Here is a 72,089-nt window from a genome sequence, read left to right on the forward strand (position 1 = left end):
TTCCTAAAAATACTAATGAATATACACACACTAAAAAGTTTTATCACTACTTTACTTATCTTTTATTTTGGTTAAATTTGTTTCAATGGTAAAACATGTGCATCATGTGTAGAGTCGAGCAAAAGCATTCAAATAAAAGTTTTTCATGTTTTGAAGGTGTGAGATCTTTATTCAACCATATATTTTTTTTAAAGGTGACAAATTGCCCCATTTTTAATGATTTTTTCCTTTTTTTGCTGATATTTGCAGCCAATCATTATTGGCATACTTGAACCCCAAGATTGATATAACTTTTTATGTGTCAAATGAGTAGTACTTTATTGTGTTTAATTAAATTGATCGATATTTTCGTCACATTTTTTATATGTATACTTTTATGATTATGTTTTTATATGTATACTTTTATGATTATGTGACAGAAAATAATTCATTTCAACTTTATAAGATGATTCGTTGTAATGATTCTTTATGCCATAAGATATGGTATCCTTGTTTCAGTTGGATCAAACACAAGGTGATTGACTATATATATTTTTTATATTAAGCATTGTAGATTTCTAGTAATGTGTTTTGAAATTGGTATATGGTATGGATTCTGATTATGATGGTGTCTTGGCTTCTCTTCATAACAAGCTTCCAGATTCTGACCTTAGCAGTTTTACTACTAAAGACACCGCCCCCCCCTAAATCCCAGAGTACGCTGGCGAGTGCCATTTTTTCGTAAAATTGTCCAAGATATGGAAGTTCATCTCGACATTACGGCCCGTCAGAAATCGGTTTTTCAGTGCTTACGTGCACCACATGCCCAAGATTTTCTTCTTGCTATCCCTATAGATGAGATTGGCCAACATATGTCTCTTGTGGAGTATCGTACTATCCTCAAATATCGACTCATGATTCCAATATTCCCAGCTAACGAGATATGTCCGGTGTGTCGCAAGGCATGTTTGGACTTCTTTGGAGATCATGCAGTTCAATATAAAGAACTCCCGGGGTTCAAATACAGGCACAATATGGTCATAGATGTTTTGTTCGATATATTTAAGCGTGCATGAGTTTCTGCTAAGAAAGAGGCACCTGTGAATTTCTTGACTGACCCGACAGAAGGAAGGTCAACCCTTAGACCGGCTGACATTTTGATTTTTGGATGGGTCGGAGGGAAACATGCATGTGTGGACCTTACAGGGGTATCCCCTCTCGTGGGCTTGAGGGCGGGGGGTTTCACGGCAGGACTGGCTGCTTTAAAAGCTGCTACAGGCAAAATCGACAAACATGAGAAATCGTGCATGGAAAATCAACACGTGTTCATACCATTTGCGTTTGATACGTTTGGTTTCCTCCCACCGGATGCGGTAGAACTTCTTAATAGAGTACAACGGATCATGCATTGCAATTGTATATCCCCTAGTTCTATGAATGTAGTCTTTACAAGATTGAGTGTTGCTATACAAAAAGGCGTAGCGGCGCAGCTTGTTGCCCGTTTGCCATCTCACTTGTTGTACGATGATAATTAAATCCAAGTAACTAAGCAAAAAAAAATCTAAAATGCTAAAAAAAAATTGGGATTATTTATTTTATATATCATTATTAAGATGTATATATTTATTTTAAATTTTACACAATTTAGTTGCTAGGATTTTCTTAAAATTTATAAACGGCACGTTTGTAACACTAGTTGGATTGTGGTTGAGTTACTGTAGCTGGGAATATGCTAGTTCGGACATAGGTATATTCCCTTCCTTAATAAAAGGCAAGAATATACTCTCCCACTTACAAAACAATTAGAACTTTTTAATTTTGAAAAAAGATTATGAACATATTTATCAGCCTAGTTTTATTATTATTATTATTATTATTGTTATTATTATTATTATTATTATTACAGTAGTTTTTCCATTAGATTTGAATACGTATAACTTTTGTTATTACTAATAAAAGATAAAAAAAACAAATTTGCATGTATTTCTTTTAGGGTTAACGACAAAAATACCAAAATGGAAAAGTGTAAGATTAGAAAATGACGGATCAAAGCAAATAGATAGATAAACATTAATATGTTTTGGTTATTTTTCAATTAACCACTCGAATCAAAATATCCAACAAACTATTCATCTTTAATAATTTTATTTCTATTATGATTATTTTAACTTGTTATAACATATTATTTTCATGATTTCAATGAAAAAAAATTGATTTATAATATTAAATTATAAAAAGAACTAAAATATAATTAGTTTTTTTATGTTGTCATAAAAATAAAGTGATGAAATTGAAACCAAAACCAATTATTGAATACAATTTTTTTCTTCTTCATAATTTCTGTTTGATCAAGAGAACTTTTGTTACTTTATTATGACCATTATCTAAAAAGCTAACACACACTCTAATAATATAATTACTTTATGATATTATTGATGTATAATTTACTTATAGAATTGGTATTGATTGTGATTATTGCCGTATGGTATATGTTGTTATGCTACTTTTGGGCCACAATATATTTTTATGTACTTCTTAAACACAAATAATACAACACTTTTGTCAATTTTTATATAAACCAACTATATTTTAGTTGTTAAAAGTTTTCTTGATATTATTTATATTCCTCATGTATTTTTAAACAAAACAATATAAGTCATGTTATGTTGTGAATCATAACTATACTGTGTAAAAATAATAAATAATCAACAAGATTTTAAATACTCAATAATCAATAGAAAATTTAATTTACATTCTCACAATACTAATATTTTAACTATTTGTTTCAAACACTTTCTAGAGAGTTATATAACAAATAAAATGCTAGATTCTTCTTTAAAAAATAAAAATAAATAAATAAAGTTAATTTAAAAAGAAAACAATTTTAATTTTGACCCACGATACGATTTTTATTGTATATGTACTTGCAATGGAGCCACATTTTCACTCGCACTCGCACTACAATTTCATCACTCATTCTCAACCATTCCGGTGCGTGATCGCCCCATCGTTCCCTCTCCCTCTTAAATTGCTTCGCCGATTTGGACATGGCGGAAAAAGGTACTACGACTCTACTTATTTCTCACACACATTTTTCTATTCTGTGTATTTGTATGCTCATCATGTATGTTGCAATCTATGGTAGTAATTGATTATGAATTGTTTTTTGTACCATCTGTTACAGATTCGCTCGACGAGTTTCTCGATGTCGCAGTTGATGTAGCTAAGAAAGCTGGAGAGGTTAGGTTACACTTGCACTATCAGATCAGTTGCAAATTTCTGTGTTTTTACTTTCTACTGTATTGATTTTGCTTGAATTTAGTTCAACTGTTGAAGTCTCATCTGATTGCGTAATTCATTTGTTTTTCCGGAAATCAGGTTATTCGGAAAGCATTTTACCAGACTAAGCATGTGGAGCATAAAGGATCGGTATCATCTCCATTCTCCAATTTACTTATTCATGTAGCCAAATCTGTGCTCTTTAATGCTGTATTGGTTTAGCGATTGGAGTATCGATTTAGTTTGCAGCAGCGTATTCGTATTTGATTTACATCCGATTTTGTATTTTGGTATCCATATGTTTGTGTGTGAGTGATTTCACTTCATTCGTTTAGTGTGAAAGCTCTATAATCTGTCATGCCGGATTCTTAGCTACTCAAATTGGTTGAATATCTGAATAAATTATTATGCTTTCTATCAAAAGAAGATTGATCTCATATGTTCATCATATGTGACAAATCTTATTAAAGTGTTGAGAGATAGCAAGTTAGTTAATAACAATGATTTGGGAATGTTCTTTGGTGAAAATACCTGTAACTCCATTATGCCTTTCCAATATGTAAGCAAATTAGGATTCTTTGAACTTTTCACAACCTTAGTTCTTTAGCTAATCTAGTAGCATCTTCTATTCCTGGTTACTTTGCTCTCAATAATCTTTAATCTCATTGGTAATGCAGGTGGATTTGGTCACAGAAACAGATAAATCTTGTGAAGATCTTATATTTAATCATCTAAAAGATCGTTTCCCAAGCCACAAAGTAAAAGCTAATTCCTTGTACTTTCCAGTCTAATTTAGATTTATTGCTAGAGTTCCTTCCCTTTTTGTAACATTTGTAGTTCTTATTTCTTAATTATTTGTTTATAAATCTTAGTTCATTGGAGAAGAAACCACTGCTGCCAATGGTGTAACTCAGCTGACAGATGAACCAACTTGGATAGTTGATCCTCTTGATGGAACTACCAACTTTGTCCATGGGTACTTTTTTTGAATCTTTAAGAAACATTTTATTCTAAATTTAGTCACTCGAATTGATTTCCAAATAAAACACCATTTCAGGTTCCCCTTTGTGTGTGTTTCTATTGGTCTTACTATTCAAAAGGTCCCCACAGTTGGAGTTGTTTACAACCCAATCATGGATGAGGTAATCCTTTCTATACCAAAATAATTCAAACAAACAATTTTTTTTATCACAACTCCAAATTAAAACATGAATTATTTATTGTGATCACTTATGAGTTTCGAATCCAACTTATAGCTTTTCACTGCTATCAATGGAAAAGGTGCTCACCTTAATGGAAATCCTATCAAAGGTGAGTATATTTTATTTTCTAATTTCTATGTAAATATTCGTAATATGTTTCTTCTCATGGCCTCTAATAATTTCTTGCTTTTTTCCAACACGTTGCAGTTTCTTCTCAATCTGAACTTGTCACATCCCTCCTGGCCACAGAGGTAACTTTTAACATCAATTGGACCATAATACCCTTTTTGTTACACATGCCATGTCCTGTGTTTGGCTTTCATTGTACTGATACTGATGTTGATGTCAATGGGGCAAAATTTTAAATTTTCCCCAATGAAAAAGGTGGGAAAGAACTCATTCTCGATCTTTCTTTTATAAATAAATAAATAAAAAAGACATGAATGCCCTCCTCATCCTCATAATTGAAAATACCCCTAGAAGGTAAATTTACATATTTTAATGTTTAAGAACAGGCTGGAACCAAGCGCGATAAAGCCACTCTGGATGCCACTACAAATCGAATCAATAGCTTACTTTACAAGGTAAAACCATAAAATTTCCCATTAAAAATAAGTGGAAAATGAATTTCTTTAATTATAAAATTTCTTATGTAATCAGGTGAGATCAATCAGAATGGGAGGCTCTTGTGCATTGGGTCTCTGTGGGATTGCATGTGGAAGAATTGATCTATTTTATGAATGTGGATTTGGTGGACCTTGGTATGGATTATTTAAACCCCCTTTTTTTTATGTTTTCTAATTAGCAATGTACTTTCAATTACATTATCAAGAGATTATATGGAAAATAAAATTTTTTCAAAGTACATTGCTATTTCTTACATTTAACCCTTTCTGAATTTAAAGTTGATGCCATGGTTAGGGATGTTGCAGCAGGGGCTGTGATTGTTAAAGAAGCTGGTGGTCTCATATTTGATCCGTAAGAATATATATATAAATAATTTTTTGTAAATGACTAAATTGTCCTTTGACTCTATTAATTGTCATATTGTTTGACTTGTGTTGTGACAGATCTGGTAATGATTTTGACATCACTGCTCAACGCATTGCAGCTTCAAACCCTCTGGTGAAAGATGCATTTGTTGAGGCATTACAACAATCTGCTTAAAAAAAAAAGATCGATTTTTTAGCAGTTAAGTTATCTTGATGCTTCTTAAGATCTATTCAACTGATATTCTATTTCTACCTATTTGCATTTAATTGTTTCTTTAGACTTGTTATATGTCTGATAAATAGATAATTTGAATGATTTTTGGAACCACAAATTTCAATATATTATGGAAAGTTTTATTTGGGAAAAACACTTACGAGATCGAGAACAAAGTTCATAATGTGGTAACAAGACATAAATTGAAAGTGGGATGCGATAATTTGTGGGTTTTTCTAATTACAAATTTGGTCCCTGTGGTATAGCGTTTGTTTTGAATATGGTCCAAAAACAAATTTTGTTGCTTTTTTGATATTTTACAGATTTGGTCCCTTAACACTCAACCCGTCCAAATTCAACCGTTACATCCATATAAAATCACTATTTTACCCTAATTTGATGTTGTAATTACTAATTATAGTTTATTACTTTTTACCCCTTAAAATTGAGAAAAAAAAAAGGAGAAAGTGTGGATAAAATCGGAAGACCAAAAAGAAAATAAACACAACCCTAATCTCCACAAAATAAAATGGAGATAGGTCCAATAACATACCATTTAATTTAATTATAATTTAAATTTAAAATTTAAAACTCAGACCCTAAAAATAAAAATACAAGATAACCATAAAGAACAAATATAGACACAAAGAAAAAAACAAAAATAAAGTCGAAAAACCATTTAAGAAACTTAATTTTTTTACTTAAACCCTCCCATTAGTCCTATCAGAATACGGATAATGTCCATAATTCCCATTGCTCGCATACCCATTTCCATTACTCGTCTTCTCCACATTTGCAGCTTTCTTCCTCCTTAAAACCACAAACCATGTGTAAGCTTCTAGAATCGCTGCAATGATAGCTATAATAATAATTATTCCAGTATAACCCCTTTCCCATTTCTTCTCAGGGTTTAAAATATCAAATCCTTTAAATATATTGATGATGCCTAAGATGATGATTGTGTAGCCAAGTGAGTGGTGGTAGATGTTCCAAAATATTCTATGCTTGTGTTCCTTCTTTGGCCTTACCAACAAAGCAATCACCTATATATAAAAATGATAAATCCAAACTCTTATTATTTCTTACCACACTTTAAGAGATATAAAAAAATTTATATATATACAAGGCAAATTTGTAAAAACATACCTGGAGGGTGGCTACACAGAAGAGAATGATGCCTATGACTCTGTGAGAGGTGAATTGGATGCCCGGAGACTGGCTTCCAAGGTGGATTCCGGTGGCCCATCCGGCAACTCCGGTGATGTATGCGGATGTTTGGCAGGTGACATGAAGATAAAACCAAGCGGGGTCCGCCGATTGGAATACTCTTAGATACCTTGCAATTATTGCCCCAATAGGCATCATGATCCCCCAACTTATTGCATTCAGGATACCATGAATCTGCGTAATTTTATAAATTAAATCTTGTTCTTATTCAGACATTATACTTTGAAAAATCTATCTAGTGAAAATCGCTATTGTTGATGAAATGAAAGTAGGATGATATAATAAAGAAATCAATGTAAGTGTGTTGCTATTCTTGCATTTAACCCTAATGTAAGGGTCACCCTACACTTGTAAGGCTAAATGCAAGAAATATCAGCCTACTTTCATTTATAAATTGAGTAATGTAACCATGATTTAACATGTATTTGAAGAAAATAACCAAAAAAATTGTTTTTGGCAAAAATAACCAACTAGTTCATAATGGGCATTTTGGACCGAGAAAAAAATACCTTTTTTTAACAAAAAAGTATAGTATTTATGACTTACATTCTGGAATTCGAAAAAATAAAAATAAATAAATAAAAAAACTTAGAATTTCAAGAACATGTCCGACGAACAGTTCTGGATTTTTGAGAAAAAAATCGTTTTTTATTTAAATTTAACAAAAAGTTAAACAAATATATTAAATGTGAAGTATATACAATATTATGACAGAAAATGAAAACATTTGATTGAAAAACGATGACATTAAACGCTTCGAAATACACATTTTAGACATAAGTAGAGATATTTATTCGAAAAAAAATGAGAAAAACACAAAAAAAAAAAACTTCAAAATTTTAAGATCAATTCGGAAGTAGATGGTCATTTTTCAAAAACTGAAAAAATAGTTATTCAAAAAAAAAAGCATTTATAATAGTTAATTTTCTTACTTTCCCTTATTTATTATATCACAAAATTGTACTTACCCTTTTTCTTCTTAAACATTTTACTTTCAAAAATCTACTCAAATACTTTATAATTCGACAAATGTAAAAAACTATAATAAACAAATAAATAAATGAAAGTACGTTGTTATTTCTTACATTTCGCTTCCTGTTTTTCGAACCACCTCCGAGTACCCCACCTTGAGTCCCGGATTGCCCAGAAAGCAAATTCAAAGTCCCCATCGACCTAACATTCGCACCAGACGTAGCATGTGCAGTTGGCACATTTCCCGATAAATCACCTTCTTGCCACACTTGATTCACCACACCACTCCCATTCAAACCCAAACTCGCAAAAATAATAATCTCATTATTATTATCCAAATAACTCGCTGACAAATCAGAAACAGGAAAACTCAATTCCCCTTCAGCCAATTGCGTCCCATAACCCGTAATTGGTGACGTGTACGCCTTCATACTCCCATCGGGTTGCTGGAAAGCCACAAGGGCTTGCGACCCGGCCATGCCTTGAGACGTTGGATTAATGGCCCACGCGACCCATTTCGAGGATCCGATGTTTGTGACCCGATACGCGATTTGGAGTGTCTGGGTAGATGGGTCGTATGTGTAGTGGAGAAAAGAGTTTAAAACTGGGAGATCGTTGCAAGTTGTGAATACCTTGTTGCTTTGAAATGCGTAATTGGAACATGTTTGAGTTTGAGATTGAGATTGAGATTGAATTGAGAGAAAGAGTGTTGTTAGTATGGTGAAAGACAGAAATACCCCTCGTTGGCTTAAACTTAAACCCATGTTTTTTTGTTGTTTGGAAAGAAGGGGTTGTGTTGGGTTACTTATAATGGATGAATTGGTGGGGTTGTGTTTGGTGTGTAAGTTTGATGGAGGTGAGTGGTGACACTTTCAATAACAAACACAACACATACACATATCTACCTCCAACTGCCCATTGTACAAAATATATTATATGTGAAGCCTCTACAACTCATCCCTACTTTATTTTCATTATCTCTCTCTCTCACACATTTTCAAATGGCAACCATTAAAGTATATATGTCATTTTTTTTATTGAGAATACATACAATCAATTTGCTTCTAGCAATTAGTTGTGTTGTTAAAGAAAGTTTACCAATTTGATTAATTATGGTTTTTTATTGCAAGTCAATTAATTGTGGTCTAACTAAAAAGTGATTAGTATCAATTTGATTTTTAAAAAAGTGATTAGTAAAGTCATAGTTGATGAGAATAGATTTGACCTCTTGAAGACCCCAATTAGTCAGAGGTGACATTAAAGCAATGGTTTTGGTTAACCATGTTAATATTAGTCAAATGAAAATGACAGTTGACCCACATTAGTCAAACATGATAACAAGAGGTGTTTTGGAGTTATACAATGTATTTATTATCATGATTACAAAGTAAAAAAATAAATATTAATATTGCTTCCTAATTACTACAAGAAAGAAGATTTAAAGATAAGTAACCAATCCCCTACAAAGATTATGAGGGCTACAAGACCTTAATTAGGCTGGATTGATTTATTTGAATTATGTTGCATTTTATTATGTTATTTGCTTTTTAAGTTTTCTTATCTTCAAATCAAATTGATGATTTCTTATCAAATTTTAGGATTATGTCTGGTAAAAAGTTATCCGTTTTTTACTTTTGAATGATATAATGAAATTGAAGGATTTTAAAATAATGATTACTTTTCATTTTTCTACTGAGATCGTCTTATTTCATTCTATCATGGATTGCAATATTACTCATTTTTATTTATGTATTTTTAATGATACAATTTTTTTTTTTTAATTTCTTGATTTTAATTAATTTTTATATATTTATTTGTAAAAGTAAATTAAAATATATCTTCTTATTCGAATTCTATATGGGTTTTAATTACCTTATATCATATTGATTTTTTTGTATGAAACATTGATTACAATTAAATATATTGTATAATGTAACGTAAAATTTTCACCTTGATTTATTTATGGGTGAACAAAAGAAGCTATGATGAGTGAAATGAAATGGACATAGGTCATAGGACTCTAAATTTTAATTATATTATTTTTTGAATCTTGTTTTTCAATTGAATATTCTTTTCATTTTTGTAATCATATAGTAAAGTAAGATAAGCGAGTATTGGTCTGAAAAATGAATGGAAAGTGGTTAAACAAGTGAAACCATTCCAACAAAACTACAAAAGCCTAATTCATACAATTATACTATTAATCAAAGTCAACACAATTATCAATGTTGACTTGCTTTGACCAACCATGGAAGCTCATGTCTAAAGACTTGTAACCTATGCAAAACAAGTAGTACATGGTTTGTGTTGGATTAGTTGTACCTTTCCCACCTGTATTCACCCTATAATTAACAAGTAGAGTTGGTGTCCATCCCCATATTCTATCCTTGATTTTGTTGATTTTCCTTTAATTTTATATTTTAATTATACTTGTTTCCATTTGATATTTCATTTTCACTTGCATGTTATGAGAATAAATGATAAAAGTAATTATAAACCTTAAAACCATGGTATCAGCAAAAGTAAGACCTATACTAGAGATAAAAGTTAAAATCGTATTAAATCTCATATGCTTTGAATTGTTTTCTGTTCACCTAAAACTCAACAAACGTGAAACAACGTTTGACCTTCGATTTGGGAGTGATCTTGATTAGTGGTGTATTATATTATCATCTCAACCGTAGGAATATGACCTTTAATCACCGGTTTTTAGCTATATGAGCTGTTTTTTTCTTTACTTAATATATAAAAACAATACAAAACATATATTTATAGTATAATTTACAATACCTAAAATTTAATCCAAATAACCCAATTCATTAGTAATTACTTTGTAGAAATTGTATATTTTCTTATTTTTTTTATCTAATTTAACATCGTGTATAATTTTTTCTCATTGAATTATCTATTTTATCTCAAATATCACTCTAATAATTATTTTCTACTTGATTTTTCATGTATGTATTTAAATTTAGTAGAAAATTAGTATATATTTTTTATTTCATCTATGAATATTTTTATGTTTTTTAAAATCTTTAAACTTATGTTGTTGAAATTTAGATTTTTTTCTTTATGTAAAATTTTTTATATTAAAAGAGAAAAATAAATCTTCGAGTTCCTACTGTGGATCCTTAATCCTCATTGGGAGTGGGGATGATGATTCAATGATATTCCCGGTGGGATGAAGATGGAGACCATGATTGGAATCATGATTGAAATGAGGATTCAGGGATAAAAATAAGGATTATGATCCTCCGTATCCTTTGTCCCCGTTTTCTTTTCCATCTCTAGGAGAGATGGTTTCTTGAATGTAAAAAATTAAATCATAATTATTTTTTAAAAATTAGTAAGTACATTCTTAAATAAGTTTTGTAAAGGGGGATATCGTGGCCTTTAATTACAGAATGGATTTTTTTTTTATTAATTTAAGTGGAATACCAATAAAGGAAAAAAAAAAAAAAAAAAAAAAAAGACTAAAATGCGCATCTCTATTAATAGTTTATCAAAAAATATCATGAACTTTAGTTCATTTCCGATATAGCCATATATTTCGTAATGACCCATAAAAGGTCCAAATATTTCAAGCCCAAAAAATCTGATTCTTTTCAGTGTTTCTCATTACCAGTATCTCATTTCAATAAGAAATAGAAACTTTTGCACCGAGGAACTCGGTGTAATGGTTCAAGAGGGAAACAAATTTTAGGTTTATACTATTTGCTTCCAATGTAACAATTATCTACGTCTCTTATCTTGTTGTATTTTTGTTTATTTTCTTAAATGTACTATATGTTGTTAATTTGAATTATATGTACATATTTTTCATTATGATATAAATATTGTTTATGTTTTATCTTCGATTAAACGATGTATATGTTAGGTAATCGCACATTAGAAAATGCAAAAAAAAAAAAAAAAAAAAAAAAAAAACCAAAAAGTTATATGGTTAATACGATTATGATAAGTGTGCTAAGTCTCACAAACGTTCTTGAATGATTTATTAATGATACCAACATGAAGTTTATATTTAGAGTCAGATAAAAATTTAAAAAAATAAAAAATAAAAAAATAAACTATGTATATACAATGTGAGACATTAACATCATATCATCCTTTGTTTATTATGTATACCATCCACCAACATCATCTCGATATAGGACACATTAACCTTTTTCGAAAGAGCAATTAGTCTCTACGACTCAACGTTATATATGATCAAAACAAATAGATAATTGTTTGAATCTAAAAGCTAATTACCCGCAGTCTTCATTTCATATTCCTCAATTCCCAATCCTCAAGCCTCATTCACCAATCACTCCATCTTTCATAATGGGACCTATTTTGCAATTCGAAATGCAAAAAATAACATCGTATAGGAGCAAAAACACACTTCGTAATTGCCACAATATTTCTCAATGGATCCACTGCAAAATGTGTGGTTATATTAGAAATATGTGAAGCTATAAGGTATATTTAAAAAATAACTAAGAAAAATGACTATATTATATGTTTTTCATAAATAAATAAAACTTAAGTGACAAACCATATATTTTATAAAGTTAATTATTCGTCATATCTCTGCTTTGTCCTTAACATAACCATATAATGTATTTTTATAATACATTTCTTATTGAACAGGTTTCTTCCCCTTTGCGTAATCCTTTAATAGTTGTATAATATTCTAGAATTCATATTCAGATTAATTGCGCTGGATGTGAAGATGACCTAATAAAGCATCTTGTGTAATCAATATTTAATTGTGCTGGTTCATGATTGAATTGTAAACGTGTATCTTCTAACAGGCAATGCACACATTGAGTAAAAAGGTGAGGGTTCAAAACTTCTCAGCCTCTTAATGTCGAAACATATCAAGCTACATTATCATCTTTTACCAAGTGAGACATGTTAGTAACACAATAGTCGACGTGAACAAATAGATATTATAAATGTCTAATGCAATGGGATATAACATAAATACAACGTATAACATGAATTGCGTAATCAATAGTTTATCTAGCTCCAATATATATATATATATATATATATATATATATATATATATATATATATATATATATATATATATATATATATATATATATATATATATAAGTTTATGTTATTTTGTTTTTACTAACTATTGTGTGCCGGAATGTACAGATCTGGACCAACAGATGGAATTAATCAATGAACATGATTTGAAAGTTTATGATATTACAATGGGATAATATGTATCATATAATCACACAAATTTTAGCAAAATTGTATTTTGGACAATTAACTACATTTATAAAAGGAAATTTTCGGATTTTTAGGGATAATTAATTCTCCTGATTTTAAAAAGCTGAATTTTTTTAACTAATTCAATTTTATTTCTAACGTAATTTGTATACATAACCGATTTTATTATGTTAGAATATTTTTTTGTTAGAATGACGTTCTTTCAGAATTTTATTCTATTAGAATATTATTGAAGAATAACAACATTACTGAATCCGAGGTTGAAAAATAACAACATTCTAATATATTTTTATACATACGAACTTAAATAGAAATTCATACATATTCTTACAGATTACAAGTATTATACATTTTAATATAATTATACATATTCTAAAAGAATATTAACAAAAATGAATAAAATTCTTAAAAAATAACCACATTAAAAAATTGTGAGTATGATCAAAATTTATTCATTCTTCAAGTTATTCTTATTAGGTCTTCAATGCATTCTTCCAGCAATTTCTATCACAAATACAACAAAAACTAATAATGGTTGAAAACATGTTACTTGCAATTAACTATCACTTTATATATTTTGGTAGAATACATAAAAATATGACAGAATACATAAATACATTCTGACAGAATATATAGATTTTATTCTGAAAGAATAATAAGCAATTCAAGAGAAATATCTAATACAAAAAAAGAAAATGATCTGTAAATTGCATTTGGTTGTTTTCAATTTCAATGGTTTGTAAATTACATTTGGTTGTTTACGTGATCAAGTTTGTAGGTGTTCGGTATATCAATTGTGTTTTAGTGATCAGTAAATAAAATGATCTAAAACGGTCTTTTCTTTTGAGAAAACATAAAGGAATCTTGTGAAACTGAAGTAAAAAGTTAATGAAATTAATCAATGGTTCTGTTAATTCGATGTTTGAAGTGTTTAAGGAGTAAATGTGTAATTTTAACCAAACTAAAAGGATACTTTTTGTAATTTAAATAACATCTAAAATAGTTGACATGTGTCATTTTATAATTGGTAGTTAATTATTAACCCTAATATGCATTTTCTATTGAAACTTCATATATATATATATATATATATATATATATATATATATATATATATATATATATATATATATATATATATATATATATATATATATATATAAAACATATTAGTCATATCTTGAATTTTAAAAGGTACAAGATACAAAGCTTTTTGTACAAATCAATTATACATAACAAAACTATTAATACTTATCAAATTTTGAAAACTTGAATTAATGAAGGTTATTAAAAAATTAATTTGGAGCAAAATAATAATTTTAAAGTATTAAATTCATAAATATAAGTTAATTTATATTTCTTAAATTAGATACAGATAATAATTAATTTACATCAAATGTATAAACATACAATATAAATATAAGTTCTAAACATAAATATTTTAATTAAAAGTGATAATTTTTCTTATTACATAATAACTAATAACAAAATCTAATACATTTTCTTGTAAGAAAACTATTCGCCAAAGAAACTATTTATCGCCGCTGCTTTGCACGGGCACACATCTAGTGTGTGTGTGTGTGTGTATATATATATATATATATATATATATATATATATATAAGATCAAATGAGAACCAATAAAGGTTAAGAACCCTAAGAACCACTTATTTTTAACTCATTTTTAGCTTATTATGAATGATTACATTTGTCATTTTCTTACATTAAATGTTTGCAAACCTTATTAAGGGTATATTTGTCAATGGAAGAATGACATGATTGAAAATAATACCAAACTTAAACCCAGTTCATATTTTATATCTTTTCCACCTGATCTTAGATTTAAACCTAACATAATATTTCTCAACATGGTCTAACAACAAAATCCATCTCTCTCTATCTCGTCTTCTTTAACCACATGATGAACACCACCAAGGTCTTATGTCCGTCACCACCAACGACGACAACCCTACAACAGCTACATCTCTTCCTATGTTGCAACCTTCGATCAACGATGATATTCCATCGTTTTATGCAACAAATCGGACAAAAAAATGCTCTTTATCAGACATAATAGTCACAATCTACCACTGTCGTTACCTTCTCCGACGACCGAACTACTCGCATATACGATCACTGGCGAACTACCACCGCTAGTTGACGTATCTGATGGTATGTCTGTAGATTTATGAACCCGAAGACTTTCATTTATGCTTCTGGTTCAGATACAGTTAGATTTGATTAATTTCATTGATTTTTCTTCTGACTCCGGTGGCGTTTGTAGTCCAGATCTGGTTTGATTTACGAGAAAACGAGTTTTAATGACTGTAATCTATTGTTTCCGACGTTAATATGTTGTTTTGAGCCGTTGTCGGTTTTTCTATGCGAGATCGGCAAAGATTTATTGGTTTTTTGATCCATATGTGGTGAATATTTGATTGATGGAAAACTCCAGCGAAGGCACTTCAAAAGGCTACAAACTCCGTCGAAGGTCTGGTCGTGTGAAGAAGAAGACTTGAAATCTGACTATTTTGTCTTGGTTAGAAATGATTATTAGATACCAATTCTAAAAGCTGCAATGTATAGGCGAAGGAAAAAGGAAAAAGTCATTTGCAATGCTTTACTTTTGCAGATTTGTACAAGTACTTCTTTACATGCATAATTTTAATTATTTAGAGTATTAATTACTTAGAGGAACTCCAATGGACCACGAAAATGGTGCAAAGCCTCTAAGAACCATTCCAATGGATCTTCAAAATCATCACCATTTTTGTGAAGCCTCTTGGTGGCCTCCAAATTTGGCGTGTCTATCTCCCAACACCAAATGTACTTTTTCAATATAACTCCATTATTTTATTATATATATATATATATATATATATATATATATATACTATTTTTAACACCATTATAATTATTATTTTATTCTATATATTATTTTTAATGTAAATTTTTAGTGTATGGTTGGCGTGAAAACTGCATTTTAATGTTACAAAGTCATCATTTTAGTGTTTTTTAGTGTTTTGTGGTTGGAGTTGTTCTTAGAGTGGATAATATAGGTGATCTAGGTATTAATTCTAAAATATAGTTATTTATGAATATAAATATGTTATAAACTCTTACGCATGAAGTAAACTTTGTTGTTTTTTTTAAGTCTAATAACTATTATATCATATGAGCATACATTATTTTATATGCATATAAAATAAAGACGTTGTTATTGGAAAGTTGTAATTAAAACCTAAATGGAGATGTATAAATAAATATTAATATTATTACAATCTTATTATATATAAATAATATCAATGTAACTAGATTGATAATATAAAATTTTGAATTGATTGTATTAAGTTGTGAATAAACTATGTATTAAGTTGTAAATATACTATGTATTGAGTGGATGGACCATGAATTTCATGTTATGAATGATTTATGTATCAATTTTTGTATTAACTTTCTTATGAATTCCTATTTTAATAAAAGAATAGTTTTAATCTCCATTTGACATGTGTCACTCTAATATAACTCTTCATTAATAGTATGTTATATATCAAAGAGATATATTAGGTAACACTTCAAAATTCAAATTTACTTTTTCTAATTATATGTTAAATTTGAAGTTATAATAACTTTAAAAATTTGATATATCCTTAATTAATGATTTATTTAGAATAATTGATAAATAATTTTTAAATTTTTACTATGGAAATTTAATTTATTTTGTAACCGTGGTTCCCACGGGTTATAAACTAGTATATATATATATATATATATATATATATATATATATATATATATATATATATATATATATATATATTGTGTTGTATAAATGTATTAATTTTTATAATTGTTTATAGTAAACTATGAATTGGTGAATTAATATGATTTTTAAACTATGAATATAGTATTTAAATTGTAAATTTTGTATTAAATTGTGAATTTTTTGTATTGAATTGTGAATTAACTGTATTAAGAGTTTAATTTGATAATACGACTATGAATGCATACTTTTTTGTATACTAAATTGAGAATTTAATATATTAATCTGTGAATTTTGTGTTTTAAACTGTAAATTGATTGCATTAAGCTATGAATTTTATGTTTAAGTTGTGAGCCAACAATATTAAGTTGTTAATTTTGTGTATTAAGTTGTGATTTTTGCATTTTAAATTATGAATTAACTATATTAAGCTGTAAATTTTATGTTAAAACTATGAATTGATTATATTAACTTGTGAGTTTTCTGTTTAAATTGTGATTTTTGTGTTTTAAACTGTGAATTAACTACATTAAGCTAAGCATTTTTAGTTCAAACTGTGAATTTTTAATGAACTTTGTATTAAAATATGAATGATTTATGTATGAATATTTGTATTACTTTTCTTGTGAATATATTTATTTTTTGTGTAGTATACATCTATAAGATTGTATTAGTTTTTATAACTATTTTGCATTAAACTCCAAATTAGTGAATTAATTAGTTAATTAAACTGTGAATATAATATTTAAGCTATGAATCCATCATTTTACTTACAAATATGATTTGGAAGGATGAATGGTTGTGATAGTGACACAAGTTTTTGGAGGTGGTGTATGGTAGTTGGTGGTGGTTGTGGTAAAGTTTGAGTTTTACTTCTCTTAATATGTGAAATAATGTAAAATGGATTATATTAAATTGTGAATTTTATGTATTAAATTGATAATTGACTGTATAAGTTGTGTATTTTATATAAATTTTGTGTTAAAATATGATTAAGTGCATACATGAAAATAATAAAATGTGAATTACTGAATTAATATTTAATTAAAGTGTGAATATGACATATAAACAATATTTTTTTTAACAAGATCCTAAGGTCAGAAGAGGGAAAATTAAATTTATCAAGGCATAATTCTATTTTTTGATTAAATTTTGTATATTTTGCTACAAAAATAAAAATGTATGTGTTAAAAAGTATTACTAGAGAAATATGAGATAAATTGTTTGTTCTATTAAGCCGTGGATACGACCAGAAAAATGTCACTGAATTTCTTACTCCGGCAATGGTTCGACGGTGGTCTAGCAGCTGTCCGATGGTGGTCCTATGACAAGTAACAACTAGTTTTAAAGTAGAGAGTGGAAAAGTTTGCTTAGTATAATATTAATAATTGGTTTTTTCCAAAATGTCTCTAATGAAAACATTTAAATAAAAAGGTTCTTAGGGTTCTTAACCTTTTTTGGTTCTCATTTGAACCACTCCCTATATATATATATATATATATATATATATATATATATATATATATATATATATGTGTGTGTGTGTGTGTGTGTGTGTCTATATATATATATATATATATATATATATATATATATATATATATATATATAGAGAGAGAGAGAGAGAGAGAGAGAGATAGGTTCAAATGTTTCCAATAACTATTGTGTGCATGAATTGACCGATCAGAATTTAGGAAAAAAGAAATCATTAATTAAATAATAAAGGGTAGTTTAGTCATTATGTATGTACAGTTAATTATATTCCAAAATTATAATCCCTAAATAATGGGTCAATTTCCCTTTAATAGCATTTAAATCAGAAAAATTAGTTTATAAAAACCTAAAACCCCATTGCCTAAACCATTTCCTTCCATCGCCACCTACACCTCCGTCAGAGCAATCTTCACCGGGAAAGGGCTTTGTTTTAATTCTACCAGTGATAGATATATGTGTCGACTATGTTATTATTAAATGAAGGTAAACCCTAATTTCATATTATTACCACTTTTTTAACTGATACGCTATTATTCTAAAAAAATTGATTTTCAATATCTTTTAAATTGTGTGGCAAAAAAAGAAGCAGAAACGCATAACCTTTGTGGTCCAATTTGGGAACCCATCAAAATGTGGATTTCTTCCAATTAAAAAACCCTTGAATTTATTTATTTGGTTTGCCTTTTGCTTCAGTATCTTTATTGAATTTTCAAAGGTATTGTGTTCCAACCATTTTTGAGGACATGAATTTACTTTATCATTTTTCTTGTATTGTCCAGAATTTCTATTAAATAGAGAAACTGTTTTTTGAAATTTATATTTTTTTCTTGTGATTTGATCTGTGGGTTGGATTTGCGGTATCTCATGATTGATTTTGTATGTTATTGATTTTAGGTGAATTTAATCAGTGTATTAGTGTGTTTGGCTATACTTTATCTTATTGCATGCAAGGTGTTTGTGGAAATGTCTACACGCAAATTTGATATAATATATAAAATTTGTTTGATTATTGGGTTTGGATGTGTGTTATCTCGTGATTGAGTTTGAATTATTTGGATTAGAATTGACACAAAGGTATTATAAATTATATTCTAATTGTTATTGATTGACTTCATATAATTGATTGATTTTTATATTAATCAAAATCATACAATATTGTGTATATACTAATGCGGTTGATTTCATATGCCAACACAGTGAATTAATTTTGTTTGATTTCATATACCAATATAGTAAAGGTTTGACATCATATGCCAACATAGATTGGTGAAAGCTACTCATCTTGTTCGAGAAAATTGTTTAAAAAGGTAATTAATTTGTCTGTGTATTATTTTGGTTCAATTTGTGATTTTTTAATTCCAATTTCTATTGTCCCTCGTTATTGTATATTTGGAATCTAAAATTATATCAACAACAAATACGATACTTATGAATGTATTCTATGTATTCTTTTCGAATATATTCTGTCAGAATAAAATCTTTGTATTCTGGCATAATGTATTCTATGTATTATGTCATATTCTATGTATTCTACCAGAATATATAAAGTGATAGTTAATTGCAAGGAACATTTTTTAAACCATTATTAGTTTTTGTTGTATTTGTGACAAGAACGGCTGGAAGAATGTGTTGAAGACCTAATAGGAATAACTTGAAGAATGAATAAAGTTTTATCATACTCACATTTTAAGAATGTTGTTATTTTTTAAGAATTTTATTCATTTTTGTTGATTGTCTTTTAGAATATGTATAATTATATTAAAATGTATAAGACTTTTAGTCTGTAAGAATATGTATGAATTTGTATTTAAGTTCGGATGCATAATAATATATTAGAATGTTGTTATTTTTCAATCTCGGATTTAAGAATTTTGTTATTCTTCAATAATATTCTAATAGAATAAAATTATTAAAGAACGTCATTCTAACAAAAAATATTCTAACAGAATAAAATTGGTTATGTTTACAAATCACGCTAGAATTAAAATTGAATTAATTAAAAAAATTCAAATTTTTAAAATTAGGAGAATTAATTATCCCTAAAAATCCAAAAAATTCCTTTAATAAATGTAGTTAATTGTCCAGAATACCCTTTTACTAAAATTTGTGTGATTATATGGTATATGTTATCTCATTGTAATATCATACACTCTTAAATATTGTCCATTGATTAGTTTCATTCGTTGGTCCAGATCTATGCATTTTAGCACACAATTGTTAGTAAAAACAAAATAACCTAAGCATATATATATATATATATATATATATATATATATATATATATACACACACACACACACACACACACATATATATATATATATATATATATATATATATATATATATATATATATATATATATATATATATATAAGTCATATCTTGAATTTTAAGAGGTATAATTTATAAAACTTTTTGTACAAATCAGTTTTCCATAAATATCATTAATACTTGTCAAAATTTGAAGACTTGAATTAAGAAAGGTTATTAAGAAAATTAATTTGGAGAAAAATGATTATTTTAAAATATTAAATTCACACACACACACACACATATATATATATATATATATATATATATATATATATATATATATATAAATTAATTTAAATTTCTTAAACTTGACATGGGTACTAATTTGAATTAAGGATGAGGCATACTATTCTGAAAGGCTGGAAGAAGTGAGGGCTAAGTCGAAGGGGTTGTCACTAGTAGGGAGAGGAGAAGATGAGGATGAGGGAAAAATACCAAATATGGTCTTCAGGCTCGGATGACGAAGAATGAGGAATCCAACGCATGGATTCATGTTCGTAAGGTATGAGGAGGATGAAGAAGAGAAAATCATTGGTAGTTGCTTTGTTTCGACATCAGGAGACAATGCACCAATGACTTCGAAGGTACGTTCTCTACTTCAATCCTTTAATATTCCTTCAAGTTCTTATAATTATGTGTTAACTGAGTTTGATGTTGCTGTTACTTATGTTAATAATCTAGTGATCACTGCTAGCAATGAGGCTAAAAAAGCTAGTACTCAGTTACTAGAAACCCAAAGGATGTTGGAGGCGAAGAAGGCTAAGATAGATCATCTGGAGTTGCAAATAGCGAACATCATGATTGATAGAGATAGTTTGAATACAAATAATAGGATTTTGTTAAAACAAAGGAATATTTACTGTAATTCTGCTAAAAGACTCTACTGTAAACTGATTGAAATGCATCACTCTAGTGACATAAGTAAAGAACAACATACGAAGCTTCTACCATTCTTATTTTTCGAAAGGGAAAAAGTAGATGCAACTTCTTATGATTGTGAGATGACTATTTCTGACTTTGATAAAGTTCCTAATAATAGATATCCTTATGGAATAGTGAAAATTGATGAACATCTAAATGCTAATGATATTTTTGATATAGTTAATAAGACTTTGACTGTAAATGAACAAATCAAGATTTTGAAAAAGACTGAGAATTCAGCTTCTAACTCCCAAGACATTTGTTGATATCGAAGATGACAATGCTAGTGAAATTGAAGCAGAAGAAGATGTTGACTTTTCTCAGTTATCTGTCATTAATGTCAAATCATTAGCTAAGGGTAAAGAAAAATGTCATGATTCGAATATTAAAGTTGACAAAGACCAACCCTCTAGTCCGAAAGTTTTTTATCCTGACCATGTTACTGTCGAAGATAGTTAGACTGACAATAACGATGATGAAGATGTTTTGAAGGAAACAAATGATACAAGTATTTCGAAAGAAACAAAAATTCCTCGAATTGTTGAAGATCAGGTGTATGAAGAGACAAAGAAATTTGACACAATCATGAAAGAAAAAGGTTCTCATTATCTTGAACCTAATTATGTGGTTTATCCAATCTTCAAGTGCACTGATAATGTTGTCTTTCCAAACCAAGTTTTCGTCACAAAGGGTAATGGTGAAAGTGTGGATCCAGAGATAAACAAACTGGTTGAAGAGGACAATAAGAAAGCTTCAAATGAAGGATTTTTCTCAAATCAACGCACCATTGAGAACAATCTTATCAAAAACTCATACACTTTTCAAAGACAAAAGCCAAGTCGAACTTAGGTGGTTAAAACTGAAACGTCAAAGGTTGAAAAACAAACAAATGTTAAAGTTTCTGAAAAACCAATTGAAAAAGTTCAAAGTCAAAAAGAAAATATTCAAAAGATTTAACAAGAAAATGAGATTTCAATGAATAAAGCACAAAATAAGGCTTATTGGAATACTTATGTGTCTAAAAAGAAACAAAAAAAAATTCTTCCAAAAAGTCTAAAAAGAAAAAGTCTCTATCTGTTAAGACAAAATCACAAAATCCATTTTTTGGTGAAAAGAAATCGATGTCAAAACCTTCAAAATCACAAAAAGATTTTTCTAAAGACAAGGAACATGTTTTGAAACCAAACCAAAAGTCTAATGTTCAAACTTCTTATCATGAGAATTATGTGAAAAGTCAACAAAAAGTTTTTGTTAAGAACTCTAACAATCAAAGGTTTTCACAAAATAATTTTCAGAGAAGTGATTTTCGATCAATTGAACAAAAGAGTTATCATTGTGTTCCTTATCAAAATAAGTTTTCGCATTCACAAACACTCTTTTCAAGAAATAATGTTGGTTATTAAAACCGTTTTCAGAATTGTTTTACTCAACATGTTTCAACAAGAAAGCCAACAAGAAACTTTAAGAAATTCAAAGCTCAAGGGAAGAGAAATGAATCTTTCAAGACTGGTCAACCTCATTTTCAAAATCCACCTTCGAAACAATCAGTAAAAGCTTCATTTGTTAAAGGAAAAACAAATGTGCAAAATTTCACTCATTGGTTGGAATGAAAGGGAAAGAGATTTCATTCTGGCAAATTCTCTCAAGAACAAATTAAGGATGTATATGAGAAGTATTTGAATGAATCATCAAATGAAAGTTCTTCTCAGAAAGAATCAAATCCTTCTGTTAAAAAATGGAGAACAATTTCGAAAGAAAATGTCAGTAAGAAAGAAACTAAGAAGAATGAGGAGAAAGTTAATGTCAACTTTAAATCTTCGAATGATTACATTTCGATACCCTTAAATAATGATGTAGACTTAATTGATAATGTCAAGACAAAAGTTCATAACTGGATAATTGGATCTTCGTTTCATCAAGCTTTTTATTCTAATAATCCAGGACCCAAACAACCTTGCGAACCTAAATTCTTTAAATGATTGCAGGTTTTGTGTGATGAGCAATACGATAAAAAAAATGGTATATCGACAGTGGTTGCTCTCATCACATGGCTGGGAAGAAGGGAAACCTGAAATATTTTCGAAGACTGGAAAATGTTGGAGATATGAAATTCAGAAATAATAACAAGTGTAAAGTCAAAGGCTATGGGAAGGTGACCAATGGGCAGTTTACAATCAACAGAGTTACTTATGCCGAAGGTCTTCAACACAATTTGATCAGTGTTTCGCAACTTGTTGTGGGCATTGGCAATCAAGTTGTTTTTAATGAAGAAGGAAGTGTCATATCCAACATCGAAACAAAATAAGTTTTTCTTAAATCAAAGTGAAAAGGAGATATGTTTACACTTGACATCAAACCCATTTTTGGTGTTCCTTTTGTTTGTTTACTTTTGAAGGCTTCCTCTGATATAAGTTGGTTGTGGCATCGAAGATTGTCTGATTTGAATTTTAAAAATATGAACAAATTGGTGGTAGAAGATGTTGTTTGAGGATTGCTAGTATTAAAATTTGATAATGATACTCTATATGCAGCTTACGAACAAGTAAAACATCATAGACAAGGTTATCCGATTGTGATTGATTCCAAGATCGTCAAACCTTTGGAACTTCTTCATATTGACCTTTGTGGTTCTTCAACGGTTGAAACACTCTACAACAAGAGGTACATTTTGGTAATTGTTGATGATTTTTCTATATTTACTTGGGTATATTTTCTTCGTTTAAAATCAGAAACAACTCAAGTGATGATCGATTTTATCAAACAAATCGAATTAAGTTTGAAGAAAAAGGTTTGCAAAATCAAGAGTGATAATGGATCTGAGTTCAAGAACAAGGTTCTAGATTCGTTTTTGGCTGATAAAGGTATTTCACACAAATTTTCCTCTCCTTAAACACCTCAACAGAATGGTGTTGTCGAAAGGAGAAATCATTCAGTCTGCAAAGCAGCAAGAACGATGTTGACTTACGTGAATCTTCCACAATATCTTTAGGCTGAAGCTGTTTCTACTGCTTGCTTTACTCAACATCGGTCTTTTATTCATAGAAGATGTGATATCACTCCTTATGAAATCATTAACAATAGGAAACCAAATGTAAAATTTTTCCATGGTTTTGGTTGCAGGTGCTTCATTATGAATCTTAAGGATAATCTTTCGAAATTTCAGTCTAAGGCTGATGAAGGAATATTCTTAGGTTATTTTCATAATTTTGTTGCATACAGGGTGCTCAACAAGCGAACATGGAAGATCGAAGAAACCTTTAATATCAGATTCGATGATCACTATGATTTGATTTTTGGTATTCCTAATAGGGCTATTAATGTTGAAATTCATGTTGAGGATAATCGAATTCCTGAAGCATCGAAACATTTGGAAGATTTCGACAGTGATACAACAAATTGTTGATTTACACTCGACAACAAATTCTCCTGTTTATAACGAAAGTCTGCCAATTTTACAACCTGATCAAGTGGAGGGGGAACACTTGACTTCGAGTACTCATGTTGAGGGGGAGCATACATTCGAGGGGGAGAATGGGAGAATGAATGTTGATGTCGAGGGGGAGCAAAATGATGATCAAAACGAAAATTTTCATGATACAACTGATAATGTATCTATTGCAGGTTCAGAGAATGATGAACCATTTGAAGATGCACCGTTGGATTTTGATCCAACATATCCTCCTTTGGATAGATAGACTTGAAATCATCCACATGAACAAAATTTTGGTGATCCACAAGCTGGAGTATTAAAGAGGGCGCAAATTCGTGCAATGAATGAGGTACTCAATACTCACCAGGAATTTTGTATGTTCAATGTTTTTATTTCAACAATAGAACTGAAATCAGTCAAAGCTGATTTGGAACATCCTGATTGGGTTGTTTCTATGCAATCTGAGCTTGTTGAATTTGAAAGAAACAAGGTATGGAGATTGATTCCCAAACCAAAAGATGTTTCTATTGTGGGCTTAAAATGGATCTTTAAAAATAAAACTGATAAAGATGGTCATGTTGTTCGAAACAAAGCTAGGCTTTTAGTTAAAGGTTATTCACAAAAAGAAGGTATAGACTATGAGGAAACCTTCGCCCCTGTCGCAAGACTCGAGGCAGTTCGAATATTTTTAGCCTATGCAGCGCACAAGGATTTTGATGTCTATGAAATGGATGTCAAGTGTGCATTTCTCAATAGAGAACTCGAAGAGACGGTGTACGTTGAACAACATCCAGGTTTTATTAACGAAAAATTTCATGATCATTGTTATATCTTAGATAAAGTTGTTTATGGGTGAAAACAAGCACCACGAGCATGGTATTCAACTCTTATCAATTTCTTAAATCAATCTAAATTTAAAAAAGGATCAGTTAATCCCACTCTCTTTCAAAGAAAGTTGGTGATCATCTCATGTTTGTTCAAATATATATCGATGATATTATTTTTGGATCTACTTACCCTGCTTTGTGAAGAGAATTAAAAATTTTGATGAAAAGCTAGTTTGAGATGAGTATGATGGAGAAGATAAACAATTTTATGGGATTAAATATTCTTCAGAGCAGAGAAGGCATATTCATCAATCAAGAGAAATATACACGAAATCTGCTGGAAAAATTCGGATTGACGAATAGCACAAAGCTGAGAGTACCATTGGCAGTTGGAACAAGACTTAATCCTTTGTTGGATAAACGAGTTGTTGATCTCACAATGTATCGAAGCATGATAGGTTCGTTACTTTACCTCACGGCAAGTCAACCTGATATTATGTTTTCTATGTGCAATTGTGCTAGGTACCAATCGAATCCCAGGGAGCCTCATCTAACTGCTGTCAAGAATATATTTCGTTATCTTAAAGGAACAACTTTGTTAGGATTTTGGTATCCTTCGAAGTTAGACTTTTTCGTTCATGCATTCTCTGATGTTGATTTAGGAGGGTGTAATCTTAATCGAAAAAGCATAAGTGGTGGGTGTCAATTATTGGATGGGAAGTTAGTAAGCTGACAATCGAAAAAGTAAACATGTGTGTCGATTTCCACAACAGAAGCATAATATGTTGTTGTTGCAGCTTGCGCTTTACAAATCATATGGATACAAAGTCAACTGCATGATTATGCAATAAACATGAAGAAAATTCCATTGTATTGTGACTCACAAAGTGTCATTCGCATCTTCCATAACCGTGTGCAATATTTGAAAACCAAACACATTGCTCTTCGTTCCCATTTTATAAAAGATCACATTGAATATGGAAACATAGAAGTTCATTTTGTAAAGACCACTAATCATTTTGCTAGTATCTTTACAAAACCATTGGATGAAAAATCTTTTGTAAGAATTCTACATGGCTTAGGAATGATGGATGTGAATTTTGATCCTAGTCAGCCTTCGTTGGAATGATATGCCAAAGTAGCAAAAAGATGTTGATTCAGTGGTTACTGTTCATAGTCAACACTTCGACATGCTTCGCTTTCGAAATCATGCTCAATGGTTTGACAAAAAATCTTCGTTACTTTTGCAATGTTTCAAATTTTCGTTAGTCAGGTACAAATTTTTTTCGTTGTCTATTATTTCGTTATCAAAAATCAAAAACAACAAAAAGATTTTCATTTTTGTATTTCGTTTTCAAAAATCAAAAACAACAAAAAGATTTTCATTCTTATCTTACTTTTTCAAAAATCAACAACACCAAAAAGATTTTTCGTTATTTTTGTTATTTTCATTCGAAAATTCCAAAATCCAAAAATATTTTTGTGTTTTGTTTACATTTACTAGTACAAGTTTTAACGAAGATTTTTGGTGGTTTATGCTTGTTGCTTAAGGGAAAGGTATGTTTTCAAAACTATGTCCTAGTTAGGATATCCCTAAAAGCATGCTGCAACATGTTGACCCAAGCCTCCTAGACTCAATGGGTTTCGAAGCCTTAATGGATCTCTCATTCTGAGGATTCTTCCTAACTAAGCTATATATTCCCATTAGTCATTGAGCTACCATACTCTACTCAACTGAGTTTAGATTTTCTGATTGGTCAATGTATAGCAGTGGTACTTTCAAATCTTTCAACCAACCTTTTTCATCCTAAATTTCTTTCACATTCACACACAATGACATATGTCCAAGAGATTTCTAGTATACACCAATCAGAATCTAGACATATCAAAACTATGTGTTTATGATTTAACATCATGAGACCGTGATGGAAGTGAAACCCAAACTTTCGAACTCATAAAGGAATTGCGGTAAACTTTGTTCTAGACCTTACGAAACATTTGTTTCAGTACGAATTTTCAATACTTCAAATCATATTCTTTCTTTTTGCGTGGTCTTGATAAACTGATCGAAACCCACAACATTTTTACCAAATAAGATCTAGCCATACTTTTGTTTTGAGGAATATGATTTTTGTGGAAGTATATATATGATTACCAGTCACTTCAAATATTTTTTTCCAAGCCATACATGTCCCTGACCGCACTGGTCAAATAAGTAATTTCGTTTACAATGTATCACTCTTATGTTTAGATGTGATATGTAATGAAATTTCATACCAACCCATGAATCTATATAAAAAGATGCCCTTCGATACTTCTCTATAAGTATTCGATTGTATTTTACAGGAAACCACACAAACTGTTGATTATCTCTCTTGATAATTAGCGAAGTGATTTTTCCTGGGATCTAATTGGCTTTATGTCGACATTTTTATTTTCGACATCACAAATCCAAATTTTCTTATACTTGCTTCTTATCTATTTCTTTGGTACACATTGCACTCATGAAGTCCTTGAGGTTCTGAGTAATACCAACTCAGACTGATGATTTCGCAAGTCTGGCACATGACTTCACTTTTTAACCCTAAAATGAAAGAGCCCAACCTCCATGCCGACGGTTTTTGATACTTATCCACAGGATACTTTCGAAACGATGTTTTATGTGACAGTTTGGTTACTGTGCGATTTTCTAGGTAAAAGTATTCATTACTTTTTCCTAACATCGTGTGCTTTATGGCTATGGGTACAACTTTCAAGGAACACAAGGCAATGCTATGAATGAAAACCGTTTGGGATTCAAATTGTGGTTAAATATAAAAGGGGATTTGGGGATTCATTCCAACTTTACGCTCACAAAAACTATTCTAAAAAATATTTGTGATTTTATTCTCTCTGTTCTTCCAAGTTCTTTCCAAAACCCTAACCATGGCTGCTCATCAATCGCAAACCACAAACGATGTCTCATCTTAACCACTAATGAAGACTCAAAGCACAAATTACCAAGTTCAAGGTGATGAACGTGTTTATCCAGAGGAATTAAAAATGCTCATCGTGTCTCTCAAGAGTTATGCTCTGTCTACTGCCATGTTCAACTCTTTTGTTCTTCCTATGTCTTGGTTGTCTTTGGCTGGTTCTATTGCAACATATAGCAAAACCATGATGATTGTTACTTTCTAATTGACGAATGACAAGAAGTTTAGACTGTCCAAGAAGTTATTCGCACAAATTCTGAACATCCCCATTTCTGAACCGTTTTACAAAGTTAAGAATGAACAAGTACTTCACATGTTCAATGAGACAAGTTATCAACCTACTCTCACCAAGATTAATGAGTTCAAGAAATTTGGGTTGCCGTGTATTTGAAACTTTCTCTTTGTAATCTACCTTCAATGCCTGACAGGTTGAAGTGTGGGATTAGATAAAGCTCGATTGGAAGTATACGCAATGGTGGCAGTCATATATTATGACCTACAAGTTGATTATGCTACTCAACTATGGGATGAATTTGTTAAAAGCATTGGGAATACAAATGCCAAGGATGGGATTTCGTTTGCTAGGTACTGGAGTCTTATTCTTTAGTTCGTGTATGATAAAGAGGGTATTCAAGTGCCTGAAAACGAAGAAACTGTTGGGTTTGCTTTGTATCAGTTTCCTAAAACCGTTGAAGATGATGCTGGAGTTTTTCCAAGTGTTGCTAGAATTCCAGATGCAATGATACGCAAGGTTGATCCTATGAATCCTGTCTTGGTGAATTACTTAACGACGATCAATCTGATTGTTGAAACTGGGCTGTTGTTCACAAAGACAACTGAAGGTCCTTCCAAGAAGCGAAGATGATCAAAGAAGGAAACTCAGCTAAGCCCTTAGAAAGCTAGTCTGGTTGCAAAAGAGGCGAAATCTCCAAAGAAGGTCACTGTTAAAGTAAAAGCTTCGAAGAAAAGTTCAAAGCCAGTTGCTACTGAAACTGTTAATCTTGCAAAGGATGTGATACCTTCGAAGACTGGTGTTCTCAAAAGACTCAAGAAAATGGCTCATAAACCTCGCCATTCTCCTGAAAGATCTGGAAGTTTTTCACCTTCCTTTGTCGGAAAGCCACAAATTGGTCGAAAGGGTGTTCTCATTCGTGATATACCCATACCAATTTCTCCACAAATGAAGAAGAGACGAGCAGAAGATATGGCAAAGAAGATCTCAAAGAAACAAAGGAAGCAGAGGAAATTAATCATTCAAGATGATTCAATGGATGATGAATTTGTATCTGAATCTCCACTAAATAAGAATCAGATGGGCAATTCTTCACATGTGAGGGATTCTTTAGTTAAGTCGAATTCCGAGGAGACTGGAAATCCTGATGGCACTGTGAAAACTTCTATAGTGGACACAACCATCAATCAAGGTTAATAACCAAAAATTTTGACTATGGAGCAGACAACTGTCATACCACCCGAGGTTTTGAATACTGAATCATTTCATGAGGAGGTTCGAACCTCAGGCATCACTGCGAACGTATCTGATACGGGTGCAAATTTCAACAAGGGTGATGGAGTTTCGACAAATGAAGCCCAAGGTAACCCTTCTCTTGTTGATACTTCCTTTTCGTTAACACCATACATTGTTCCCAATATATCTCATATTCCTTCATCTACTCATTCTCCTACTTTCGATACCATTATGCAACAACCCATTACATCCTTATTACCATCATAATCCACTGAAGAACCTAGAATGGTTCATGATGATGAAACTGATGATGGAGGGTTTGTTGGTTCCTTTTCTGATATTGAGTTTGATCCCGAAGAGGAGAATATTCCCGACAACATGCTCATGTATGGAAAACAGTTCAAGATTCTGAATCGCAAGCTTAACTCCTTCCTCCAACTTCAAGCTGATGTAGTGGGTAAACATTCAGTTTCTGGGATTGAAGTTGATGTCATGTTAAAAGCTCAAGAGCTTTGTTGGGTTTTAAGCATTCTAACACTCCTAAGTGTACATGCAACCCTAAATACCTTGGATCTATGTTTTCTCTATTATACATGCAAATATGAATATTCCAAGGTATTACCCTAACTAGCATACAATCTTTTGATACTTGGGTAATAAAATGGATAGAATACATACCTTGTTGATGTAACTTGTCTTCATGAAGCTTGAGTGCCTAGTGCCCTAAGTGTGACACCTCAAATGGTTCACACAACACCATGAACACTTGGAATAACCTTGAGAATAAGGATACTTTGGTTCTCTCTAGTGAATCGGCCTTGCCCTTTTGTGTACACACACTAGTGCCAATTTCACCAACCAAGGACATCTTTATATAGTGTCGAGATTAGGGTTAAATCATAATACCCATGGCCTTTCATTTCATATGATCCATGTGTTAAACACTCCATGGACTATCCATGAAAGCTTAGCCCAACCTAAATGAACTTGGCCCATCACACATTTATATCTTAGAGTCCATATTTAATTAGTTCCTTTTGATCACTTAATTAATTACAAATTAATTCTTGATCAATACTAATTAAATAATATGATTATATATTAATATATATTAGAACTTATCATATATTAATATAAATCACTACCATCCTTTTTCCTCATCTTGTCAATCCAATTGTCCCGATGCCATGCATCCCAAATGGACCATGGCGGGTTGGGTCAAGTCTTACCAATTGTAGTTATGGACTTAGACATTAATCCAACAAGCTTCTCCTTCTAAAAAATTGATCAATCTGACAAGAACAACGAATTAAGGGTTAAGGCTCAATCTGAGACCTTTAATGGCGAACTGAAAGATTTGAAAGCAGTTGCCAAGCAAAGACATGTGTTATTTGTTAGGATGTGAAGACTGTTCGTGAAGATGTAAATCAAAAGATTGAAGAGTTACGCTCTGCTATGGAAAAAGAAATCACCAACTTGACAACTACTCATTCTTCTCTTCTCACGAAGGTAGATATAGTTGCTGGTGTAGTCACATAAATTGCTGAGTATTACCATTCTATGCTTCCAAAGATAGATGAGAAGGTGGAAGTTGATCTAAAATTTTTTGGGAAGATTGACTCCCTTTTAGTTGAATTGAAGGAAATGGTTTCAAAGTCTGGTTCTTCGTCTTTGTTCACTCCTTAGTTTTTAACTCAGAAGTTTCGTTTGCTTGAGTCAACAATTCATTCTGAATTGGCTCCGCTTTCGAAACTATTGAACTTACTACCAACGGATGCGCCACTTGTTGTTGCAGGGGTGCAAGAGGGCGAAAGAAAGGAGGGTGGTGTAAGTAAAGGCGGAGGAGCATCTGGGAAGGCAAGTGGAGATGCAAGTGGTGATGAGAAAGTTGTGGGAAAAGTCCTGACAACTCAACTTCCTACAACTTTGCCGAAGAAGATTGATCCAATTATTTCGACAACTACAACAACAAGACCTCTGCCAAAAGGGATTTTTATTGGTGGATCTAGTTCATCTTCAAAACCAACACCCACTGAAGCAGAGAAAGGCAAAGGAAAAGTTGTTGTTATTGAACAATCGAAGGAAGAGAGAAAAGCAACTATTGAAACTGAAATGGAAAAACAACGCCATATCCAAAGTATTCTCAGACTTCGTCAAAATGATCCTCAAACTCTGAACAAAGGTGATCTAAGGAAATTACATAGCTATGAGAATATTGAAGCTATGGAGAAATGCATGACTTTGAGAAGAAGACAAAGAAGAATTATGCTTCTGAGAACTTAGATATGAATCAACTGGATTTCCCATCAACAAGATGATGTTTGTTACTTCATAATATCAGATTGTTGACAAGATCGATGAAAAGGAAGAGTACAAGAAGTTAAAACTTCAATTTCATGCAGTACTTGGGAAAGAAGAAAAAGAAGTATGGTCACTCATCAAGATAGTTCGAGTTTTGAATATATCCAAAGATGTTTTATTCGAGGGTGTACTTCAAAATTTCCGATATCACGTAGTCAGAGTAAACATTACTATTGCTGACTTTCGTCTTATGAATCTAAATGACTTAATCACAGTCGCAAAGATTCTTAAGGTCAACAATGAAACAAAACTTCAAGGTATAAGCAAGGAAGATTTTATGCTGGGTCTTGCTCATATCAAGCTATTCATCGACAATTATTATGAATGTTTAGCTTTGATAGATGTCGAATTAGCTTTGTCTATGGGTAAAGAGATCATTGTACCACAATCATTGTTAAAGAGCAAATCCGATTTACAGCCTTATGTTGATGGAGAAATTTGTCTGAAACCTCTCGGAATCATTTTTGTTGGAAAAAGCAAGAAGGGGGGAAAGACAAAGTTTTTGTTTCAAGCTTGCGATGTGGAAACATATACAATAGCACAATATATGAATTTGATGGTTCGTATAAATCACTGCAAGAAGACCAACGGAGGAGATAAGGTTGAACTGAAGAAAGTGATGAATTGGTATGCAGAAATTCGAAGTATTATACATCAAGCAATCCATATGTTAATGACTTAGATTCGACACTTCTCACAAAGAGGGAGAATGTTGGGGTTCGAAGGTTGTGAGATGTCGAAATTGTCTTTGTTATTTGTAATATCGAATATTGGATTGTATTTTATTTTAAGGACTACTTTAGTGTCGAAGCTTAGATGTCGAATGTCCTTATACTTTTTGTGTTTTCAGTTTTCCCTATAAATATGGGAAGGATATTTCTAGAGGTTAAAAACTTTTTCGTGATTGTAATCATTTCTCTTTCCGCTTGTATTCAACTGATCAAGTAATACATGTCAAACAGATTATATTTAGATCTCTTGTTATAAATCATTTCATACTCTGATTTTGTTTGATTACTCGATTCAATCGGAACTACAATTCCATGTTGTTTACAAAAAAGATACCAATATTAATTAATCTACATTAAATGTATAAACATGCAACATAAATATAAGGTCTAAACATAATCATTTTATTTAAAAGCGAGAATTGTTTTTACATAATAACTAAATAAAATCTAATAAATATTTCCCCGTAAAAAACTATTCGCCAAAATATTTATCGCCGTCGTTTTGTGCAGGCACACATTAGAATATATATATATATATATATATATATATATATATATATATATATATATATATATATATATATATATATATATATATATATATATATATCTTTAATTTTATAATTTTATCGGGTGTTTTTGTTACAGTAACATTTTACAAATTACCATCCACTAATTATGGAAAAAAAGCGTATTGTAGGGCTGTTCGATTTTTTCTCATACCAAAATAAAAACCTACATATTGAACAAAAATAAAAATAATTTCAACTTTAACTCATTCTACGGTTTCTACCATGTTATTTTTAAACGCATGTCTTAATTTCTTATTGTTCTTTCTCTTTTACTGGTCAAGAAATAAAATTCCATTTGAATAATGTTTGACTTCAATATTATTAAATAATGTTTGTTTACCTTTTTAATAAGTAAAATAAATATATTTTAAATACGTCTTACGTAATATAATATATATAGAGTGATATGAGGAAATTTTTTATATGGTCAATAAAAGTTTTCAATTAATATATTTTAACATCACTTAACGGAGACAATAAATATTTTTATGAACAGTAAAACACATTATATCAACTTTTGCAGCTTTTAGATTATAGGAATCATTTCATTTGAATAGTTACTATCAAACTTTTTTTTTATTGGACTTCTATGTCTTTTAAGGGAAGGGGGTGTTTGGATAAATATGGTTTTAGTTTATTAGCTTATTGCTTATTAATTTATTGTGGTGGGAATAAACATTTTTTAAAAAAGTGTTTGTATTAGTTTACTTAACTTATTCCTGCCACAATAAGCAATAAACATTACCCAATTGCTTATTAAAATTATCTTATGTAGCTTATTTCTATCACAATAAGCTGATTTTTTAAGTTTTCTATGCAAACACTTCAACTCAGTTTATTGTGGTGAAAATAAACAATAAACAACCATTTTTTTTCCCTATCCAAACACCCCTTAAGATGCATTTGTTTTATTTTATATGTACAAAGATAGTAAATATTTAGATTGTACCGTTCTTTTATAGAATTTTATTATCCTATATAAATTTAAATTTTCTCCTTTAAATTGTATGTTCTATTAAAAAATACACCTCTAAAAAAATATTAATTTATTAATTCACAGTTTAACATAAGATTCATACAAAATTCACAATGTAATTAAGTATATTCACAACTTAATATCGTCTATTCACAGTTTAATACAAAAGTCGGGAAACACATTCACAATATTCTCAGCTTAAAAAACTAGTTCAGACACGCATTCACTTATTTTCAATTTAACTTAAAATTCATGTAAAATGCACAACTTAATATAAAATTTCACAACTTAATACAGTTCATTCATGGTTTAACACACTCTATTCACAATTTAACATGGTCCTTTCACAGTTTAACATAGACCATTCACAACTTAATATAAAAAAATCACAACTTAATACCGTCCATTCACACTTTAACACAATCCATTCACAGTTTAATACAAAATTTCAGAACCACATTTATAATATTCATAGCTTAAAAGACTAGTTCATACACTCATTAACAACTTAAAAGAGTAGTTCAAAAATCATTAACAACTTAATATAGTAGTTCAGATACACATTTACATTATTCACAACTTAAAACATAATTTCTTTTCATGAGGCTTATCATCAAACATCTTCAATACTCTTGTTTCTAAATCTGAGAGTGCTTCCTAGCTTCAGATCCATGAGAACCTATGGTAGGACATCAATGGTAGTGGTGTGATGTCAACAGTGGTGGTAGCAGAGTGATGTCGGCGATGGTAGTAGAGTGACGTCGGAGACGATCATCATGAAATCGTAAATCTAGAGGAGATTGGCTGAAGAAAGAAGTAGATATGGAGGTGGTTGGTCATCTGGAGGCAACAAATAACTTCATTCACCATCAGATCTAGTGTCCAACAAAGCAGATCAAAGAAACTTTCTAGTGCTTTGTCAGATCCAAGAGGTTGTTTGACGTTGGAGGTGGTGACAGTGGTTTAACATCGACGATAGTACTTTCTCTCCAGATCTGAAACATTCACGATTTTAAGATAAAATTGAACTGAAGGAGGCTACGTTGTTAGTGGTAGTTTGAAGTCGTTACCGGTGAATCAGAGTAATGAACGAGAATAGACAACGACAACAGATCTAGATCTGAAAGCGGCGCTTCCAGATCTAAAGTTTAGGTGGTGGATGTATATGCTTTTCGTAGGTGATTGGAAGTTGCAAGAGTGGAAGGGAGGTTGAGGTGGTGGATCTGGCGTTGGCATGGTGGTGGCAGTGGGTCATCGCCGACGGTAGTGGTGGTGGTCTTCACCAGAAGTGGTGTAACAGCCTGAAATCCAGGTTAGCTTCATGAACCTTCTATTTTGGAGAGTTGGCAAATTAGTCCCTTAAAGTTGAAAGGTGGATTTGGTGAGTACGCATGGCATAATGGGGTGTATGCCGCACGTACTCAACCACTTATTTTGTACGTGGGTTCATCCGGGTATGCTGGGCGTACCCAAGGTTACGCCGGGAGTAACCGGCCCAGATGCAAAACCCTAATTCCTGGCGTTGCACTATAAAAGGAACATGTAGTCCTTTTCCCTAGCCACCTTACACCCTTGAGTGAGTCCTTGGAGAGCTGAGATTCGTGCTTTAGCTTGTGTGTGTGTTTTTGAGCTTGGAGTTATCTTTTCAAGGTGAAGAAGGATAAGAAGGAGCCATTGTTGGAGCTAGAAGTTAAAGAACAAGTATAGATCCGAGTTCTATAGTGGTTGGAGATCCTTTCTGAGGTAAAAAGCTCAAAGCTTTCCTTGTTCTTCATAAGTTTTGCTTGTTGGACGATTTTTAGGGTTTTTGGTTCAAAGTTGGAGACTTTATGTGCAAAGAGTCTCCATAAGCTCAGATCTGACCTTTTCTAGTGTAATATGTGTTGAGGAGTCATAAAAATCTAGTCTTGGACGTGGATCTTGTGTCATGCATGAGTTATAGTCTCATTATGGAAAGAGGAAAGGTGTTCTGAGCACAAAGTGACCTTTACAGCCATGCAAAGGCTTAAAGGTTTCAACTTTATGGATTAATTCCTATTAGAGGAGTCAGATCTGAAGTTTGGATGCAAGTCTTAACCGATTAAGACCTGAATGTGGTGGATAAAGAAACTGGGCATTACGTTGGGCGTAATCCCAGTACGCGCCGCGTAAGGGGTCGCGTACCTCCTTTCTAGAATGCAAGGGTACGCCTCGCGTACAGGATCTGGTACGCCCCACGTACTACTTGCTGTTGACTTTTGTTGACTTTTAGGGTTTTAGTCAACATGTGGATTTTGGGTTAGGGAGGGGTAAAATGGTCTTTTGACCTTCTGTGGAATTTTAAAAAGGAATATAGTATAGCCTTGAGAGCCGTTAATGATTTGGTATAATTACTGGATGTGATTAGGCGAGGCTAGGTCGTTGTTGCGAGATTCAGAGATATCGAGCACGTGTGACACTAGACATCATACGAGGTGAGTCTTCTCACTATACTATACCTGGAAGGGTACCTATGTGTGACCGGAAGGTTTGGTATGCTATAAGATATATGCATTGTATGGTATTAGTTGCCTGTTTTGTATGCGTTATGTATGCTATGCTTGATATGGGCCGGAAGGCATTATGAGGTAGACCGGAAGGTCAGAGAGTTATGGAACGGAAGGTCGACACGGATAGGACTGGAAGGTTTACCGGGTTGGGACGGAAGTCCCCTAAAACACATGGACCGGAAGGTCGTGGCCTGGAAGGGCGTATGTGTGTAAGCGGTATATTGGGGAACTCACTAAGCATTTATGCTTACAGTTGTTGTGTTATGTGTTTCAGGTACTAGCGAGAACCGTGGGAAGGCGCCGGCATGACTCGTACACACACCCGCAGGCGGATTTGGATTTAGTTGATCTTGGGATTCGACATGTTTTGTATTATGACTACGTTATATTGGATTTTTATGGTTTGTTTTGATTGAAATTATGTTTTAAAGAAATGAAAAATCATTTTGAAAAATTACGTTGTTACAAGTGGTTGAAGTAGTTGAGATAATATTTTTTTTCTTTTGGACTATGAAAGTAATACTCATGTCTTTTATGGAATAAGTTTTTTTCAAAACGACCATTATACCCTTATTGTTTTTTTCTCTTTATCAAGAATTTAGAAAATCAAAATATTAAAAAAAACAATAATAGCCTAAATCATAAATGGTTCATAGAGTTCTTAACCTTTAGTGGTTCTCATTTGATCTTTTACCTAAAATAGCCTATATATAGTTAGTTGTTTAAAAAAAGTCAAAACTGCAAAAAATGGTCCATGTGGTATGCATTTTTATTTGAGGCTTACTCCAAACGCTGATTTTTTTGGCTTCATTGTCCTTTTGAGGTAGTTTGTTTGTGGAATTAGTCACAGTTACACTTGAAAAGACTAATCTACCCTTTTAATTTGTTTTTTTGTTTTCTTAAACATTCTCCCATTTTATTTAAATTTTAAAAAATAAAAACAAATAAGAAAATTGAAAAACAAATTAAAAGGATAGATTAGTCTTTTCAAGTTTAACAGGGGCTAATTCTACAAACTACCTCAAAATGACCATGAAGCCAAAAAAGTCGATGTTTGAGCTGATCTTTAGAAAAAATGCATACCACATGAAACATTTTTGCAATTTTGTCTTTAGAAAAAATGCATACCACATGAAAAAATGCATACCACATGAAACATCTTTAGAAAAAATGCATACCACATTAATCGTTTGGCGCCATTCTCCAATCGTCGAGGATTAGGACATTAATTGAAAATTTAGGATTAATCGGGTTTGACGGGATTAATCGGCCTTGGCAGGATTAATCGGTCAACAAAAGTCAAAAAGGTCGAAAAAAGTCAAAACAAAGTCGCTTGAAGGTAGCTCGACGGTAGACTGGTGTTAAGGGATTAATCGGTCTTGGCGGGGATTAATCGAGGATTAATCGGAGACCATAGATTATTAATAAAATATTAAAATTAATTAAATATTAATATATCTTAAGAAAAACAAGTACTTCAAAATTAGAAAATAAGAAAAATTGTAATTTGAAAATTTGGAAATACGAAAATATGAACATTTTGGTATAATATTTTAAATTTTGAAAATTTGAAAATTTTGGAGTAAAAAAAAAGTTGCTTTTTTGAATTTTTTTTAAATTATTTCAAATTTTTTTGACCTTTTTTTGACTTTTTTTGATCTTTTTGACTTTTGTTGACCGATTAATCCTGCCAAGGCTGATTAATCCCGTCAAACCCGATTAATCATAAATTTCCGATTAATGTCCTAATCCGCGACGATTGGAGAACGCCAAACGATTAATCCACGATTAATCCCGATTTCTGCAATTATGGTTTATACTGGGTTAATAAAATGGATTAAACCCTTTACTGGTAAGTTTCTAGTTTTGTCTACCAAATGTTCTATTTTAAAAGTATGTTTTGTACTAGAAAACGGTGTATTGAATTTGTATACTATGACCTGGCCCATACCTGGTACCCCTTATGATTACTTGTTGTATACGGAACATATATGTAACTAAGATCGGATAGATAAGGAATCATAAAGTTAGCATTATAGGCCCCCTTTCTACTGAATGTAATAGAATCGACTGTTCTGCCTGTCGTTTGTAAAATGTAAGTTTTCCCTAGTTTATAACTATCTTGGCTCGAAAATAGTTGGCATTAGCTTTCAAGTGGATCTGTCACAAAAATGAAAGTAATGGGAAAATATATGTACATAGTTGTCTTTTGAATTGACATCCTGACATACTAATTTCCTTAAAACATGTTTGTTTTATTAAGGTCATAATATGAAGGCTAGTACCCATACTATATGCTCTCCCTATCAAGAGATTCTGGGAACCAAACGCGACTTCAACAAACCAGTTGCTAGGTCGTGTAAATCCACATTAAAGTTGTACGATCATGTATACCCAATTTAACTATCACCTTTTGTTTAGAACAATGAGTTAGTGATTCATTGGTATAATTAGATCTTGTAGTTGTTCTCATGCTATAGCATCTTAGTATGTTCGTTCTGTTATAGTATCTTAGTATGTTCTTTCTGTTATCATGTATAGTGTATAGTATGTCTCTCTGATGTATTGTATCTACCTCCCTCTTTCTCTTTATAGTATGCTATAGTATCTAGTATGAACTCAACCCCTAAACTATACCCCTTATAGCTTACCAGTGTTTTACTTGAACTGTTATTGAAAAGACTCATTTTACTACTAAGTTATGCTTGTACTTTAAAAACGGAGTTTTGTTAAACTATAAGGTAACATAACTTTAAAAGAGTTTTTGAAATGTTTTGATAACTTATAAAGACATAAGTAATCTTTTGAAAGATGTTTATAACAAACATTTACACAATTATCATTGTGTTCAACTTGTATTCCCCCCCCCCCCATTAAAAGCATTTAAAACAGTTAAAAGATTCATTATAGGGGTATGAACTCACCTTATGTGGGTGATTCAAACGAATATGTGCGTAAGGATGAGAAGTTCCACGAATGCAGCCCGAGACACAAACGACTCCTAAATGACATATATGGCATGTATTGGCATGAATATAGTCTAGGTTCTAAAAGGCGTGAGGCATGGCGTGGCGGCAAGGCCAAACCTCAAGCTTAACGATTTATGGCGAGCCATGGCGTTTTTCAAGGCGTGATGTAAGGCGGCGATTTTGTATTAATTTATAATTATATTACTGCATAAATATAAATTTATATCAAATATACCTAGCTTTTAGAAGTGTTATATCAACAACTAATAACAGAAAGTTAATAAAAAAACACAATATTTGTATGTCCGATTAGAAAAGGTATAAAAAAGAGCAAAAAAACGTGTCTCAAACAAAAAAACACGCGCCATAACACGCCATAACGCGCCATGGCACGCCATATCACGCCTTGCCACGCGCCACGCCTAACAGCAACATTATGAAGCTTTTCGTAATGGCGACGCCGCGCCTCACGCCATGGCGTGCCTTTTAGAACACTGAATATAGTGTTTATAAGCAACTATATGAAAGGAAAACACCTTTAGGGACTAGGAAACACTTGGACCAAGTGTTAGAATCACATGTGATTCATCTAAGGGGAGTGTACGACCACAAAGAGGAGTTTACGGCCCAAGTGGTATGTTTCATGGAGTTTACGGCCATAGAATTTACGGCCCTATGAGTTTACGGCCGTAAACCCAAGGCATCTTGTACCCAAGTGTGTGACAAGGTCCTCTTTGCATCAAGGAAGTGTTCTAGGTCATAAGCTTAGCTTCTAGAAGGGTTTATGGCCAAAATGGCACCTTTATAAGGGTTTACGGCAAATGGAGATGTTCTTGGCCGTAAACTCCTATTGTTCTTGAGAAATTGATGTTTTCAAAGTGTAAATCAAGTGCTTCAAGCATACAACAAGTTAAGGAAGGAGTACTCACGATATTGGAACTTGAAAGGGTTGATTTCGTCCTAAAAACACTAGGGTGTTCTTGGAGATCTAGACCAAAGGGATGTTTTCATGGATGAATCATGAGAATGAGGCATGATGAAGAAGGATAACAACAACTAGAGGGAAGAACACTTATGTTTTCGGAGGATTTAGATGAAGAACTTGATGATACTTGAGAGAGTTTGAAGAGATTTCGGCCAAGGAAGGAAAAGAATGAGAAAAATGAAGTGCTCTCTTACATATAGGAGGGGTTTACGGTCAGTCAAGAGTTTACGGCCGTAAACTCTTGTGCCTTGGCCGTGAACTCCTTTTTAGGGGTCTTAAGGCTTGAATGTTGCACCGAGCCTCTAGCAGGTACATTCTAACACTCATTCCTTAAGTGTACTAGGCTTAAAACCCAATTTGACACAACACGTGAAACGATTCAAACACTTTACCTTTTTAGTTGTATTGCATGGAAAAATGAATTTACACGAGTTAATATTAAACTATTGTACATGAATCAAAAACTAAGATGTCGAAAGATATTAATTTGTGTCTTATACGGGTTTATAAGGATCGCGTGTCATATTAATTTTATATGTGTATTATACATGTTTAAACCGATAAATTCACGTCTCATGTGTGTAAGACACGAAAAAAAAAATTTAAATACGTATCGACACAAATAAACACAAAACACAAATTTTCATAACCCTATACTAAAAATGTGTGGTGCGTTCGTGACATGTCATTCGTGTCGTGTATCAAATTGTTAGGTCAATTTTATTTTATTTTTAAAATTAACTTTTTCTAAGATTTTTTTACTACTAATAATTTATTATTAAAAGATAATGTTGAATCATTTCTCTTTTGTTTTGGTAGTTGTATTCTTTAAATTGACAATACTAATTTTTTTTTGTTACTTTTTAGTATTTTAGCCAAAATTTTAAAACGTGTTTTTGCAAAAGAGAACTCGAATACTCAATACATGTCATAAAAGTTGTCAAATTTTAATCGTGTGAGTTTATCAATTTGGTTCTTTTCACCAACAAATATTTCAAATAGAGACACACCTTACTTTATAATTTTATATTTCATGAAAAGTTTATATAATCCAATACCCACTATTTTTTCACAATATTAAATTACAAAAATCCTAGGTTCCAAACTTTCAACAGTTAAATAAGACTTCTTGGTAAATATAAGGATTTTGGAATAACAATTAACATTTAGATATTATTTGTATCATGATTATATCACATTCCGAAATCCGTAATCCATCTTTTATAGTCTGAGATTATACGAATTTAGAAGTAAGATAATCAAAAAAATCTGATTTGTATTAAAGGCCTAATACAAAATCATAAAACAAAAGAATAACTTGAGATGCAGGGGCGGAGCTTGAGCGATTGACTTGGGGGGCCCGAAAGTATTACAAACTAAAATTAACGTTTTTATACATGAAAGAACCAAAAGAAAAATCAGCAATTAAACACCAAAAATACCTAAATTACTCACCAAAAATTCCTTAAGTTACTGTCTTACACATAAAAAGAAACCAATTTTTTTTCAACAACTAAATACCAAAAATACCTAGAAAAAGAATTACAACTCAGCCCGACGACCTTTAAGATCTTTAAATTCATCAATTACTGACTTCGTATCAATGTTTTCAACAATTTCTCTTTCTATATAAACCACCAAGTTGTTTGCGAGAAAGTCATCTGACATCTTATTGCGAATGCGGTTCTTGAATATTTTCATTGCTGAAAATCCCCTCTCTGTTGTTGCGGTAGAAACTGGAAGTGTCAAGATTAACCGGACCACTCTATCAAACAAATAATACGTCTCACGTTTCTGAGTTTCCACAAGACCCTTGCATAGGTCAGCAATAGTTGATACACGACTTAGCCTGGGATTCTTTGTCATATCGATATTAAAAATATCCAACTGATATCGTAATTGAATTCTCTCTTGCTCTGTAAAATCTTCAGGATAATACTTCTCAACAAGAAGACAAATCTGATCAATGTTAATCACTTTAGGGTGTTCTTTTGAAACTAAAGTAGAACTAAGACTTAACAACTCCATCGCCTGATCATTGAATCTACTATTCAACTCATGTAACTGTTTGTCCAATGTGGATGTAAACAAATCTACTCGATAAAAATGTGCAAAAGTAAACTGATTATCGTTTTTTCGAGGCCGATATCTAGTAGAAGTATATGGAGCTTGCATATCCGACACATCTACTTGATGTTTCTCACAAAAAATCTTTACCTGTTCAAGTAAAGAATCCCATCCGTTGTTCCTGAAATCATTTAGACTCTCCTTTGTTGCTGAAACTAACTCCATGGCATTAAGAATATCTTGGGATTTCTTTTGTAGAGCTTGAGAAAGTATATCAGTTTTTCCCATTACTTCTTTCATCAAGTGAAGAATAAACACAAACTCAAATGATTTCAGGTAACAGTAAGCTGCATCAGCATCTCCGCGTTGAGAATAAGTAGCAGATACATCATCAATTATTCCCTGGAGAACAACACGTGTACAATCAAACATGTTAAGCAAACTGCAAACAGAACGAAAATGAGAACCCCAATGTAACAGCCCGAAATCTCAGGTATTGTTTAATTATGTTTTCGGGGTGAGTTAAGAGGGGACTCGGCGAGTTGGAGCCTAGACTCGCCGAGTAGGATCGCAGACTTGGTCGCGGGTCCGCGACTGGACTCGACGAGTCCAGATATGGACTCGGCGAGTCGACGCTGTTCAGCAGAAACCCTAACCGTTTGGTTTTGGATCGTATATAATGCTCTTATATGCCGTCATTGTCCGTCTTTAGTCGATTGAGAGGAACCCTAAACGGCTGTGGGCATCTAGAGCAAGATTGGAGGATATTAGGGCTTGAAGAAATTGTTGGGCAAGGAGGAGAAGGGTTTTGGCTAAAGGAACAGCAAGGGATTCGAGTTCTGCGGTTTGGAGACACAGAGAGGGCATATTCCAGGTAATATTTCGGATTCCTTTATGTTATTTTGATGTGTATACGAATCTAGGGTTTATGAAACCCATTTAGTGATTAGATGGGTTATTATGTTATTACCCAGACGTTCATACCCCAGTAATAAGGTGTTTAGAAGTCCAGAAAGTCCCATGATTGTATATCTCGGGACCATACGTAATTCAGGAAGCAGTTGATCGTCTGCATGGCATGGACTCACCGAGTTGTTCTTCAGACTCGGCGAGTAGCTTGAAGATTTACTGGAACTCGTCGAGCTGTTCTTCAGACTCGGCGAGTGGAGTCGGGGTGGCCCCGCGATTCTTCCAGGAGTAACTCGTCGGTTCGAGGAGGATACTCGACGAGTAGATAAGGAATCTCAGAAAGTTGGAGGACGTCTAGACTCGCCGAGTCGCCATGGTACTCGCCGAGTCCGGTCGAGTTGACCGTTGACCGTTGACTGTTGACCAGAGTTGACCTAAGTCTGACTTCTTAGGGATAGTCACACTTAGAAGATGTAAGTATTAATGAGATATGTGATGTAATAGGGAGGTTGTAGCTCGTCGGTTGTGCACGAGTCATTTCGGGAATTGCTAGCGTTCAGCCTTTACGAGGTGAGTCTTCTCACTATACTGTACCCGGAAGGGTTTGACTGTGTGACCGGAAGGTCGGATATGATATGTGATATGTATGCTATATGTGGTAAGTTATTTGCTATATGTGCTATGTATGTTATGGGCCGGAAGGCGATTATATTATGGGCCGGAAGGCAATATGTTATGGGCCGGAAGGCGATATTTTGTGTGATGGACCGGAAGGTCGGCGTGGGTAGGACCGGAAGGTTTACCCAGCAGGGACGGAAGTCCCCTGAGACACATGGACCGGAAGGTTTACCCAGCAGGGACGGAAGTCCCCTGAGACACATGGACCGGAAGGTCGGGCCTGGAAAGGCGTATGTGCGTAAGTTGTATATTGGGGAACTCACTAAGCATTTATGCTTACAGTTGTTGTACATGTATTTCAGGTACTAGCGAGGACCGTGGGAAGGCGCCAGCGTGATCGATACACACTAAAGACTGCTTTTATGATCTTGGGATTTTGACTATTTGTATTTGGCAGAATACTCAAACTATTTATGCCTTGTTATGAATGGAAATAAATATATTTTTAAAAAGAAAAATTTGTTTGAAATTTGTGTTGTTACAATTGGTATCAGAGCCTTGGTTTGAGGGATTCGGGTGCACCTTCGGGAGTAACTGAACTCAAACCGAGGATTTGAGGAAAACTTTTTAAATAAAGGCATAAACTTTTGTAAATGGTTTTGTGGTAAGCAAGAAAGAAGCAGTGTGTACGATCAGTCAGCGCCCGAACGGTAAAGACCCCCAAAATACCTTACAATATTATATGATATGAATTGTTATGCATGCTAGAAGACTAGGTATCCATGATAGGACTAGGGTGGCCTGATTTGTGATGCCTTAGTCTAGGGAAGTTTGCCTATATGAGATGCGTTGCTAGTATGCGGGTAGATAGTGCATATCAGAAGTAGAGTACTCACTATTCGGAGTTTGGGGAGGAAGACTTGGGATGAACGCTGATGCGGTGTGGTCGGTAGTATTGGGCCCGTACTACCGAGGACACCGGGTCAGTGGGAAACCCAAGTAAGAATCCTTGGATGTCGGGGACTGAGTAGGGTTGCGTATCGAGTATGATTGTACTTGGAGGAGTCTCTGATAGTTTTATGTTGTATTTCAGAGACATCATGGTTAGACCACGCCACGGAGCGAGTACGAGCGGTGTGAGTGACGAGGAGATTCGTCAGATGATTCACGAGGAAGTAGCGGCGGCGATCCGGGCTGAGATCCCGGAGATGTTTGGGTCTATTAAGACCACCCTGATGGAGACATTTGATGAGCGGTACGCCGCATTGACTGAGGCTGCAACCGCTGCAGCTACCGCAGCTGTGGCCGCTGCTAGGCCACAGGGGGGTGACTCGTTGCTGTTCCGAGAGTTCAGCAACACGAAGCCACCAGAGTTCGATGGGACGCAGGATCCGATTGCTACGATGAGGTGGATCGCGGATATAGAGGGGTGCTTCTATACTTGTTCATGCCCGGAGCACCTGAGGGTACGGTTCGCATTGAACCAGCTCCGTCTGGGAGCGAAGGACTGGTGGAAGTTCGTGATGGCGAACTTCACTTTGGCGGAGACTACAGCGGTGACATGGGAGGGGTTTACTACCATGTTCAGGGATGAGTACGTTCCCCCGGTGGAGAGGGAACGATTGGTGCAGGAGTTCTTAACCCTCAAGCAGGGTACTGATTCTGTTGCGGTGATTACGCGGAAGTTTCATGAGAGGGCGATGTTCTGCCCCGAGCTGGTTTCCACTGATCAGGCTCGGATGAGCCGGTACTTGGGAGTGTTGAGGAGGGATATCCGGGAGTTTGTGTCGAACTCCACCTACCATACTTTTGCTGAGCTTCAGGCGAATGCCAGAAAGCGCGAGATCGAGTTGGAGACCCAGGCCAGGGAGGATGCCGAGTCTCAGCGGGTGGACCGGCGACCGGCTCAGTTCCAGCCGGCAGCCAAGCGGACCAAGTCCGCCGATGCGAGGACGGGAGGTTCGAAGAGCCGCACTTGCGGAAAGTGCGGCAAGGGTCATGAGGGGGCGTGTCGATCTGGTGCTTGCTACAAGTGTGGCAAGGAGGGGCACATTGCTAGGGAGTGTCCCAAGGGATTTACGGTTTGCTTTCATTGCAACCAGACTGGCCATAGGAAGGCCGAGTGCCCCCAGCTTCTTCAGGGATCTGCACCTGCTGCCGGAGCTACTGCGACTCGACCGGTGAAGGCCGAGGCCCCGAGGGCTCGGGGGAGAGCCTTTCAGCTGACTGCGGAGGAGGTCCGCGCTGCACCCGATGTTGTGGCAGGTATGTTGTAATTCATGTAATTATTTTAATGTCGAGATGTTATGCTTATGTTATTATATGCGTAGGTACTTTTCTTGTGAACTCTGTGCCTGCCTTAGTGTTATTTGACTCGGGTGCGAGTAGGTCCTTTGTGTCCTTAGCCTTTAGTCAGCATATCAGCGTTAGTCGTGAGTCGTTGAGTCGACCTTTGAGAGTTTCTATAGCTGACGAGAAAGTGATTTGTGCCACGGAGGTTCTTCGGGGATGTGTACTAGAGATTTTCGGGGTTGAATTCCCGATTGACCTGATCCCTATTGTGATGGGTGATGTCTGTGTCATCGTAGGCATGGATTGGTTGAGCCGATTCGGCGCTGTCATCGACTGTGAGCGTCAGCTGGTGACCATACGAGACCATAGTGGGGGAGTCCTTTCGGTGTACGGCGAGGGTACCCGTTCGGGATCAGCTTTTTGTTCGGCCGCTAGGGCGAGGCAGTGTCTACAGCAGGGCTGTAAGGGTTTTGTGGCGTATGTGATGGATACGTGGGAGGTTCCCGAGAGACCGAAATCAGTTGAGGAGGTCCCTGTGGTGCGTGAGTTTCCAGATGTTTTCCCCGAGGAGCTGCCGGGAGTACCTCCTGTGAGGCAAGTAGAGTTTGGTATCGATCTGGTTCCGGGGGCCGCGCCTATTGCTAAAGTGCCTTATCGTCTTGCACCTCTAGAGATGCAAGAGTTGTCCTCGCAGCTCCAGGAGCTGTTGGGGAAGGGATTCATTCGGCCGAGCAGCTCGCCGTGGGGAGCACCTATTCTGTTCGTCAAGAAGAAGGATGGTTCACACCGGATGTGTATTGATTACCGGGAGTTGAACAAGTTGACGGTCAAGAACCGTTACCCGTTGCCGAGGATCGATGATTTATTCGATCAGTTGCAGGGAGCAACTTGGTTTTCCAAGATCGATCTGAGGTCAGGGTACCATCAGGTGAGAGTACGGGAGGAGGATGTCCAGAAGACAACGTTTAGGACGCGATATGGGCATTATGAGTTTGTGGTGATGCCTTTCGGACTCACCAATGCCCCGGCGGTGTTCATGGATCTCATGAACAGGGTATGCAGACCGATGTTGGATCGGTCAGTGATTGTATTCATCGACGACATTCTGGTGTATTCTAGATCTAGAGAGCAGCATGAGGAGCATTTGAGGGAGGTCCTTGAGGTATTGAGGTCGGAGAAGCTTTATGCAAAGTTCTCCAAATGTGACTTCTGGCTGCGAGAGGTCCAATTTCTAGGACATGTTGTCAATCAGAAAGGGATATTGGTCGATCCGGCCAAGGTTGAGGCGGTAATGAGTTGGGAGGTGCCGAAGTCACCTTCTGAGATCAGGAGCTTCCTGGGGTTGGCAGGGTATTATCGGAGATTCATCAAAGATTTCTCCAAGATCGCAGTGCCACTCACCAGATTGACCCGGAAGGGTGTTGCATTCTCATGGGGGCCCGAGCAGCAGACCTCCTTTGAGACACTTCGCCAGAGGTTGTGCGAAGCCCCGGTATTAGCTCTTCCAGAAGGGATGGAGGGTTTTGTGGTATATTGCGACGCATCGATTTCGGGACTGGGTGCAGTGTTGATGCAGAGGGGTCATGTGATAGCGTATGCGTCGAGGCAGCTGAAGCCTCATGAGGCGAGATATCCCACGCATGATTTAGAGTTGGGAGCAGTAGTGTTCGCTCTCAAGATTTGGCGTCACTACCTATATGGGGTTCGATGTACGATATATACGGACCATAAGAGCTTGAAGTATTTGATGGATCAGCCCAACCTAAATATGCGTCAGAGGAGGTGGTTGGATGTGGTCAAGGATTATGATTGTGAGATCCTGTACCACCCAGGTAAGGCTAATGTGGTAGCTGACGCGTTGAGCCGCAGGGCGGAGAGCACTACATTGCGAAATGTATGCTTGAGACTGACTGTAATGACTCCAGTATTGGATGCTATTCGTGGGGCGCAGGCCGAAGCTGTGCGACCAGAAATGCAGAAGAAAGAGCGGGTCGTGGGATTAATTTCAGAGTTCGTTAAGGATGGGCGAGGGCTTATGACGTTTCAGGGTCGGATTTGGGTACCGTTTGTGGGCGGTACGCATATTACTTTGATGGAAGAGGCTCATAGATCGAAATTCTCGATCCATCCCGGTGCTACGAAGATGTATTTGGACCTGAGGAAAGAGTATTGGTGGCCCTGTATGAAGAGGGACGTTGCATGGTTCGTCGAGCGGTGCTTGACCTGCCGTAGGGTTAAGGCTGAGCACCAGAGACCGCATGGCAAGTTACAGCCATTGGAGATCCCCGAGTGGAAGTGGGAGCAGATCACTATGGATTTCATCACCAAATTGCCGAGAACTGCCAGGGGAGTTGATGCAATTTGGGTGATTGTGGATAGGTTGACGAAGAGTGCACACTTCCTTGCCATCAGCGAGAGTTCTTCAGCGGAGAAGTTGGCAGAGATATATATGAGAGAAGTGGTATCTCGGCATGGGGTGCCGATCTCGATTGTGTCAGACCGTGATGTGCGCTTCACTTCCAGGTTCTGGAAGAAATTCCATGAGGAGCTGGGTACTAAATTGCATTTTAGTACCGCATACCATCCCCAGACAGACGGTCAGAGCGAGCGGACGATTCAGACGCTGGAGGACATGCTCCGAGCGTGTGTGTTAGACTTCGGGGGTAGTTGGGATGCGTATTTACCATTGGCAGAGTTTTCCTACAACAACAGCCATCATTCGAGCATTGGTATGCCACCTTTTGAGCTGTTGTATGGTAGGAGGTGTCGGACCCCCATTTGCTGGGGAGAGGTGGGAGAGAGAGTGATGGGCAGCACGGAGATCGTGCTCCAGACGACAGAGCAGATTCAGCAAGTGAGACAAAGGTTATTGACTGCCCAGAGCCGACAGAAGAGTTATGCAGACAGGCGCCGATCCGAGCTTGAATTTCAGGTCGCCGACTTCGTTCTCCTGAAGGTCTCTCCTTGGAAAGGAGTGATTCGATTCAGGAAGAGGGGCAAATTGGGGCCCCGGTATATTGGGCCATTTCGTGTGATTGCAAGGATAGGCCGGGTAGCCTATCGGTTGGAGTTGCCAGCGGAGTTGGGTCAGATCCACGACACTTTTCATGTGTCGCAGTTGAGGAAGTGCATAGCCGATGAGTCGGCAGTGGTTCCATTGGAGGATATTCAGGTGGATGCGAGCCTGAATTACGCGGAGAGACCAGTGGCTATCAGAGATCGAAAGATCAAGGTTCTGAGGAACAAGGAGGTACCTCTGGTGTTGGTTCAATGGCAACACCGTAAGGGATCGGAAATGACTTGGGAACCGGAACGCGAGATGCGGGAGCAGCATCCGGAACTATTTGCAGAATGAGACTTCGAGGGCGAAGTCTAATCGAAGTGGGGGAGAGTTGTAACAGCCCGAAATCTCAGGTATTGTTTAATTATGTTTTCGGGGTGAGTTAAGAGCGGACTCGGCGAGTTGGAGCCTAGACTCGCCGAGTAGGATCGCAGACTTGGTCGCGGGTCCGCGACTGGACTCGACGAGTCCAGATATGGACTCGGCGAGTCGACGCTGTTCAGTAGAAACCCTAACCGTTCGGTTTTGGATCGTATATAATGCTCTTATATGCCGTCATTGTCCGTCTTTAGTCGATTGAGAGGAACCCTAAACGGCTGTGGGCATCTAGAGCAAGATTGGAGGATATTAGGGCTTGAAGAAATTGTTGGGCAAGGAGGAGAAGGGTTTTGGCTAAAGGAACAGCAAGGGATTCGAGTTCTGCGGTTTGGAGACACAGAGAGGGCATATTCCAGGTAATATTTCGGATTCCTTTATGTTATTTTGATGTGTATACGAATCTAGGGTTTATGAAACCCATTTAGTGATTAGATGGGTTATTATGTTATTACCCAGACGTTCATACCCCAATAATAAGGTGTTTAGAAGTCCAGAAAGTCCCATGATTGTATATCTCGGGACCATACGTAATTTAGGAAGCAGTTGATCGTCTGCATGGCATGGACTCGCCGAGTTGTTCTTCAGACTCGGCGAGTAGCTTGAAGATTTACTGGAACTCGTCGAGCTGTTCTTCAGACTCGACGAGTGGAGTCGGGGTGGCCCCGCGATTCTTCCAGGAGTAACTCGTCGGGTCGAGGAGGATACTCGACGAGTAGATCAGGAATCTCAGAAAGTTGGAGGACGTCTAGACTCGCCGAGTCGCCATGGTACTCGCCGAGTCCGATCGAGTTGACCGTTGACCGTTGACTGTTGACCAGAGTTGACCTAAGTCTGACTTCTTAGGGATAGTCACACTTAGAAGATGTAAGTATTAATGAGATATGTGATGTTATAGGGAGGTTGTAGCTCGTCGGTTGTGCACGAGTCATTTCGGGAATTGCTAGCGTTCAGCCTTTACGAGGTGAGTCTTCTCACTATACTGTACCCGGAAGGGTTTGACTGTGTGACCGGAAGGTCGGATATGATATGTGATATGTATGCTATATGTGGTAAGTTATTTGCTATATGTGCTATGTATGTTATGGGCCGGAAGGCAATATGTTATGGGCCGGAAGGCGATATTTTGTGTGATGGACCGGAAGGTCGGCGTGGGTAGGACCGGAAGGTTTACCCAGCAGGGACGGAAGTCCCCTGAGACACATGGACCGGAAGGTCGGGCCTGGAAAGGCGTATGTGCGTAAGTTGTATATTGGGGAACTCACTAAGCATTTATGCTTACAGTTGTTGTACATGTATTTCAGGTACTAGCGAGGACCGTGGGAAGGCGCCGGCGTGATCGATACACACTAAAGACTGCTTTTATGATCTTGGGATTTTGACTATTTGTATTTGGCAGAATACTCAAACTATTTATGCCTTGTTATGAATGGAAATAAATATATTTTTAAAAAGAAAAATTTGTTTGAAATTTGTGTTGTTACACCCAACGTGTATCACCAGCTCTTCTTAATGTCCCAATTTGATTCAATCCTTTACCTGATTCAATTTCACCAAGTTCTAATAAATGTTCAATCTCAGTTGCCTTTGCCTTTTGTAACTCATCATGACGCTTACTGGAAGCACAAACTACATTAATTGTAAAAATTAAGTTTGTAAAAAATTGGTGTATAGGAATAATTTCCCTTGAAGCAGCCACCAGTGTTAGTTGTAATCTGTGAGCGAAGCAGTGAACATAATACGCATAAGGACAATCCTTAAGAACAAGTGCTTGTACTCCATTCCATTCCCCTCTCATATTACTAGCACCATCATAACCTTGGCCACGGATTTTGCTAACATCAAACTGATAGTGCAAAAGTTGTCTCCACATATTTGTTTTCAAGGTTAATGATAAGGTATCCCTAACATGAACCAAATCTAAGAACCTTTCCCGTATGATCCCTTCTGCATCAACAAATCTCAAAACTATGGCCATTTGCTCTTTTTTAGACTCATCTCGTGACTCATCAACCATGACACAAAAGTACGAATCCCCGACTTCACTACGAATATGCTTTCGAACTTTATTTGCAATAATACTAAGAATTTCTTTTTGAATATCTCCAGAAGTATACTTTGAATTATAAGGAGCATTCTCTAATATAACATTTGCAACTTCATCATCATAAGACGCTAGAAGTTTTAGTAGTTGAAGAAAATTACCTCGATTTTTGGAATTAGGCGATTCATCATGTCCTCGTAATGCACAAGCTTGGAATGTCAACCAACGAACTGTGTCAATTGAAGCTTTTAATCGTAACCGGTTCTTCAATATTTGTGCTTCATTTTGCTTCACTATAATATTTTCAATGTGTGTTGCTTGGTTCATCAAGTTTTCAGCAAATGTAACAACATTTCTATATTGTGAACAACCAATGTGCTTCGAGAATGCACAATTTTCCCATCATTAACTTTTTTCCAATTGTCAAATCCTTTAACAGTAAATGCATCATAACCATGGCACACACTTGGTTTATCATTAAATATATAACAAATAAAACAATAAGAAGCATGTGTTGTTGGAGAATACTCTAACCAATTAGGGAAAATGTTGAACCAAGAATATTGGAATCTACGAGGATGTTTCTTTGAACCTTTAGCATGATATTCTTGAAGACTTATTTGGAAAGGTCCTAAAGTCATATAAGCTCGTCTTACTTGTTCCCTTAAATTAACTGGATATTCCCACATTTGTTTTCGTTTAACGGGATCTCTTTCTAGATGCTTAAGATCCACTTCATTAGGATTTGATTGTGTAGCTTCATCAATATCATTCTCTTGTTGATTTTCATGTTCTTGCGGTTGCGGCTCACTTGTTGAAGCTTTGTAACGTTTACTCTGTTGATTATCATTATGAGTTTCTTCATCATCATTCTTTCTTTTGAAAAAAGAATCAATGGTTTTCATTTTTCCCATGAAATTGTGAGATTTATATGATTGTATCTGTAAAAATCAAAAGTGAAATCATAAGCTCATAAACCAACAACCCAAATTCTGCAAAAAAATCTTATTTCTACAAATCTTATTTGATATTTTTGCAAAATTTTGCAAAAATCTGAAATCGGTTAATTAACAATGCTTCAAAATTCTAAATTACTTAAATACAGTTGTAAATGTTTAACATAGATAACAGCTTGTGTGTAAGATTTAAGTTTTTTCTTGACAAAAAAGAAATTGTTGGACAATAATGCAGAAACATCTAGACACACGGATTGACTTTATATTATAAGATTTTCTTTATAGGGGTTAAATATCATTACTTTGCTCTATCTTTTTATAATTGTTCATGTAGGAATTTCATAAATACTTCAGATTCAAATAATGGTCAATTAATGATATTCATCTTCATCATTATTGTATTTAAATAATTAAATTAACAAATAATTGGTCTCACTGAATATGTTACATTCTATAGTATTTTATGTAACCAAATATAACCTTATGTTTTTTGCAAATGTCAACAGGTTTCATCATATTCATACCAATTTACCAACACTCAAAAAGAGTATTAGGTGATAGCAAAGAATTTAGTTATAGTGTCACATAATGAATCTAGAACTTTATAGTTTATTATCAAATACAGTGGCCCCAATTAATATATATTAATATAAGGATTCCTTATTTTTTGTATCGTTAAATTAATCTTTGTAATTGTAGCCTTGTAGGTTCATATCCCTCATTGTGAAAAAAAAAACAAACCTGCTTAAGTAGTTATGATTTTTTTTTCCAGGCTTCACTTCACAATTCAATATTCACATTGATCAATTGATTCCAGGCTTCCAGCGACCAGCAAGACTTTAGAGTTCAGACTTAGACTTGGAGAATAAGGCAGGAGACAGAGTGGACTGATCACTGATCTTCTGAGTTCTGATCAGCAACACAGGCAACAGTGTGACAGCACGCGGTGATGCAGGCCACAGCAACGATTAAGGAGTGTTTGGTTCAGATTTCAGACGAGGCACGAGGGTAGGGACGAACGATAATGACGATCTGATTTTTTGTTTGATTCGGACTATTGGAAAAGCGCAGGAGGGGCCACAGCCCAATTTTTTAATGTCTAGGCCTAATATGGATAAAAAATATGGACTATTTACAATTCTAATAAAAAAATCAGGGGGGGCCACAACCCCTCCTGGCCCTTAATATACTTCGCCCCTGTTGAGATGATTTGTGTTCTTACGAGATATAGAATTGCTAATGATCACTTTCGAGTATAGAAACTATCAACCTTTTTCTTGGAACATTCACCTTCCATTTATCCAAAGAAGAAAAGTGGTTAAATGTTGGTTACACCAAATTGGTGTCAAAAAGAGGGTAGTTATTTGACACAGCCGTTACCTACATCAGCATGATGTCATCAGTAGGTTTTGGTGGGAAATCTACGTTTGTGTTAGAAATCTGGGGTTTCGATTGTTTGAATTTACTGAGAATCATGATGCACTTTCAAATTGAAGTATTTCAATGGTACAATCAAAATTTCAATTGGATAAAACTCAGTGAACAGAACAGAGAATGAAGATGGTTATGATATTCTTCTGTACCATATTCAAATAAAATAAAAAACAACAACAATATAACCCTTTCTGAAAGCTAACAAAAACTATCACAAAATAGTTTCATAACCATCATAAAATTGCCACTAAATCAACTTCAAAATAGGGGTAGAAAAATCAGGTCTAAAATCTCAATCGGACAAAACATCTCGACCCCAACCATGGACACTATCCCTTGGACCCCTCTACCATTGGCACTGCACTCGGACCCCGTGGTTTAGGGTTGTGGCCCCTAAATAGCAGTGCGCTTTAAATCAAAATAAACTCAAACAAGTGTGTACTCCGTACCATCCTTACTTGTTCAATATTTATTAAGATTACATTAGTCAACAAGTTAATCCCGTTAAACTTGAATAACATTGTTGATACCTATGTAGTTAATTGCGGCGTTATAACGGTGCTATAGCAAAGAAACGCTATTTCAAAATAGCGGTGGCGCAATTAGCGCCGCAATTTACCGCTATTCACCATGATTATGGTCACCGCTATAGCGATGCTATAACCGCTATTTTGAATAAAAATTCCATTTTTGGGCTATTTTACATAAAAAAAAACGTTTTTTTGTGTCATTCCATTAAAAAAAAATTGTTTTTTCTTAGCCCAAACCAAAACTTTTGTGCCATTCCATTTAATAAAATTGTGATTTTGTGACTGTCATGACTTACATTAAAACCATGTATGTGTTGTCTTGTTAATATTGTTAAAGACTTGAAGTACTACATTATGATTAACTATAAAATTGCTTAATCATTTTATTTGTCAACTATGATTGTGTTGAAGTATGATAAAATGATAATTACTCCTTATGTTTTCTTGTTGATTGTGTTAAAATATGATTAATTATGACATTGATAACCGGTCTTTTCAGTATGATCAACTAATTATGATATTTGAAGTATGATTAACTAAATATGGTATGTGAAGTATGATTTAATGGTTAACTAATTAACTGGATTGGGTTGATATTTGAAGTATGATTTACTGATTAATACTCTAATATATATAAATTCTACATAATATAAAAAATGCTATACCACTGCTATTTCGCCGCGACAGCCGCAATTTCAAATAGCGGCCAGTGACCGCTATTATATTTTTCACCGCGATAACTGCTTAGCTGATACAAATAACCAACAATCCTACCCCATTTAAGTTTAATCTTTGATTAACTTAAACCAAAGTCTTAACAAACAACAAAATGATGCTTAAACGAAATGTTGTGGTGATTGAAGGTGTAGCATGAAAATCACATAAATCACTATGTATGAGTTCTAATACTTTGCTTTCTTTGTTAACATGCTTAAAAGGTTGATTAGTGATCTTTGTTAACATACAAGTTTTACGCTCTTCATTATTTATGTCAAAAGCATGTATCAAAGTCATTTTAGACAAATATTTTAATCTTTTATGATGAACATATCCTAGTCTAGCGTGCCATAAATATGATTTACTTAAGTTATTGCTAGTACTAGTTGTAGTCATGAAAATCGAATTATCATAACAATGGTAATTAAGATTCAACATAATCATATCATTACATACACAACCAAATCCAACAAAAGTACCTTGTTTTGACAAGATATACTTGTCACTTCCAACACTTGTTTAACACAATTTCAGATAAGAGATTCTTTCAAATCCCAGGTACATATAGCATACTGTCTAAACATAAACATTTTCCAAAAGTAAAATTAAGTAAACCATGCCATAATAATTTGATTGGTTCAGTTGCAACATTTCCCATTTTCATAGCAGATCCATCTTCAATTGGTTGACATTCTTTAAACCAACAAAGATCCTTAAAAACATGACTTGTTGCACCAGAATCAACCCACCAAGCAACATCATCATCATGATGCACATAAAATTCCTCAGAAATTACATAAACATAATTACGAAGATAATTAAAGTTTTGTATCAAATCAGAATTTTGACCTTGATGCTTTTCTGGATCGTTAGACCCACTTGGACCAACATCTTTGTTCACTTTTCGAACACTGCAATCCTTCTTGAAATGACCAGGTTTTCCATAGTTCCAACATACCATTTTAGACGTTTTATTGGAAGATTTATCATCTTTTCCACTTTTTTACTTCTTTTTGTTTTTAGACTTGTTGGAATTCTTTGATCCATCACCTTCCAACATATTCACAAAAGAAGATCCAACTTGATTCTTACCTTTAGGATTATTGTCAAGTTCTTAAGTCCTCAAGCCCATTTAATCCTAAGGTGGCTTCTAGGAAGGAGGTAGTTAGTCTATAATGACAACAACCGATATGGCTTCATCCATCTTCAGATTATCTTAGACAAACTATCCCAAAATCTTTAACAATTCGTTATATTGTTTCATGACATGCCTAGTATCAACCATCTTGTTATTCATATAATTACTGACCAGAAACTTCAAGCTAGAAGCATCTTCTACCATATACTTAGATTCCAGTGAATCCTACAATTCCTTTATATATTCGACATTTTGATAAACATCAAATAGAGTGTCATACGTACCATTTAGGATATGGGCACGACAGATGTAGTCATCGTTCTCCCACATTGATCTCCTCCTAGACACTTCCAAGGTTTCATCTTCGGCATATTTAGGTATGGAGTACCCAAAATATACACCACTTTTAGAGTAGTAAGGAAGAAATGCATTTTCTTCTACCATCTACGAAAATCTAACCCTTCAAACTTTGTCAACTTATTGAAATTTCTAGTCATGTCCTTGACAGATTCTTCGTTTACCAATTTCACACAATACTTCAATTGTTTGTTAGAAATCTAGGGTTTTAATTGATTAGATTCACTAAGAGTCATGATTCACTTTTAAATTGAAGTATTTCAGTGGTACAACCAAAATCTCAATTGGATAAAACTTAGTGAATAGAACAAAGAATGAAGAAGCTTATGATCTTATTATATACCATATTTAAATGACCAAAAAAAAGAATATAACCCTTGTCTAAAAACTAACAAAAATTGTCACAAAACACTTTCATAACCATTAGAAAACTTTCATAAAAGTGCCACTAAATCGGGTTCAAAATAAGGGTCGTAAAATCGGGTATAAAATCTCAATTGGACAAAATAGCTCGACCTTAGCCAGGGGATTTGCCCCCTTAGACCTTAACAATGTACTTTAAATGAAAATAACCTCCAAAAAGTGTGCACTCTGCACCACCCTTACGTGTTCAATATTTATTAATATTACATTGGTCAATAAGTTAATCCCATTAAACTTAAATAGCATTATTGGTTATACAAATCACCAACAATTTGGACCCTTTCTTTTTTCTAGAAATCCGTTATTGGAGACAACCGTTACCTAAAGCAAAAAATGGAACCATTGCAAGGGGCTCTGCCCGGAAGGGGCCCTGCCCCTTGGAACCTTGTACACAGGGGCGCTGCCCCCGGTCCCCCTTATATTTGAGTCTATATTTAACACTTTGAGTGTGCACCCAACACCTCAAGTTTCAGATAGTAAAATGAACTCAACCTGTCTCGACAGTAATTATAATTTCACTAAAATATGTTGATAATACTAAAATTACCAACACTTCCAATCATCGAAGCTCAGAACAATCATAAAATAAAACATTATACAGTAAAAGGCATATCAAAGGCTATAAGATCGAGTCATACCCAACTAATTATGGTATCAAACGGTCAAATTTGACCGATCCATACTCGACCTCTTACCAAATCCAATAAATGATACATCAAATAACCTCGTTGAAAGAATAAGATGATAATGGTGAATAATTGTCCCTTTCAAAACCTTTGTAAGCCTCCCAAGAAAATTTCCAACCTTACACTCAAATAAGAAATTAGCAATTCTTTGATCAAGAGTAAAATGGGACTCAAAGATTTTTTAGATAAAATATGATGTTGATCAATCAAAAGGGCATAAATTAGAAAAAATAATTTTATAATTTTTTTTCTTTCTCTATCAAGTAGGCCGAACTGGCTGGAAATAAAATTTTTTGTTGCTTTAATTGGTCGGTTATGTACTCAATGGACTAATCTAAAGTTTTCTATTTTCTTTCTAATCTCCCTCGCTTTGAAGACACCATTGATACACAAATCCAACAACCAATCAACTTGTTGAGTAGACACTTTGAAACTAGTTAACAAAACTATCACCGCTCCAAGTTGGCCGCATGCTTTGCCAACCTTAACATCTTTATGCCAACTCCAAATTTTCCCTTTCATATTCCACTGATATTCAGTGACATGGTCCTTATTTATATTAAGCCAAAAATGGTCAAACACTACACACAAATAAGGATATTTCCTATCCAAATATCTTTCGAAAAGAAAATTTCTTGTAGTGTTCCTTACTTGTATGCGTAAAGAGGAGTGAGGCACAATACCCTTCTCATGGATTTTGATTACGAAATGCATATCCCCAGAGCACACATCATGCCCTCAATATTAACTACAACCTGTAACACCTTCAAAATATCCATGCACAATTTAAATAAGTTTAACAGATAAAACATTTTCTCTTTGAAAAATATCAACCTCCATTCTTAACAAAACCATGATTAAACCATTTTAGACTTCCAATGCCAATCCATCCTTTCTCTTTAGAATAAAATAACAAAATCGTAGCCCACCCAATGTATTTTACGATAAATCTTTTCACCGGCCCAAAATAATTTATCTTTAAGGATGTCTAACCGATTTTTAACTTGAATCACCATTAGAAATAAAGACAAAGAAAATAAATGATGAGAGATACATGGACAACCAAGATGAGCATGGATCTATGTAACATCCCAAAAATCGCGGTAAATTTTAATTTTTTCAAAAACAACCCAATAACCATATTTTTTTACAAAACCATTGTTTCAAAAGTGTTATCTAATAATCAAAGTATTCCAAAATCCAAATAACATATATACGAAGGATGTGCCCGATCACGCCTTCGTCTTGCCATGGTCATCTAAAGTACATGAAACCATAAACTGAAACTGTAAGCCGAAGCTTAGTGAGCTTCCCCAAAGTATCACCACACAACACAACATTATTGGATTAGGTGTCTAAGCCCATAACTATAATTGGTATATACTTGAATTGATAGTAGCACAGTCCTTTTGGTTTGCCCTCATAACTAATAACTAGACAGGATGACTTTTAGAGAGAGATGTTGAATTTATTATTTGATTAATAAATTGAAATAAATGATTTGTTAATATATTATGAGAATAATATATTAATTAGAAATAGTTGTATTTAATTAATATTTGATCAGAAATTAACTAGAATTAATTTTTAGGATAAAAGGAATTAATTAAAATTGTAGGGGCTAAAGTGAAATTGTTCAATAGTTGAACAAGAGGCATTCTAGAACCATCCACAAGCCTTGGACATTTTTCTATGGTTCTAGAGGATCTAAAATATCTAGAATATCCAGAATTATCATTGGATGATAATTAGGAAACCAAATAAATACCAAAAGTAAGATAATGTTATTTTATTTTTTTAGGACTTATCTAGGGTTTCTGGATAAACTATATAAAGGCCCTTAAGCCTCATATTTTTGTCCAAGAATTCTTAGAGAATCTATGACCGAAATTCTACCTATCTCATCTCTCTCTCTCTCTCTCTCTCTCTCTCTCTCTCTTTCTTTCTCTCTCTCTCTCTCTCTTCAACCTCTGTGGTTGCTAGGGTTTGGGTGTGAATAATTAGAGGCACGACATTTGTGGTGATTGCTCTCTAAGATTTAACAACACAAGGGTTTCTTATTATTCATCAATAACAATCAAAGGTATGTTTCCTAACCCTAGATGCTAATTTCGAAAATAGTATAGGATTCCTAGGGTTTCCCAAATTGATCAAATTTTGTATGTTCAATTAGAGAAAACATAGATCTTCAATTAGGGTTACATGCACACATAGGTTTTTGTTTGTTATGCTCAAAACCCATCAGTGGTATCAGAGTCTTGACTTGTTTTCTATTGAATAGATTACAATTGTTGAATTTGATCAATTAAGGTTTATGACAATTAAAACCTTTTGGGCTTAGGGATTTTCGAAATTAGTGTTTCCTTAAGCCCTAAGTTTCGAAAATTAGGAAAGGGTTTTAAACCTTTCCCTTGAACTACAAGTTTCAAAATTTAGGGTTGCCTTAACCCTCATAATTTTGAAAATGGTAAGGATAGAAATCCTTGCCTTCCTCCCCAAGATTAGCCATTCCTGAAAATTTAGGTTTTTTGGTAGGTTTATCTAATTTTTGGTAATTATCTCCTTATTTGATTAATTGGATAGTTATAAAATTTGTTTTATCCCTTCCATATTTTTGAAAATTAGGGGGAGAGGATTAGGATTAAATTATCTTGATTAATTTGATTGGATAATACTCAATTGATTTAATAATTTTATTAAATGCTTAATTGAAAAGATAATTATTAAATCATTTGTTTTTAATTTTTAAATTCAAATTTAAATTATTTTAATTTCGAAATTTAAATTTAAAAATTAAAAACCCTAGTATTTTGAAAAGTTTAAAATACATCCTTATGGATCTTATTATTAATTTAATTAAATGATTAATTAAAAGATAGTCAATAAATCCATAAAATGGTTTAAATTTAACTAAATGAAAAGTTTAATTTATTAAATGATTAAACCCTTGGAATTTTAAAAATGTTTTAAAATACACCTTATACTATATGTAAAATTAAATGTATAATATTTACTATATGTATAAGACTAAGTCAGTCGAACCGCTAGTACGCCTCATTTACGAATCCAATCTATATGGGGAGTTTAAGGAAGCGGCCTATAAAATGATTGTCACTGGGTATCCACTCTTACCCACTGGTCCTTTGATGGGTGGAGGGTCGTTAGTTGAACGGGTTTGATAGGACATAACCTCAATAAAAGTATAATGATAAAAAGTAACTAAACTATTTTCTAAAATCCCACTCTTAGTTACTTTAGGAAAAATGTGAATTTGATGCTAATCCATGAAATTGCACATTACACTTTATAAGTCGTTAGTGGAGCGTGTGTGGCTAACTGACACACTAATATGGGAATAATAAAGGGTGGTAATGAGTCTCTCAAAAATTATCGTTGATCAATGGAGCGTGTGTGGTTAACCGACACATTAAAAGGAGATGATAAATAACATCAAGAGTGCCAAGCTAATTTTCACGGTTATTCACATCTCGTTTGTGATCATTGGCATCACAGTCACAAAAGTGAGAGCATAATCAAGATTAAACATGCAATTGAATTGTTCAATGAATCTCAAATGATCTAGGATTTTCATGAGATTGAAATTGGTAAATGCTTTACCTACCTAAAATAGATTCGAATTTAATTACGACATCCCTCTTCGAAGTTCAAATCGAAAATATGGATCTTAGCCTTGATTTAAATTTATAGGTTAATAATTAAGGGTTAAAAAATCAACTAACTTGAATTTTATTTTCTCCTATTATAGATGTCAAGTCAAGACAACTATGGTCTTCCTCGTTCATTGGGAAGTGGTTTTCTTCTTCCTTCTGAAGATGATCTTCCACATTTTGGTCATGGTGAAAGTATGTTTCCTTCTTCGAGCAATGGTGGAAATAGAGGTCATGTTTCTTCTCCAACTCTTCCTCCTCCTCCTCCTCCAGTGACTCTCCCTAATTCATGTTTTCTTCATGCTGAAAAAATACGAAGTTACTCAAGCCTTGTTGGCATGTAAACATCAAGATGGAAAGTCTGTGTGTGCGTATGTTCTGAAAATGAAATCTTCCATTGACAGATTGGATATGTTGGGTGTTGTTTTCCCAAGGGAGCTAGCCATTGACTTGGTTCTACTATATGAGTGACCACGACGTGACCCTACTGGATCTGACACATATGTTGATTGTTGATGAAGCAAAAATGCTTAAGAGCACAAGTTAAGCAAAAGTGTTTGAAGGATCCGTCTCCCAAATTTCCATGGAAATTGATAATGGTAGTCCATAAAAGGTTTCACTTCCTAACGAAAGGGGATCGGCCAAGGTCAAATTGTTTGATCGTGAAAGGTCAAGCCTTGAAATATGATAATGTTTAAAACAGACTCAGCATCAGCACGTATCTCAGCATCAGCGCCAGCACTTCAGCAGCTCAGTTTGTAATAGTTAGTTTATTCAGTGCTTTGTAACAAATCTTGTATTTATCCTGTTTCCTTAGTTATCTTGATTTATTAGCTGGCGTATCCCTGAATTATAGGGATCGTCTAGAATAGCAGTATATAATATTTTGTATAGGTTTGTGAATGGTCACGCCTTTCACAAACCCTAATCGTCGCTTTGTGCACACGATAATCTCTTTGTGAGATTATCTTTCTTAGTGAAAGTTTTTCTTCGTGAATTTCTCTTGTTCTTATTTGTAGTCATTGTTTGATATTTCGATTGATCTAAAGGCCTCTCCAATTGGTATCAGAGCAGGTTTCTTTTATCAAACAAATGGCTTCATCTTCTTCTTCATCAAACTCGTCAAATCATCCTTCTGCTAAAATCCCTCCTTTCGATGAAACTAACTTTGCTATGTGGAAAATAAAGGCTCTATATGCCTTGGAGTCTGTTGATGAAGACATGTTGGACATCGTTGAAAAAGGTCCTTATGTTCCGATGTATCAGCCTCTTAAAAATAATGTTCCTGATGGCACTATGAAGAAAACTCCAAAAGAAAACTGGACGGCAGACGACAAGAGAAAACATGGTTTGGATGTTCGTGCTCGTGTCGCTATCAGCTACTCATTGCCATACAACATCTTTGGGCTGGTTCAAAATTGCATCTCAGCAAAAGAGATGATGGATACGCTGACTGTATCTTTTGAAGGAACTGAAGAAGTCAAGGCTACTCAAATAAATGATCTTAACCGAAGGTATGAACATTTTTTTGCTAAGAAAGGTGAAACCTTGACTCAAACTTTTAACAGATTCAATACTCTTGTTAATGATCTTCGGAGACTAGATCAGTTGAAGCATAGAACTGTTCTAGTGCAAAAGTTTTTGGATTCTCTAGGTGCAGGTTGGGAGAATCATGTTGATGTGCTGAAAAATAGTGAGAAGATCCACTCTATGGACTTACAAAGTCTCTATGGAAATCTTCGATACTATGAAGAATCCAAGCTACAAAGAAAGGAACTGATGAAAGATTCTCAGCGTGAATCTTCTGTAGCCCTGTTCTCCAACAAAAAGCTGGTGTCAGATTCAGACACTGAAAGTAATTAAGACACTGATTCATCTAAAACTGACACTAATGATCTTGAAAAGGTTGTAGCCAGTGCAGCTTTGATTGTGAAGACCTTTGAAAAATCAGGTCGAAACTTCTCAAAGTTTCAAAAGAAAATTGGAGGAAAATTCTCAAAAGGGTCAGGAGCTGATAAAAGGCATGGTGCTGATAAGAAAGAGAAGGCTCAGTGCTTTAACTGTGGGAGCACTGATCATTTTGCAAAGGATTGTAAATAAAAAGAAACAAGGCTCAGATGAATACTGGAAGCAGAAGTACAACAAGCTGATTGAGAAGCTGAAAGCTGAAAACTTGGAACATAAAGTGCTTGTAGCTGAAGAAGAAAAATGGAAAACTGATGAAGAGTCATCAGATGATGAAGTCAAGTGTCTCATGGTCAAAATAGAGGACCCGAATATTCCTGATAAAGACAAAAGTACTTTTGACACTGATATGTCTGATGCTGAAAATTCCAGGAAGCACAACACTGACTCTTCTTCAATGTACCAGGTTAAAAACTTTGTTTCCTATTCAATGAATGAAAAAATCAAAATGTTTGAGTATTTGGGTGTCATTAATTCTAAGAAGAATCAAACCATAAGAAATTTGCAAAATCAAATTGATCTTCTTGAAACTGATATATCCATGAAAAATAGCATTATTGAATCCACTCAGGAAAATCATAGAATTACTAGTTTGTCAAATTCATCTTTGTCTGCTGAAATTGACGATGTTAAAAATCTTTTGATCAAAGAACAAACTGTACTTCACACTTTGGCAAAATCTCATAAGAATGCCAATTATATTATTTCAGCTCAAATTCCACATTCCTGTGAGAAAATTCTTGGGGGTAATTTTGCAGAAGCTGAAAAAGTTTTTAAATCACAAGAAAAGGAATCTGAGGTCTATTCCATGAATGAGATGAAAAATAATTTCAAAAATAAGTTTGTCAGTAACTCTTTTATTAATCAAAGTTTAATTGATGAATATTGTACTATTAATCCTGATGGTATTACTGAGTGTAATGTTGAAATTACCGGAATTGATCCTACCTCTTATCCTGCACATCTTGTTAGACCAACCCCTCTAACTGAGAATATTATTGCTTTTCCTATCTCTAATGGAGTGTTTCATGCTGTTCATGAACAACTCAAGCACTTCCCTGATTGCAATCCATCTGTGAATGAGTTAAAATCAGATACTGATAGTTCATCTCCTAACACTGATCAAATTCCTTCTGACACTGAACTCAGTCGTGACTCAGTGATAAACAAAAGGACTCAAAGCTCTATTGGTGAATCTTACATATCAAAATGTGTTAAATCAAAAAATTTGCTCACCAAGAATAACTTTGGAACTAGAGTTTGTTACAGATGTGGTGACTCCTCTCACAAGATCAGTGAATGTTCTTTTGATAAATCTTCCTCAAGAGCTAAAAATATTAAAGTTAGGAATGAAAAATGGACTCTTAAGTCAAACTCTTTAAACTGTCTTCCTAAGGAGTGTTATAATTTATTATCAAATAACTTTGTGAATGACCCATCTTCGAATGGGTCAGTGTGTTCTAACTAGTTTCTCAGCACTGCAGGGTCAGGAGCATCTTTGGTACTTAGACAGTGGTTGCTCAAGGCATATGACAGGATCAAAGTCTCTCCTGGAAGATTATGTTAAGAAAACTGGTCCTGCAGTTACTTATGGAGACAATGGAAAGGGGTTCACTAAGGGATATGGAAACATCAAATGCAATAACGTGGTTTTCCAAAACGTTTCATACGTTAAGGGTCTCAAACACAACCTTATTTCTATCAGTCAATTGTGTGATGCTGACTATGAAGTTCACTTTACAAAGAAAGAAGGAAGAGTTGTAAACACTGACAAGAACATCGTACTCTCAGCAAGTAGAAAAGATGATATATATGTTCTTGACATGTTCTCAAGTGACAAGGCACTGATGCAATGTTTCTTTACAAAGTCTCAGACGAATCTTAGCTGGATTTGGCACAAAAGGTTTTCTCATCTGAACTTCAAGAATCTATCCAAGATATCCAATCAAGACCTAGTTAGAGGGCTCCCAAAATTCAGCGTTGTGAAAGACAAGATGTGTTCAGCGTGTGAACAAGGAAAACAAACCAAGTCCTCTTTCAAACCCAAGTCATGTTCCAGTATATCAATCCCTCTTCATCTACTCCACATGGACTTGTTTGGACCTATTCCTGTTCGTTCACTAGGTGGAAATAAGTATACTCTAGTGGTCGTTGATGAGTTCACTCGATTTACATGGGTAGTTTTCTTGAAGAAGAAAAGTCATGCTGCACAGGAAATCATCTCACTGATTCATAAAAATGAGACACTGACAGGTCTTAAAGTTAAGCAACTAAGAAGTGATCATGGCACTGAGTTCCGAAACTCAACTCTTGAAGGATTTTATGATCATAAAGGAATTGGACAAAACTTCTCAACTCCTCGTACTCCTCAGCAAAATGGTGTTGCTGAACGAAGAAATAGAACACTGATTGAGGCAGGAAGGACCCTGATGATCCATGCTGGTCTTCCTATGTCGTTTTGGGCTGAAGCTGTCAATACAGCATGTTTTACTCAGAATCGATCTCTAATTCACAGGATTCACAAGAAGACTCCATATGAAATGCTGAAAGATCGAAAACCAGATGTATCCTTTTTTCATGTGTTCGGATGCATTTGTTATATTCTAAATCAGCGTGATCCAAGATCCAAGTTTGAACCTAAGGCTGATAAAGGTATTTTTGTTGGGTACTCATCTATTTCAAAGGCTTTTCGTGTTTTTCATGTGAACAGGCAATGTGTTGAAGAATCCATTCATGTGAAGTTTGATGAGGAATCATACACTGATGAAAAAGTCACTCATTCTCCTTCTATCTTTCAAGAGCTTCTCTCTTGTCCATTCGATGAAGCACCTTGTGCTGAAGAGAAGACCGATTCTTCTGATCCTATCATTCCAATCCCATGTCCCTTGAATCAAGATACTGCAGCCACAACAGCAGATAACTCATTAGGTGCTGATGAAACCCTTGAAGCTGAAGACTCTCCTGAAACTGATAATGTGTCAGTGTCTATCTCTCCGGAATCAGCATCAGTCATTGAACATCGAGATCATCCTGTTGATCGAATTATTAGGAATATTCATGATGGTGTTCGAACCAGATCTAGTGTTCTTAATAACTTTTGCATGTATGTTAAATTTGTTTCAATGATCTTACCTGATAAAGTACACACAACTCTTCAAGATGCTGATTGGATCAAAGCCATGCAAGAAGAACTAAATGAGTTTGAAAGGCACAAAGTTTGGACTCTTGTCCCAAGACCATCCGGGAAGACTATCACTGGAACTCACTGGGTCTATCGTAACAAGGTTGATAAAGATGGAATCATCACTCGCAACAAGGCAAGGCTTGTAGCTCAAGGGTTTACTCAAATTGAATCCATCGACTATGGGGAAACCTTTGCTCCAGTTGCACGCATTGAAGCCATCAGACTGTTTCTCGCATACGCATCATACATGAACTTCATTGTCTATCAGATGGATGTGAAAACAACATTCCTTCATGGTGTGTTAGAAGAAGAAGTGTTCCTAAATCAGCCCCCAAGCTTTGTTGACAAAGATCATCCTGATTACATGTACCGGTTGGACAAAGCTGTTTATGGACTGAAGCAAGCTCCCAGGGCTTGGTATGAGACACTGACATCGTATCTGCTTGAAAATGGATACAGACGAGGAGCAATCGACAATACTCTCTTCATCAAAAATAAAGGCTCAGACATGGTTCTCGTTCAAATTTATGTCGATGACATCATTTTTGGCTCTCCAAATGAGACACTGAGCAAGGAATTTGCAGAGATCATGTCTCAAAGGTTCGAAATGAGCATGATGGGGAAGATGACCTTTTTCTTAGGTCTTGAAGTTCAGCAACAAAAGACAGGTATTTCTATTTGTCAAAGTAAATATATTTCTGACCTGCTTGTTAAGTATTCTCTCAGTGACTGCAAACCAGCCTCTACCCCAGTGTCTAAGACTGATAAGCTACACGCTGATCCAACTGGAACTGATGTCAATCACTCTCTGTATCGAGGAATGATTGGATCCCTCTTATATCTCACAGCAAGTCGTCCTGATATCATGTTTGGAACCATTCTCTGTGCTCGATTCCAAGCTAATCCAAAAGAATCTCACCTCATGGCTGTCAAACGTATCTTTCGATACTTGAAGGGAACTCAAAACCTTGCTCTGTGGTATCCTCGCGACTCAGCTTTTGAACTTTATGGATACACTGACTCAGATTATGCTGGATGCAATTTAGACAAAAAGAGTACATCTGGTGGATGTCACTTCCTTGGAAATCGTCTCATCAGCTGGTCTAGCAAGAAACAAACATCAGTAGCCATCTCAACTGCAGAAGCTGAGTATGTTGCCGTTAGGAGATGTTGTGCTCAGCTCCTATGGATTCAAAATCAGCTTCTCGACTATGGGTTCAAGTTCTCAAAGACTCCCATCTATTGTGACAACACCAGTGCCATTCAGATCACACAAAATCCTGTTCAGCACTCAAAGACAAAGCATATCGAGATCAGACATCACTTCATCAGAGATAATGTTGAAAAAGTAAAAGTTGTTCTTGAACATGTCAAGACTTCAGAGCAACTTACTGATATCTTCACAAAGGCACTGGATTCTCAATCAACTGCTTACATTATTGGAGAACTGGGAATGATTTCCTTGTAATTAATTTTGATGTTTAATTGTGCTAATGTTTGATTTTGTCTTATAAGCTGATGTACATTGTGCTGATGATGACATACTGATGATATTTGCTACTGAGCACTTTGGTTTGATTTCTTATCTTTATCTCTTCTTCATGTCTTCTAAATAAAAGTTGAATGATTCACTGTATTAAACCATACACTGATAACGACTTGAAACTCTTTGCCGATGGTTAGATCAAAACACCAAGATCTATCACACGCAACTACCCCTTCTTACCAATCTTACACTGATTCTGTGATTCAGTGTGCCAAAACACACGCTGATGAGAGTCTAAAAATCTTTGCCGATGGTTAGACCAAAACACCAAGGTTTATCACACGCAACAATCCATTCTTTACCCTCCTCTTATTCAGTGTCTAATGATTCAGCAAGATAAACCACTCACTGATGAAGTCACGACACTCTGTGCCGATGGTTAGATAATGTAACTAGTATCTATCACACGCACCAATCTCCTTGCTAGCCCTGAATAAGCAAGCTGTACCTTGAATTGACGGAGAAATATTTTCAGCATGTAACCTTTGTGACACTGAGCTCAGCGCTTCCACAAACACTGATTGACGTTTCACCTCCAGTCAACGGCTCTTTTATCCAACGGCTATTTTCTACTCTGACAGGTTGTTAAGATGCGCCGTTATCCTTAATGACGATAATCAAGCAGGTCAGAAGATAATCATCACCTTTTTAATGCAGATAATCATTACCTTTTAAAAACCCCTTTTTCATTCCATATTTAAACCTCTTTCTCCCTTGGTTTAATTTTTCCTTCCAAAACCTTGAACTTTTCTCAAAAACCCTAGAATTCTCAAATACTCTCCAATGGCGGCATCTCTGTTCACATACTCCTCAACCTCTCGAAGAGTCATTCCTGCCCCAAACTCTCCCCCACTTCCAATTCACATCAAGGTAACCAATGTCGTCTTCAACCCTGACATTCCAGAGGTTCATCGAGGTCTTGGACTCGATGATTTCGTCAATTTCTTGGCTTTGTGTCGCCTTCGATATGCCATCAGTGATTTACCGTCTGAGTTCTTCCCAGAACAAGTATGTGAGTTCTACTATACTGCAACCATTAATGAAGAAAACAATGCCATCACCGGAACCATTGGCCATGGCAGACACTCCGTCTTTATCACCGCAGAACTACTCAATGCTGCGTTAAGGTTACCGATTTTCGAACCCTTTTCTGAACCTCCTACCATTGAAAGATGTAAACGCATGTTTGATCAACTGGGCTATGATCATTCAAAGGCTGGCACTCGATCAGCTCTTATTTTGCATCAGTGTATGACCCCAGGCAGGAAGTTTTTCATTGGTGCTTTATGCAAGTGTGTAGGTCACAAGTCTCGCAGTGGTGATCAATTGAGCAACTACGAGCAACAATTCGTCTGCTCCCTTCTTCTCAACAAAAGATTAGATTATGGGGCACTATTCTTTGATCAGCTTGTTCAGTTTCTATGTGCAAATGTGCGTGCTGATCATGTTCCCTTTCCACGCTGGATTGCCCTGGTGTTCGATAAATTCTTCGCTGCTGACTACTTTTCTCACTCTGGGAATCCAATCCAATGCCCTCGAATGTCAGTTCGTATGTATCAGGATGATCCTTTGGATACTGACATTGGAATCTCCGATCGGATGAGAGAATGGATTGCCAATCCATACACTGTGCCTTCTCTCACCGCTGACACTGATGAAGGAGGTGCTGATGGTAATCATATGGATCTTGCTGATCAAGAGGTGGAACATCATGATGGCGGTCATTTCTCCCCTCAACTGTCTCATCACATCATCTCGTACTCTGGCAAAGCCTCCTCAGCACCACAGGATTCCATGCCTCTGGGGGAGCAACCATCTCAGGGGGAGCATCCCTCACAGGGGGAGCATCAGTCACCAGCAGCTCACCACTTCTCTCCAAGGATGCCTCCTAGCTCTCCAGTTGCCCCAGGTACTTCATTGATTCAAATTCCCGCTTCAGCATTTTCTGAACTGATGTCATTGACTCGGGACATGAGTCATCGTCTGCTTCGAATTGAGGCTGATGTTCAACAAATCAAGGAGGTTCTTTTACTTACTCCTCCCGCTAGTCCCAACTCTGATGATGTTCAAAAAGGGGGAGATACTGATGATGATGTTGATGCTGATGATCATGCTAATGGTGAACCAAATGCTCATGCTGATGGTGAACCAAATGAGAAAGACACAGAACCTGCTGCTGACAACACTATCATTCAGCATGAATCTCCCAACCCCGTTTGTGAATCTGATTCTGCAGGGCATAATAGTCCAGCAGCTACTGAAAAATTGTTTGAAGACAGTGAGCATGATGAAGAGCATGATGAACCTGATGAAGAATGTCAAATTCTTGACATGAACTTCATTGATCCTCTCATTCCAGTTCAACAAGAAAGCTCAGATGACCTTGAAGAATCTCATCCGATACTAGCTGATGATATTGCTGATCCCATCATTCCGGTCCAAGGAGAGGATTCGGACGTTGCCAGTGAAGAATCTCATCCGTTGTCTCAAAAACGGAAGGTAGCAGATACTGACTTGGATCATTCTCAAACTGATACTTCTTCAACTGTAAAGAAACCCAAGTCCATTGTCAGTATTTCAAACCTTGCCACTGAATGGAACATGTCCCCTGATCAAGTCAAGCAAATTCTTGATGAAGCCAATCGAGCTCAGCTTCTAAAGAACATTGCTCAAGCTGATGAATCCCTTATTCAGCACAGACTTC

At 34.8% G+C, this 72,089-nt stretch overlaps 2 protein-coding genes and 1 pseudogene across 2 annotated transcripts; 1 reads left to right on the plus strand and 2 right to left on the minus strand.

Annotated features, from left to right (window-relative positions):
• Positions 1–2,914: 2,914 nt before the first annotated feature.
• VTC4 (Inositol monophosphatase family protein) lies at positions 2,915–5,820 on the plus strand. The gene is made up of 12 exons (XM_079039579.1): positions 2,915–3,039; positions 3,164–3,219; positions 3,358–3,408; positions 3,936–4,016; positions 4,131–4,234; positions 4,316–4,400; positions 4,515–4,569; positions 4,668–4,711; positions 4,976–5,044; positions 5,121–5,221; positions 5,382–5,438; positions 5,531–5,820. The coding sequence occupies exons 1-12, from the start codon at positions 3,027–3,029 to the stop codon at positions 5,625–5,627; spliced, it is 813 nt and encodes a 270-aa protein (XP_078895705.1). The 5' UTR covers positions 2,915–3,026; the 3' UTR covers positions 5,628–5,820.
• Positions 5,821–6,221: 401 nt separating this feature from the next.
• Positions 6,222–8,675, minus strand: LOC145102203 (cytochrome b561 and DOMON domain-containing protein At5g47530-like). The gene is made up of 3 exons (XM_079039578.1): positions 7,979–8,675; positions 6,813–7,067; positions 6,222–6,709 (listed from the first exon to the last, which is right to left on the minus strand). Exons 1-3 carry the CDS (start codon positions 8,627–8,629, stop codon positions 6,368–6,370), a joined length of 1,248 nt encoding a protein of 415 aa, XP_078895704.1. The 5' UTR covers positions 8,630–8,675; the 3' UTR covers positions 6,222–6,367.
• Positions 8,676–42,957: 34,282 nt separating this feature from the next.
• LOC145098674 (uncharacterized) lies at positions 42,958–57,379 on the minus strand (annotated as a pseudogene).
• Positions 57,380–72,089: the final 14,710 nt, after the last annotated feature.

Source organism: Lactuca serriola, chromosome 4 (genome assembly GCF_051521515.1).
Source record: "Lactuca serriola cultivar US96UC23 chromosome 4, Lser_US96UC23_V15, whole genome shotgun sequence".
NCBI classification, from domain to species: Eukaryota; Viridiplantae; Streptophyta; class Magnoliopsida; order Asterales; family Asteraceae; genus Lactuca; species Lactuca serriola.

Excerpts from the sequence above, each read along its gene's own strand:
- VTC4 (XM_079039579.1), top strand. Across the intron at positions 3,409-3,935 it reads ATGTGGAGCATAAAGGATCG|GTGGATTTGGTCACAGAAAC; the intron begins GTATCATCTCCA and ends TTGGTAATGCAG. Across the intron at positions 5,045-5,120 it reads TCAATAGCTTACTTTACAAG|GTGAGATCAATCAGAATGGG; the intron begins GTAAAACCATAA and ends TTATGTAATCAG.
- LOC145102203 (XM_079039578.1), bottom strand. The coding sequence starts at position 8,629 with ATGGGTTTAAGTTTAAGCCAACGAGGGGTATTTCTGTCTTTCACCATA. Across the intron at positions 7,068-7,978 it reads CGAAAAACAGGAAGCGAAAT|ATTCATGGTATCCTGAATGC; the intron begins GTAAGAAATAAC and ends AAAATTACGCAG. Across the intron at positions 6,710-6,812 it reads TCTGTGTAGCCACCCTCCAG|GTGATTGCTTTGTTGGTAAG; the intron begins GTATGTTTTTAC and ends TTTTATATATAG.